Source organism: Polypterus senegalus, chromosome 1 (genome assembly GCF_016835505.1).
Source record: "Polypterus senegalus isolate Bchr_013 chromosome 1, ASM1683550v1, whole genome shotgun sequence".
Classification (NCBI taxonomy): domain Eukaryota; kingdom Metazoa; phylum Chordata; class Cladistia; order Polypteriformes; family Polypteridae; genus Polypterus; species Polypterus senegalus.
Genome location: NC_053154.1, coordinates 82,275,995 through 82,348,083, shown reverse-complemented (window position 1 = coordinate 82,348,083; position 72,089 = coordinate 82,275,995). Strand labels below are relative to the sequence as shown.

General features: G+C 38.1%; 2 protein-coding genes across 2 annotated transcripts; both read left to right on the top strand.

Moving 5' to 3' along the window:
• Positions 1 to 54,612: 54,612 nt before the first annotated feature.
• LOC120528172 (protein S100-G-like) lies at positions 54,613 to 56,555 on the top strand. The gene is made up of 3 exons (XM_039752260.1): positions 54,613 to 54,706; positions 54,985 to 55,127; positions 56,325 to 56,555. Exons 1-3 carry the CDS (start codon positions 54,700 to 54,702, stop codon positions 56,463 to 56,465), a joined length of 291 nt encoding a protein of 96 aa, XP_039608194.1. The 5' UTR covers positions 54,613 to 54,699; the 3' UTR covers positions 56,466 to 56,555.
• A 5,464-nt stretch (positions 56,556 to 62,019) lies between these two features.
• On the top strand, positions 62,020 to 65,163 carry LOC120528164 (protein S100-A1-like). The gene is made up of 3 exons (XM_039752249.1): positions 62,020 to 62,158; positions 62,500 to 62,642; positions 64,930 to 65,163. The coding sequence occupies exons 1-3, from the start codon at positions 62,035 to 62,037 to the stop codon at positions 65,068 to 65,070; spliced, it is 408 nt and encodes a 135-aa protein (XP_039608183.1). The 5' UTR covers positions 62,020 to 62,034; the 3' UTR covers positions 65,071 to 65,163.
• The last annotated feature ends 6,926 nt before the right edge of the window (positions 65,164 to 72,089 follow it).

Genomic DNA, 72,089 nt, shown 5'->3' with positions numbered 1-72,089 from the left:
TAAGTTCTCTTAGGCTTGGTTTCCTTTCATTAGAGGGAACTTGTAGGCAGGTTAGGAATATTTAAGACTCAGTAGAATTGTACCCGATTTTGGTCACCTGCTTTATTGTCCACCAATGTCACAGCCTCTGAAGTAATGCATCTTTAATTTTCAACTAACCACAAGACTTAGGGTACCAAATAAAATATTTACTTTTAGCTGCATTATTTGTATGAAAATGTGCTATATAAATAAATGTTGTTGTTGATGTACTCAGCCTGTACCTCATTTAGAGATCATTTTTCTGATTTCTTGCCATTATAAGGCATTATACATTATTATATTGGGATATTTGAAAGTGTCCTCTGAGTGGAGACAACACACACACATTCACAAATGTACAATTTTAACTATATTTGTGGTTTATAAACAGACTAGCTGTGTAAGCCCATGCTGTATAAAGCCCGGGCTCCTTGAAACCATGGATTCCGGAACTTCAATCAATCAATTGCATGTTGTCATTAGCGGCTAAGCGGGGTTCACTTTCCTCGGCTGTTTCGTTTTGCTGGCGTGCTCTCCTCCATTATTTATCAGTGTCTAAGTGAATTTCTCTCTCCTCGGAGGTTTTGTTTGCCAATGTGCTCTCCTCACTTGTGTATTAGCGGCTAAGCGAATTTCTCATTTGTCGCCAGTTTCACTTTGGTGACAGAGTCGATTTCTTTGAGCTTCAAGCTGTAGCTTCGCACTTCTAAGTCAGACAGACAGATGCACATACTTCCACGAGCAGACGCTTACAGTATATATATAAGACAATCACAGCAGTGGAATTTATTCATGCTTAGTGACATTTTGTAAATCATTCTTAGGAATTAATCATAAGTTTAAGGTTTAGAACATCCTATGCCATGCCCCAATCATTCTAAATGTAAAGTTGTCCGGATGTGAAACACATATTTTAAAAACAGACTGTTTGTCTGTAATACTAGAAAACAATATTGTGGACCTTTAGTCATCAACTGACTGTAATGAGATTAAAAACTTTATTTATTGTGTGTTTAAATTTCCTTAAAGATGTGGCACTTTAAAGTAAGCTGTCCCACAATGCAAATTATGAGCTGACATGAGCTGACTGGTTTAGCCAATCATATTAATAGGAGTGTCATGTCTCCCTAGTATTTTTAAAGTATTAGGGGTGTTTTCGGGATTTATCACAGCAACAGAGACACTCCTCTAACTGTTGATCTTTTGTTGAGCCCTTACACGTTTGAAATGATGTTGTAATTTCCTTTGAGAAAACAATGGTATGTTGCAAAATGTCTTTCCAGATTAATTACAAAACGAATATTGCTTGACCTCAGTTGACCACATTGTGCTCCCGGATAGCTCATTGTAGTCACATACAATGTGGATTAAATTTTTATAGTGGCAATCAAGTCATAAGAGGAATGTGAAATTAATTATTCTGTTTGCTTTAAGGCTGTGATAACAAGAGGGTCAATTCAACTGTTTATTAATCATCTGATTAGATAATATGGTGAGATAAGATACAAAATCCATGCAGCCAATCGCCATGCTAGGACTAAAACCCAGGGTCTTTGAGCTTTAGGAAGCAGCCAATCACAAAGTGCCACCGAACTACTCAGTTTCATTTTTAACATTTGAAAAGGTTAACACCATCTGTAGTGCTAGACCTTAAATTCTAGAAGGGATGATTCTAGAGGCAGAGTTTAAGAGGTGGCCGGGGTTTGGGCCTAACAACAGATGCACTGTTACTAAAATAACTGCCAAATAAAGTTTTTTTAACCCATTTTTTAAAGTCATAGCTCATGTAGACATATTCATAGTCAGTGAATACACAAATACGCAGTACAGTGTTGCAGGAACCGACGGTTTCATATCCTGGGTGCTCCCTGCAGGGCCTGCGTGGGTTTACACTCATTTCTTTCTAAAGATACTCAGGTTAGGTGGACTGGAGATGCTAAATGGGCTGTAATGTGTACCTTGAGACTGGCACCTGTCACTTGCTGGGCACCAGCTGCTCTGTGATCCTACCCTGGATAAGAAAACAGATAATTCATTCTGCTCTAAGCAGCGCTCTCTTTCATGTTGCGTATCCTTAACAGACACATATTCTGGACAACTATAAATAGATTGACAGAGGTTATTTCAATTTGTATAATTTGTGTAAATATTTTCCTCCTTTACGTGTCCAATAGCCAGTCCTCAGTAGTCAGCTCATGCAATTGAAATGGCAGCACTCTTGTGCCTGTGCTAACTGTACGTGTGGCTATACAAACAGCGGTGCAGCAACCTCAGCAAACCTCCATCACATGCCACAATTACAAAATATTTAAGAAATACCACTTTGATGAAGCAAATTGTGATAGATGGTCCATGGCTTTGGGGCACATTTTAAATAAATAATAATGGCCTGCAATGTGCAGACTCCAATCAAGGTTGGTGTGCTCGATCGCACTCCACTCAGGGGATGATGGAGGCACCTGGTTGATTGAATATGCACAGGTAAGTGCGAGGGTCAGTCAGGTGCCTTATTATTGCTGTCTCACACCCGTGCCCCTGTAGGGGAAGTAGTATAGGGGGACCCTGCACGGCAGTGAGAAAAAAAAAACAGACAAAAAGAAAGAGGTCCGAGAAGGTGGAGGTTAAAGGATGGGAGAGAAAGGTAGCAGCAGCAAGTGAAAGCTGGTACGATGGGAGGAAGTAGGCAGAGGAGAATGTAAGCCCTGGGAGAGGAGAGTGTGGCTGGCGCTCGAGGGGGCTGAGCAGCCAAGGAGCAGAAGCAACCATCAATGCTGTAGAGGACTCCCCTGCAAGGCTGGAGATGGCAGCAGAAGTCGAAAGGGGTAGAGGCTTGGTGGCGCTCTGTGGATCACCATGGGATGGGTGGAGGAGACACAAGCAGATGGTTGTCTATGCCTGTTGGGTGACGTTTCTCCGTGCTACGAGACCTGATCAGGGTAAACCTGAGAGAGGGAAGCACTGGGGACTGAGATTTTTAGAGAACATTCCTGTCGTGTTTTAACATCATTATTGATTTATTCTGGATTTTAACCTCCATGAACACTGTTTTTATTGGATAAATTGAGAACCTTTTGATGCACTGCAATATTTTTTGAATACTGTTCTGTGTTTGGATTTTAATAAAAGCACTTTTGCACCAACCCCTCTTTTAGAATGTATGTGTCCTCTTGTGCCAGACTCATCTGGGTTACATTATTAACATTCTGGGTTCTAGAGGCTCCCGGATGCAACGGGTAACATGGAGTCAACCCGGGCCATCACACTAAATCACTGAAAATGCATCTGAATGTGCACAAACACCATGTATACATTTTGTCACTTATGAAAAAAATAAGAGCCAACAATACTTCCTTAGACGGCTGGCGTCCTTCAACATCTGCAACAAGATGCTGCAGATGTTCTATCAGACAGTTGTGGCGAGCACCCTCTTGTACACAGTGGTGTGCTGGGGAGGCAGCATAAAGAAGAGGGACACCTCACACCTGGACAAACTGGTGAGGAAGGCAGGCTCTATTGTAGACACGGAGCTGGACAGTTTGACATCTGTGGCAGAGCGATGGGCACTGAGTAGGCTCCTGTCAATCATGGAGAATCCACTGCATCCACTGAACAGGATCATCTCCAGACAGAGGAGCAGCTTCAGCGACAGACTGCTGTCACTGTCCTGCTTCACTGACAGACTGAGGAGATCGTTCCTCCTCCACACTATGCGACTCTTCAATTCCACCCGGTGGGGTAAACGTTAACATTATACAAAGTTATCGTTTGTTTTACCTGCATTTTTATCACTCTTTAATTAATTATATATATATATATATATATATATATATATATATATATATATATATATATATATACAGTATATTTATCAGTATGCTGCTATTGGAGTATGTGAATTTCCCCTTGGGATTAATAATCTATCTATCTATCTATCTATCTATCTATCTATCTATCTATCTATCTATCTATCTATCTATCTATCTATCTATCGAATAGATAGCAACAGATTTGTGAAATGACAGTGGCTCATGATTTTAAAAGGCCTCTCAGTGCATTCAATAACAGGGGCTAAATTCAAATTTTCTTAATCCGCTAGGATCCATATCCTGCAAGGTACCCTACCACACATTAAAGATTCAGGTTTATTCTACATATTAGAAATGTTTCAAAGCAGAACGAACCAACTTCATATGCAAAGGAACCCTTCCCACATTGAAATGGTGCTGTGTCAAGCAATAGTAGCCTACTATGAGGAACCACACAACCCAGTAAAGAACCATAAAGTGCCATTAAAGCACCAGTATATTTAGGAGTGCACCCAGCCTAACTCTGCCCATGGGCAATTCTACATCCTAAGAGAAAGACTCATTCATGAAAAAGGCAAGCACCCCTTTCAGATAAACATAAATAGCAGGGGATTCCAATGTATCGCCGATTTTTATCTGTTTTACAGAAGTAATTTCAAAATAGTCTAAAACTATAAAATCACACCCTATTAACACCACTAATGAATGCAGTTTTTCTGTCTTTGTTATGTGTCTCTGTTATGCACTGGTGCCCAGTCTGCAGTCACTTTCTGCCATGCACTGCACTTGATGATGCCACGATATATTCCATATTTAGATTTGAATGGAATTGAAAATGTTAGGTTGTGTTATTGATCATCAGCCATACAGCAGAGCTTAAGTCCTATGTGGCTAAGTGACAAGTAAGGGGGCTTCTATTCAACTACTGTACTTAAAACAGAGCCAAGAATGTTGAAATATACAGAAATAAAAGTTTATTTAACTAAGTGCAAGGGTAGAATAAAGGAAAGCCAAACACAGAATATCCAATAAATAAATCCATCAAAACCTGCTGTGCTCTTGACCTGTCATCACAGATGTCAAACTATGACTACCAGATGGAGTGACTCACCTCATCGCCCACTAAAAAGCACTCTTTTATTCCACTTCCTGACAGTCTCTCTCTATCCCACTTGGCTTCTATTCCTTCTGAAAATTAAGTCCTCTGTTCATTCAGCCTGTGAGCCCAGGATATGTTATGCCAAGTCCAAGACAGATGCCATACTTTTGCAATAGGGTTGTCAGACTGGAGCTTCCTTGTGTGGCTCTTGGTGTCCCTATACCCACGAGATGTCTTTTAACTTCAGAGGCCAATGTCTGACCTCTTAAAAAAGTACTCCAGTAATTGATCTTCCAGTCTGGGAACATATGCTGCCATACTTTGGCCTAGAGACCTTTTGACCTTCTCCTGGCCCTCCATGGTCTCTCATCCTTGGCACTTGTCAGGTTAACTACTTGCTAGCACTTTCTACAAACATTAACCATTTCTTCCCAATTTGCCCTTTTGTCTCTCTTCTCTTCTGACTCTTGGTTTCTGGACCTTTTACGTCATTCAGTTCAGATGCAGAGCATAATGGTCCTTGTATTGCATAGAGTAGATTGACTGCAAGCATAATTCTTGCCAGTACATCCTTTCATCTCTGTCTTAGGGCCATGATTTTCCTGTACAACCATTTCATCCCTGCAATTTCCTTGTCTACTAACCCACCAACGACAAGTGCTATTTCAAGTTTCATCCATGGCTTTAATCACAAGGTCATATTGCCCATGATTACCTGGGAGAGAATAATAAAACTAACCAAAGGAGGCATTCATTATCCCTGTGGTACAGTAAGTTTAAATTAAAACTTGGAATGAAAAAGATTATTAAGCAATCTATTAATGTCCATCCATCCATTATCCAACCCGCTACATCCAAACTACAGGGTCACTGGGATCTGCTGGAGATAATCCCAGCCAACACAGGGATCAAGGCAGGAATAAATCCACAGGCAGGGCGCCAGCCCACCACACGGCGCACACACCCACACACCAAGCACACACTATGGACATTTTAGGATTGCCAATACACCTAACCTGCATGTCTTTGGACTGTGGGAAGAAATTGGAGCACCCGGAGGAAACCCACACAGACATGGGGAGAACATGCAGTCTCCATGCAGGGAGGACCCGGGAAGCAAACCAAGGTCTCCTAACTGCGACACAGCAGCGCTACCCACTGCGCCACCATGCCGCCCGATCTATTAATGTAATATGGGAAAATCTATTTTCTACTGGAAGGACAACTAGTGAAAATTTTATGCTGTAAGATAGAGACAATTTTAAGAAGATCAGCTTGCAATCAAGAGGCTTTGGATTAAATTGAGGATAATCTCCTCAAAGATGCCCAGCTATTCTCTTTGATGAGAGAGAACAAATGGAGCAGGAGAATCAAGTTCAAGCTTCTCTTTTTTGACAGATTCTTTTAGTTATACCTGTGATATATCTGAAATTCTGATCAAATATGTCACTATACATTTACAGTGCTTTGAAAAACACATTCCCTTCTTATGACTACAGCATGCCATATTTTTCTAGACTCAAGAAGAATGCGTCCACATTTTTTGGAATGTATCTTTTTATTCAAAGCTGACAGCTTATTGGCAAAGACAACATTAAAGAATTCACAGAGCCGGAGCTGGAAATTGTAAGATTAAAGGTTCAGACTTCACTAGCAGTCTTGTAGCAGTTTGAATAGTGTGTTCTGCCTTTTACCTTCATTTGGCATAGAGTTTAATAAAAATATGAAATAATGATTGTTAGCAAAGATTTGAATGGGACTGAAAATGTTAACTTGTGTTATTGATCAACAGAGCTTAAGTCCTGTGTGGCTGAGTGACGAGTAAGGGGGCTTCTATTCAACTACTGTAGTTAAAATAGAGCCAAGAATGTTGAAATATACAGAAATAAAAGTTTATTTAACTAAGTTTAATAAAAATATGAAATAATGATTGTTAGCAAAGATTTGAATGGGACTGAAAATGTTAACTTGTGTTATTGATCAACAGAGCTTAAGTCCTGTGTGGCTGAGTGACAAGTAAGGGGGCTTCTATTCAACTACTGTAGTTAAAATAGAGCCAAGAATGTTGAAATATACAGAAATAAAAGTTACTTAACTAAGTTTAATAAAAATATGAAATAATGATTGTTAGCAAAGTAAAAGCGAATATATTTTGCACCGTTATAACAATAGGTATTATATGTCACAAGCATGCTGGCGGGCATTTCAGCAGGGAGAACTTTAAGATAAACCTCAACAAGTTTTACAAATCAGAACAGTCCACTCTTCTTGGCAAAAACCTATTGCAGCTCGGACTTGTTTGAGGATTTCTACACCCTGCATATTTTAGTTCAGATTTTATTGAATGTACTTCTATATTATATTTAAAAATGATGGGTGTTCCTTTCACAGATGTATAGCTATAAAACAGTAACGGATAATGACTGCAGCATATACACTCATCTCTGTAAATAACCTGTAAAAAATAAATATAAAGTCCTGTATTGATGTTATTATTAACTTGCCATAATATTTGCCAAAGAAAGTGTAAGTGCCATGGAGGAAAGACAGGAGCAGTTCATTCCCCTACATGACATGTGGCAGGGTTCCTCAAGTCTGAACCCAATTAGGAAACCTGCAGGGTGGCATGGGAGGTGGAGCCTGGAAATGCAGAGGGATGACTGCTCTGGTTTCCACACAACCTAGAAGTGTTTTGGATGACCTGGGCATGAACATCAGAAGAATTTCCAGGTCGAATTTAAAAGAGAGTGTGTCAGAGACAGGGGCTCATGTGAGTCAGAGTCGGGAGGCAGCAGGCAACACTCTATTGGAGGTGGAAGGAGAGGATTTATATTTATCTATATGGGTGGGTGATTCTGTAAGAATTGTGTTGGAGGTCAGTAAAACCCTTTTTATTGAACCTGGAATTGTTTTAGGCATTATTGTGTCTGTGGTTTGGGGCTCAGTTGCCTCCCCTTATGGTTACAACAGGTAACAGAAAAATAAAAAAATAACAGCATGACAGCCACCACACTGACAAAATTATGCCTATGAAATCTTAAAACACAAAATGGCAGCACTCATGAAAAACAAGTTCACAAAATTATGACAAAGCGATCTCATCAAAATCATGATCAAAATATAAATAATCAATAACCAAAACCAATAATACCCAGGGAACAGACTACAGCTAGGAATAAATTAATAATGTGTTCACAGCACTTCCTAGATAACATTCTGCTAGTTTGAAATTCTTGTTAATCTTGCCCAAAAAGACTTGTCATTTGTTCTTTCTGGGAAATTTGTATTGGCAGGGGTGATGCAATCAGCATGTACTGCTAATCTTGTTTTACTTTTAAAAACACCATGCTCTTAATGGCACTATACTTAAGTTAATTTTAGGTTATTCTTACTAAACACACTTGTAGTGCACCATACATTATTTACAGATATCGATTTTTAATAGATAAAGTAAAACACATGAGTAATTTTTAAACATGAATGGAGAAACATGTAGTATATGCAAAGATGTACAGTATATATATTGTAAAATGAATAATAAGTGGGAGAAAATAAAAGGCTGGGTTCGGTCAGAACCCCGTTTAATGCAAAAGGAAAAATCAAAGAAAAGTTCCAGAGATAACTGAGGATGTTATGTGTCCTTCCATGTCTCTACTCAGGCTAATCACCAGGGGCTTCATGCATAACGCCGTGCATAGAATTCACACTATAACATGGCGTGCTGACAAAAGTGGAAATGTGCATACACACAAAAAAATCCAGATGCATAAATCTGTGCAAATGCCAATGTCCAAATTCTCCGGCTCCATAAATCCCAGTCAGCGTGAAAAGTAATGCACATGCATGCGCCTGCTGCTCCACCCCAACTCCTCCCAGAATTGCGCCTCTTTGAATGTGCAAATCAATATAAATAGCCCTTAATCTCAGTTTTCTGTGAAAAGAAAATGGCAAAAGCATGGGGGGAAATAGGAGAATTTCAGCGAATACCAAGTGGAGGCAAGGAAAAACGTACTATTTGTTGGTTTAAACAGTGGTATAAACAACAAAAGGAAGTTGATCGAGTGACATAGAGTGTCGGAGAAACTCAAAATCTCAAGTTCACAAAGTCGCACAGTGCCCAAAATAAAAAAAAAAAATATTATAGCACTCCTTGTTCAGAAGCAGTCATTTATATAAACCTTCATGCCAGTCTAAGCACTGAGTGTCTGTCTCATTTGTGTCTCAAAGCAGATGTTCTAACCTGCTGTCCCCAGGCTCATATAAATCTCTATCTATGATAAAGGAACAGCGACACTTTGAAAAGTCCAAGCTGTTTGGCATTATGGCAGCCTGTATGTGTCTTCTTCATTTAAAAAAAAAGTAATGTTCAGGATCTGTGACTAATAAGTATCGTACCAGCAAGCCATTCTGGGTAGTAATGGGCGATCACTCCTAACTGACAGACAATTTCAATGTACAGATGTCTGACGGATTGGACTGCATTCATGTAACATATGGCTACTCTTGCGTTCACTCTTTATATTCAATCGCTCATCTGATTGGTTGACCATGATTTAGAAAATCCAACTCAGGTTTAAATGATCATTCTCCTCAGACAGAGCGGCATGATGTTAAGTTATTTTGCTAATTTGTGTTAGTTTTGCTATCAAAATCAAGGTGTGCATTATGATCAAAAGTTTGCTCCGTTGGAGTGAACAACAACAAATCAACATTTATTTATATACCACATTTTCATACAAGCAATGAAGGGCTGTGTGTGTGCCTGTGTGAGTGTGTGAATGTACCATATAATGGACTTGTGCCCAGCGCTGCCAACCATACTTGTAGCAAAAGGCTCCCTGTGGCCTTCAACTGGATAAGTGGATATGGAAAGTGCATGGATGATGGATGAGAAAATCAATAACTTATTTTGCTTCATTTCCACACTTTTAAAATTTTTGTAATGATACAATTATGTTTGTATTGTTTACTTCATTGTCTTAGCTACATGTTCAGGCATCAATATCATTAAAAGTATTTCCAAATCTGAAAGTTGAGGTTAGCTTAATTATCAATAATGTATAAGTAAGTGTGGGTGTAAGTGAGTTCACTCTGTGATGCAATAAAAGTTTATTTCAGGTTGGTTTATATTTTGTAAATGATATGTTTTCATCTTTTTTTGCTTTTTTGTTTTTTTAAGTATTTTTATTTTTTTTGACTGTATTTTTATTGTGTATTTTCATTTTTTTGTTTGTCTTTTATAAGTTTGGGAAAGTTTTTCAGTCTTAGCCTTGCCATTTGTAGGAAAATATAACTTCCAGATTATTTGCCGGTGTCTCATTTGGAAATTCATCAGGAGAAAACAGTGGAATGTTTTGCAGGTCAATCTTTTGATGTAAATCAATATCACCATTCATTTCACTTTCTGAGTTATTCAGATAAACTCCAGAAAATAAACACTGTGACCAGCATTGGAGGGACAATAGCACAGACACAACCACTACAACACAAGTCCTGGGTTCAAATACAAGTTCTATTATAATAAAAAAGGATACAAAAAGTAACAAAACAGGTTTATTCTACTCCTTCTCTTTTCTCTTTCCTTTAACTACTCCAGGCGAGTGTTGTCTGCCCTCCATACCCAACTCCCACTCACCTTGATGAGGATGAACTGTTTCTTTTGTGTTGGATCTGGTAGTAATTCTGGTGCTAAGACACAGCCCGATGGAAGTACTTCCAGGTCAAACAGACGTCCCATAAAGAAGGGATGATGATTCCCTTCAGCACCCCTTGGCTGCACCCACAGAACCTGACAAGGCTGCCTTATGCAACTACAATACCCAGTATGCCTTGCAGGTGTCCACACAGGTATTGCTGCCCAGGAAAGCTGCCACCTAGTATGTCAGTGGAGTACAAGGTCCTGCCAGGCAATCTACAACTTCACCTTCTACTACACTGGCCTCCTGTCCGGGCCAGGAATCCCTCTTCATCCCAGTCAGGCTGCCAGTGCATCCCATAGAGCACTCACAAAACTAACTAAAAAGGGGAACAATTCCAGAGACTCTGGGCCCTGAGCTTCACTTTTGTTGCATATGCAATCACATCCAAAGTACTTTAAACCTGTCTGTTCTAATCATCATGTGTATCGAGGTGGGGAAAAAGAACACAGAAAAATCTCTTTCTGTCAAACATCAAAGCATTGCCAGAATTAAATTGTAGCAACGTATACTATGTAAATTTACAAAATGCTAAATCAGATTCATCACGGCACTGGGTGACCCACTGAAATTCCATCAGGATTATTAAATAAGTATCAGGAACAAATTATAAATTAGGGTGTAAAAACTTGTTTAGCAGTTCTACCTGTAATTATCATAAATGCACTGTAATAATAGGTTTAGCTTTTGTATACTTAAAACAAGTCACTTTCTTCTCAGAAAACTGCCAGTAGGTGTGTCACATGTGGAATTCAGAGGCTGTAAATTTGTTTTGGCCTTTCACAGCTCACCTTTAAATAAATAAGTGACTTATGTGTCTCAGTCACATCAGGAAAAGCTGGTTAAGTGACTTTCAAACCCAGCATTCACCTTGGTAATTTAAAAAGTCCTGTTTGTCTGGCTCTCTGTTCACAGACATGGTTTTCTCCAAACAACCAAACAACTAAAATAATATCACATTGTCAAAACGATTTAAAACCAGGTCACTATGACTCATCCTGACAGCATCATTAATAAGAGTCCATGACAGAAGCCACTCTCATACAGACCCACACTTGGCCAGTTTAGAATCACAATCCCACCACTGAAATGAAGGCTGATGTACCCAGAGAAGTAACTATGCAAACACAAAGCGAGCATTGAGACACACACTCCGATAATAACTGGATGAAGGATTTCAATTCAGGGTGCTGGACTTATGAAATATGAGGCAGAAGAATATAGATAGAATACAATAGAAGGCTCTATTGTAGGAGTAAAGTTGGACAGTTTAACATCTGTGGCAGAGCGACGGGCACTAAGCAAACTCCTATTAACCATGAATAATCCACTGCATCCACTGAACAGTGTCATCTCCAGGCAGAGGAGCAGCTTCAGCGACAGACTGCTGTCACTGCCTTGCTCCACTGACAGACTGAGGAGATCGTTCCTCCCCTACACTATGCGACTCTTCAATTCCACACGGGGAAGTAAATGCTAACATTACTCAGTTATTGTCTGCTTTTTTATTTTTATTTTTTTTCATTTTAATTACTATTTAATTTAATATTGTTTCTTTGTATCAGTATACTGCTGCTGGATTATGTGAATTTCCCCTTGGGATTAATAAAGTATCTATCTATCTATCTATCTATCTATCTATCTATCTATCTATCTATCTATCTATCTATCTATCTATCTATCTATCTATCTATCTATCTATCTATCTATCTATCTATCTATCTATCTATCTATGAACCACTGCCCTGACATGTCGTCTTCCTTGTCCACTGACATTTCTATAAATTATCTTTAAAAAGTGTTTACCAAATCAGTTAAATTTGAATATTATGCTATGCTATTACTGAACTGAAGGAATAATATTCTTTTAAGAGAAAGACCAGGATATGTGATATGCAGGAGTCAAAAACTAGAAAGACAGGCCATATTTTCATCAAATCAAAGCTAATCACCAGAATCCTAATCGAACAATTTTCACCAATGGTCATAAATGGAAATCAAAAGAAAAGAAAACAAAGTATTTATCCTTTTTTAACTATCAAATTCAGACAGAGAATCAATGCTATGGATGACCTTTTAACTCATTTCCATAATTGACCCTTGAGTCATGACTCCCAAAGCCATGCTGCTAGTAACCCAACAAGTGGCCTAACTTCTTTTTCTTTCTCTTCATCTTTTCCCACTTCTTTGTAGGGTTGATACGCTTGATCGACATTCTCCATACAGCTCGGTGCTACACCTCCTCATTCCTTCTGATCTTCTTTTACTTTATCCATCCACCTCCACTTTGACTTCCCTCACTTTCTCTTCCCCTCTACTTCCATTCCCTTGACTTTTGCCCACATATTCATTGTCTCTCCTCATCACATGTCCATACCACACTAACCTACTTTACTGTACTTTCTTACATATCTCTCCCACTTTCTTTGTATCTCAGATTGTCTCATGTAATAACAAGAGTGCAAAAGTGGCATCCAAAACACTGTCAAAATAGTTAGAACATTGTGGAAATAATTCTGATCACAAAAGAATTAATTCTGTCCACACAAATCCCAAACACAAAGCCAAAATAGTGAAAATATCTCAAAGACTAGTGAATAAAAATTAAATTCATTACAGACTTATGACACATGCTAAATCATAGGCTCAATAGCCTGGAGTGAAACATTTTCCACAAGAGGGTATGAACATATCTAAGGAAATCAGGGCTAAATGAGGTTAAATGTAAATGATTGTAAAAATGTAAAATGTAAATGTAAAAATATTTGAACAAATTATTATCAAAAATAAAATATGAAAAATATAAGAATGTTAACAGAACATTCCCCTTCCTAAAGTGTGAGCTCCAAACATGCCCTATCTGGCTTAGATGAAATTATCGCTTTATATGGATTCATCTCAAGGCCATAGACTCGAACAGAACTCTGACTATACAGAAGCAGGGACCATAGCACAGAGATCAAGTCCTACTAATGGATACTTTTAATTTTTCTTTAACTTCAAATCTCAGGAAGAAAAAAACAACTACAACAGTATTGGGACCATTGTTAAAAATATAAATTTCATGTTTGAATTTTACTGATGTTAAGGAAAAGGAGCAAACACACAGCATCCCACTGGAACTCCTCAAATTCGTTGCCTACCTAAGCAACAGGTCTGTGCATGGAGGTAGGAGAGTCTTCTCAGCTTATAAGAGTGGGAAAGTATAAGAAATCATAGTGTTTGTCTTTGTTTTTCTTTCAGCAATACAGGTCCCAAGTTTTAGTACTAAACTAATGATGTGCACTAATGATTCACCCTGTCATCACTTCAAGGTGATCAGACAGACCATTTCTAAAACCTGAGATAAGGGCAGGCTCATAAGTCTGTGGCTTGGGTCTTGAAAGTTACAATAGACTCTCCTATGCTTTGATTCTCTGCTTAACGTTCAGCTGTTCATTGGCAGTCACCCCCTTGCATTTGTTCTGCTCAAACGTGGCTCCATTTTTTTTTTAAACACAGGTTTATGTTTTAAAAGTTGGTGTGATTACCATTGTAAAAGGCAGACATCTTTTCATGTGGTTGACCAATTATCAAAGATACAATATTATAAAAAAAAAACAGTAAAGGTTAGGCTGCATATCAACAAACTAAAGGGCAAAACACAAACAGCAAAGATGAAAACACAAGCAAAACATCAAAATGCAAACAAAACAAAATTGTGAAAAAAGATGTATACACAAGGAAAAACAAAAAGTGAAACCACAAACTAAATAGTGAAAAGCGAACAAAAGGTAATGATTTTGCTAGAAAAAAGGAGAAGTGGGTGGATCAGTTGCAAGAATCAAGAAAATCCATAGAACTTGTTAAATTCATTAGACTGGCCTAACATGTCTCCGACTTTTCTGACTTGCATCTTGAACTTCATGTTGTAGCACTCCTTGTTCAGAAGCAGTCATTTATATAAACCTGGGAACAGCTGCAGTGCCACACACTTCATGCCAGTCTAAGCACTGAGTGTCTGTCTCATTTACAGTGGTGTGAAAAACTATTTGCCCCTTCCTGATTTCTTATTCTTTTGCATGTTTGTCACACAAAATGTTTCTGATCATCAAACACATTTAACCATTAGTCAAATATAACACAAGTAAACACAAAATGAAGTTTTTAAATGATGGTTTTTATTATTTAGGGAGAAAAAAAATCCAAACCTACATGGCCCTGTGTGAAAAAGTAATTGCCCCCTTGTTCAAAAATAACCTAACTGTGGTGTATCACACCTGAGTTCAATTTCCGTAGCCACCCCCAGGCCTGATTACTGCCACACCTGTTTCAATCAAGAAATCACTTAAATAGGAGCTGCCTGACACAGAGAAGTAGACCAAAAGTACCTCAAAAGCTAGACATCATGCCAAGATCCAAAGAAATTCAGGAACAAATGAGAACAGAAGTAATTGAGATCTATCAGTCTGGTAAAGGTTATAAAGCCATTTCTAAAGCTTTGGGACTCCAGCGAACCACAGTGAGAGCCATTATCCACAAATGGCAAAAACATGGAACAGTGGTGAACCTTCCCAGGAGTGGCCGGCCGACCAAAATTACCCCAGAGCGCAGAGACGACTCATCCGAGAGGTCACAAAAGACCCCAAGACAACGTCTAAAGAACTGCAGGCCTCACTTGCCTCAATTAGGGTCAGTGTTCACGACTCCACCATAAGAAAGAGAATGGGCAAAAACGGCCTGCATGACAGATTTCCAAGACGCAAATCACTGTTAAGCAAAAAGAACATTAGGGCTCGTCTCAATTTTGCTAAGAAACATCTCAATGATTGCCAAGACTTTTGGGAAAATACCTTGTGGACTGATGAGACAAAAGTTGAACTTTTTGGAAGGCAATTGTCCCGTTACATCTGGCGTAAAAGGAACACAGCATTTCAGAAAAGAACATCATACCAACAGTAAAATATGGTGGTGGTAGTGTGATGGTCTGGGGTTGTTTTGCTGCTTCAGGACCTGGAAGGCTTGCTGTGATAGATGGAACCATTAATTCTACTGTCTACCAAAAAATCCTGAAGGAGAATGTCCGGCCATCTGTTCGTCAACTCAAGCTGAAGCGATCTTGGGTGCTGCAACAGGACAATGACCCAAAACACACCAGCAAATCCACCTCTGAATGGCTGAAGAAAAACAAAATGAAGACTTTGGAGTGGCCTAGTCAAAGTCCTTACCTGAATCCAATTGAGATGCTATGGCATGACCTTAAAAAGGCGGTTCATGCTAGAAAACCCTCAAATAAAGCTGAATTAGAACAATTCTGCAAAGATGAGTGGGCCAAAATTCCTCCAGAGCGCTGTAAAAGACTCATTGCAAGTTATCGCAAACGCTTGATTGCAGTTATTGCTGCTAAGGGTGGCCCAACCAGTTATTAGGTTCAGGGGGCAATTACTTTTCACACAGGGCCATGTAGGTTTGGATTTTTTCTCCTAAATAATAAAACCATCATTTAAAAACTGCATTTTGTGTTTACTTGTGTTATATTTGACTAATGGTTAAATGTGTTTGATGATCAGAAACATTTTGTGTGACAAAAGAATAAGAAATCAGGAAGGGGGCAAATAGTTTTTCACACCACTGTATATCTCAAAGCAGAAGTTCTAACCTGCTGTCCCCAGGCTCATGTAAATCTCTATCTATGATAAGAGAACAGCGACACTTTGAAAAATCCAAGCTGTTTGGCATTATGGCAGCCTGTATGTGTCTTCTTCATTTAAAAAAATAAGTAACGTTAAGGATCTGTGACTAAATAAGTATCGTACCAGCAAGCCATTCTGGGTAGTAATGGGCGATCACTCCTAACTGACAGACAATTTCAGTGTATGGATGCCTGAGAATTGAACTGCATTCATGTAACATACGGCTACTCTTGCGAGAAGGGTCTGGCTGCAGACCGTGCACTCTCAGCCACTGACGTCAGATGCACGCTCAGCCACAACAGGAAGTGCAACCGGGGAGTCGTTTCCTGATTGCTAAATTGGTACGTTTGCTAGTTATAGTCTTACCATTTATGAACAATATGGAATATTCTTAATATACAGGCTGGCCTGTGTTGGTTTATTAACATGTTTACCATTTTAATAGATCAAGTTAGCCAAGGTAAATGCTTGCCTGTTATTGTAATTACTAGCATCAGGGCTGTGGTAGCGTAACGAGAGCGCTGATGTTTAGAACGTGCTAGTTTAGTGTTCCCGCTGTTATCCAAAGGAAAAACAATTATGTAACCATCATAACTTGCTAACATTATTTAAATTTAATGTATACAGTATTTACGTGTGAATAAAGAGTAAAATGAAAATAAAAGAAATAGAACAATTCTGTGTCGTTAATAATCTTATATATCAGAACTGTAATATGTACTATACTTTACATGTCATGAGGTACCAAACTGTGATTAATAAATGGTAGAGGGAAAAGGACATTGGACACATCAGTAATCAAATGTTATAAGGAACCCCCCCTCAAAAAAAACCCCAACAACAATAAAACACATACCAATAAAAAATATTACAGTTTTTTACAATCGCTATGACAGTTTTTTCAAAACATTTAACAAGTTTCCTAAACTCTTAACGCACCAACACACCTAAAACACGCAATTGGCAAAACGGTTAATTTCATGCTCAAAATCACACATTGTAAACTAAACCCCAAAACTAATTTTCAAAATACAATAATAAACTACCACAGTACACTGTGTCAAGCAAAACACTGCAAACATGTTTTAAATTCAAATAATTATTCAAAACAGTAACACATGTGCTCTTCCAATGGGAACATTTAGTCAATCATAACACATTGACAAAAAAACACTATCATCAGCTGAAATTACAGAAACTGCATTATTTTATGTGTCAGGTCTGCCCTTTTATTTGAAGCCTTTCTACATTTTTGTTTTGTTGGGTTTAGTAAATGCATGCATTTTGTTTCTTTTGCTGTAGAAATTCAATACAAAAAAGTGAATGACCATCTCAGAGTAGCTTTATAAAATGTACAGTTTACTGTATGTAAAAAAAAAATACAGACACAGAACTGCTGCTGTATAGACTTTATTTGCAAAAGGACATTACTGCAAGATATACAAACAGAAAAAGCACCGGAATTATATTAAAAAAAAACAAAGTAATCTTCTATTCTGCCCGGTCTTCTGCATTTGGCCACATGTTCTCATCCACATCACACCTGATATCTTCTCTGGCAAGGCATCGTGGGAAGAATCTTTTGGCATGCCTTATCCACCCCTGGCAGTGTTCAGTTGTGATGTCTTGGCATGCAGCATCCATTGCATCCAGGAGGGACATTTGGTCATGTGGACGATGGTCAAAAACCTTCCATCTCCAGGCTGAGAAAAACTCCTCAATGGGGTTGAGGAAAGGGGAGTGAGGGGCAAGGAAATGGGACTTCATCCTTGGATGGGCGTCAAACCAGGCTGTGACTGCACGGGAATGGTGGAATGCCACATTGTCCCATGTGATAACATATATTGGCAAGTGGTCTCCCACCTGTCCCCTTTCTACCTCTGGCACCAGTCTTTCGTGCAGGTCTTCTAAAAACAGGAGAAGGCGGTCGGTGTTGTAGGGGCCAATATGACTTTTATGCAGGAGTGCACCGTTGTTGGAGATTGCGGCGCACATGGTGATGTTGGCTCCTCTCTGGCCCGGCACAGTAACTGTGGCCCTTTGGCCTATTATGTTTCTCCCACGGCAACGCCTTTTCGCCAAGTTGAAGCCAGCCTCGTCAACATAGATAATTTCATGTGGGACTTGATTGGCCTCCAACTCCATGACTCTCTGAAAGTAATTACACACAGTGTATGTAAATGCTGTGCTGTACTGTATATCTGCTGTATGTACTAATGCACTCCAGGTTTATAGAGTAGTTTACTGCAAAACACACTGTGCATAGTACAGTAAGGACTGTATTGCATAACCTTACCTGGACGTATTGGTGACGGAGTTCTTTGATGCGCTCACTGTTCCTTTCAAAAGGAACTTTGTATAGTTGTTTCATTCGGACTCTGTGTTTAGCTAGAGTCCGAGAAATGGATGATATGCTGATTGCTGCAATGTTCCCAAAGACAAGGTTGTCCTCTACAACAAAAAAAAATTAAATTCCCTCAGAAACAGGGCGATGGGCATTTTGCTGGAGAGCCAACTCTTCTGCAGGGGTTAGGTCTGGACGGCGTGGACCTCCATCTGTTTTTTGCTTGTCTGCCTTCTTATTAGCTTTAAAATTAATGTTTCTTATATTATATATGATTCTTTATGTCAACAATTCTTTAAATAGTTATATACCAATATTTACCAGTTTGAAGCATATTCTTGTACTTCACTTTAACCTGTTCACATGTTCTCCTTGTGCTCACGTCTGATCTGGAATCATGATATATAAAATAGTAATTAATCTGACACACGCTGCATTCAGTAAGTACAATGCACACTACTTAGCGTTTAATTTGTCAGCCACTTTTTGCCAGCTGTCTTTTCTGGTTTGGGCTGCTTTTGCAGTGTTACCCCTTGTGCATATTAAATCTTAAAATTCTTCATATTCTTTGAATAAAAGGTCCTGCTCTGCTTGTGTAAAAAAAAAAATGCACCCGTTCTTTCGTCATTTTGTTGCAGCCTATCAAAGACTTGCTGATCATGTTTTCTAGACTCAATATATATGGGCTTTTCAATCAGCGCGGGCGCGCGCATTCATCTCGGATGATTAGATTCAGCTAGACTAATCTACTACACGGCTACGTTTGAGAAACTGACTTATCCCGGATGAACTTCAGCGGCATTAACTCATCCAAGATGAGGCATCTGATCTCGGATGATTTAAGCGACGTACGGATAATACCCCCCATCTGTATTAACTAGTGAATCTTCCGCTGCATTCATTGCTTCGTACTCCTGCAGAGCCTTCCCAGCATCTTCCTCTTTCATAGTCAGTATCTGGGGCAACTGGACCAGAGCAATGAATTGGTGTTGGCTGTCACTGCACCACTGACTGGCTGTTTTTGCGTGTGCAAGGACAGATACCTTAGACAGGAATAAAAATTTGGCGTATTTATGTAAATGTGTTTTATGCAATTATTATTGATATATAAAAAACTGATAAAAAAAATTACTTGTACTTCCGGCGGTATTGACGCATCCTCACAGTAAAGTATAGTACGTATTACAGTTCTGATATATAAGATTATTAACGACACAGAATTGTTCTGTTTTATTTTTATTTGACTCTTTATTCACACGTAAATACTGTATACATTAGATTTAAATAATGCTAGCAAGTTATGATGGTTGCATAATTGTTTTTTCCTTGGGATAACAGCGGGAACACTAAACTAGCACGCTCTAAACATCAGCGCTCTCGCTACGCTACCACAGCCCTGACGCTAGTAATTACAATAACAGGCAAGCATTTACCTTGGCTAACTTGATCTGTTAAAATGGTAAACATGCTAATAAACCAACACAGGCCAGCCTGTATATTAAGAATATTCCATATTGTTCATAAATGGTAAGACTATAACTAGCAAAGGTACCAACTTAGCAATCAGGAAACGACTCCTTGGTTGCACTTCCTGTTGTGGCTGAGAGTGCACGGTCTGCAGCCAGACCCTTTAGACTCTTGCGTTCACTCTTTATATTCAATCGCTCATCTGATTGGTTGGCCATGATCAAGAAAATCCTACTCAAGTTTAAATGATCATACTCCTCAGACAGAGTTATTTTGCAAGTTTGTGTTAGTTTTCTTATTAACATCAAGGTGTGCATTGTGATCAAAAGTTGGCTCCGTTGGAGTGAAAGGGTGTCTGTGTGTATGTGTACCATATAATGAACTTGTGCCCAGTGCTGCCAACCTTACTTGTGGCAAAGGGCTCCCTGTGGCCTTCAGCTGGATAAGTGGATATGGAAAGTGCATGGATGATGGACGAGAAATTCAATTAAACACATTTTTTGTTAGTTTTTTACTTCATCATGTTGCATTTCCACACTCTCAAAATTCCCCCTAATGATACAATTATGTTTGTACTGTTTACTTCATCGTCTTAATTGCATGTTCAGGCATCTATAGTATTAAAAGTCATATTTTGAAATCCATTAGTGAAGGTTAAATTATCGGTGATGTATGAGTAAGTTTGGGTGTGGGCGTATGTGAGTACCTTCTGTAAAGTGCTACAAATTTATTTCAGGTTGGTTTATATTTTGTACTTGATGTGTTTTAATTTTCTTTTTTGCTTTTCTCATTTAGTAAGCATTTTTATTTTTTTGCCTGCATTTTCATTGTGTATTTCTTTGTGTTTTCATGTTTGTTTGTGTTTTGCCATTCAGGGCCAGCGTACTTTATCTTTGTAGGCACCTTTCCTTTTAAGGTGCTTTACTACATTAGTGTTGTGGGCATGTATGCTGTTGGTGCCAAAAGATTATTGTGAGCACAAATTAAAAATGAAATAAAATTTTTTTTCCTAGCTTTCATTTATTAGAGGTTTTTAAATATGAAAATTTCAAATATCTGCATTTTTTTGTACAAGAATGTTGCTTCACTTTGTTAAAACTATTTTTCAAATTTTCTGATGCCATTTTGATTTTGTTATGGCACCACCATTATACAAATCCCATTCTCAAGACGCACCTCTTGATTGCCCAGTGCGACGTTGCAAAATCTGACATATTTACCTAAAACAAATTAATGCTGTTCTTTCTTTTTCATATTCTTACACCTTTTTGGCAACATTTTTTGACTGATTTCTGGATTTTCCTTTTGGACTGATGAAAGTTCACTTTGATCGTCAGTTTCAGTCTTGCATGTATTTTGAAGAAGTCTTTTTTCTTGGTGCAGGTCTTTCAAAACCCTGTCTCCCTATTTGACTCAGTATAGAGATTGTGGAGACCAGGGGGCGGACAGCTTCCCAAACATCTGACAAAACAGACAGAGATAGAAGTCTCAACACAATACAGTCTTTATTCAGAGTGGGAACCACTTTTCTTTTGTATCCCACCTGTAGCACAGTACAACAAGCACCAAATACACAGTCCTTTCTTTTCTTTCCTCTCTCTTTCTTCCACCTTGACTCCTCCCTCAAACTTCGTCCTCTTCCTCCCGACTCTGGCTCCCAGAGTAGTGGTAGCTGGTTCCATTTATAGGGCATCCGGAAGAGCTTCCAGGTGTCAGGTGATCATCTTCCAGCAGCACTTCCGGGTGTGGCGGCAGTCCTGCTAAGGAGAGTTCAGGCGTTTCTCATTCACCCCCTGGCTGTGGCCACAGACCATGGTAGTATTGAGCTTCCATGCTCCAACCCCATGGCACTGTAGCAAGCCAGGGGGGCTGCCCTCTGTCATTCCCGGGGGAAGTATTTCCCCGTGCAACCTCCTTCCCCCAGTTGTTCCCTTAAGAGTGCGTCCTGGTTGCGTACAAGTCCTGGCCACTACCAAAAGATAAATAAAAGTAGAAGTCAGCACCAGGAAAAGTCAGAATACCATGAAAGCCAAACAAAAACAAGAAACCATAAATCAAATGGGCAAGGCAAAAGTGAACATCAAATGCAGAAAATGGATCTTAACTGTACTGACTGCAAACAGAGAAGTCAGACCAAAATCAAAGAGCAAAGATCAGGAGAAAGAATATAATCAGAGGGCAAAGCAATGGGTAAAACCAAAAGTCAAAAAGAGAGAAAAATCAGAGCCAAACTGTAAACCATAGAAGTCGAATTCAAAAGGTAGGGCTTTGTCTAAAAATACCAGTTTTTAAAATTTAAAGTAGAATGCTAAGTTTGGCCCAATCTTGAATACTTGTGACTACATAGAAACAGTCAAAGCAAAACAAAACAAACTGCTAGGGCCTACTTGTTTGAATGCTAACTACCACTTACAATAATGAAGAGTTTTAAACCTACCAATGAATAAAATGGCGTGTAATCACTGCCATATTTATATGATTATCTCCTGTTACATCATCACCACCATAATCACATTCATGTGATCAACTACCAGGCAATGTGTAAGAAAAAAACAAAAACACGTATAAATAAGCCTAACACTACCATCAGGTACTGCCATCATTTGAACTGCTGTTACCTGAGAGGACTATCTAAGATTGTTTGCTTCAGCAATTTGATGTAGCATTAGCAAGCTTTAGCTGCCGTGTTTTGGGGTCCATCAGTGCTTGCGCTCTCTCTTGTCTATTCTTCAACTTTTTTTCTTGTTACTGTAGTTTTCTATTGGTCATCTCTTAGGAAGCATTTTGGTAAGGATCTTTTGGTTGATTTTTATATTTAGCTAACTTTTCTGAATTATTCTAATGGTTTGGCCAATTGGTCATTTGCTGATTTACTTGTCCAAATTTTATTAAAATAAATGACTTCACAAAAAGGATATGAAAGTAACCATCCAGTTATATTCTACTCCTTCTCTTTTATCTCTCCTTTAACTCCTCTGGCTGCACCCATAGAAACTGACAAGGCTGTCCTATGGAACTACAATACTCCAGTGTGCCTTGCAGGTGTCCGCACAGGTATTGCTGCCCAGGAAGGCTGCCACCTAGTATGTCAGTGGAGTACGAGGTCCTGCGAGACCATCTCCAACTTCACCTTCTACTACATTGCATATGCAATCACATCCAAAGTACTTTAAACCTGTCTGTTCTAATCATCATGTGTATTGAGGTGGGGAAAAAGAAAACAGAAAAATCTCTTTCTGTCAAACATCATAGCATTCCCAGAAATAAATTGTAGCAACATATACTATTTAAATTTACAAAATGCTAAATCAGATTCATCACGACACTGAGTGACCCTCTGAAATTCCATCAGGATTATTAAATAAGTATCAGGAACAAATTATAAATTAGGGTGTAAAAACTTGTTTAGCAGTTCTACCTGTAATTATCATAAATGCACTGTAATAATAGGTTTGGCTTTTGTATTCTTAAAACAAGTCACTTTCTTCTCAGAAAACTGCCAGTAGGTGTGACACATGTTTCAGAGGCTGTAAATTTGTTTTGGTCTTTCACAGCTCACCTTTCAATAAATAAGTGATTTATGTGTCTCAGTCACATCAGGAAAAGCTGGTTAAGTGACTTTCAAACCCAGCATTCACCTTGGTAATTTAAAAAGTCCTGTTTGTCTGGCTCTCTGTTCACAGACATGGTTTTCCCCAAACAACCAAACAACTAAAATAATATAACATTGTCAAAATTATTTAAAACCAGGTCACTATGACCCATCCTGACAGCATCATTAATAAGAGTCCATGACAGAAGCCACTCTTATACAGACCCACACTTGGCCAGTTTAGAATCACAATCCCACCACTGAAATGAAGGCTGATGTACCCAGAGAAGTAACTATGCAAACACAAAGCGAGCATTGAGACACACACTCCGATAATAACTGGATGAAGGATTTCAATTCAGGGTGCTGGATTTATGCAGTATGAGGCAGACCACTGCCCTGACAAGTTATCTTCCTTGTCCACTGATGTTTCTCTAAATTATTTAAAAAGTTTTTACCAGATTACTCCTTTCCATAATTGACCCTTGAGTCATAACTCCTAAAGCCATGCTGCTTGTAACCCAACAAGTGGCCTAACTTCTTTTTCTTTCTCTTCATCTTTTCCCACTTCTTTGTAGGGTTGATGCGCTTGATCAACATTCTCCACACAGCTTGGCCCTGCAGATCCTCATTCCTTCTGATCTTCTTTTACTTTATTCATCCATCTCCACTTTGGCTTCCCTTTGCGTTCTGTTCCACTGTATTCCATTCCCTTCACTTTTTTTGCCACATATTCATTGTCTCTCCTCATCACATGTCCATACCACGTCAACCTACTTTACTGTACTTTCATACATACCTCTCCCACTTTATTTGTACCTTGGATTTTTATTGTCATTACAAGAGTGCAAAAAGTGACATCCAAAAAAACATCAAAATAGTTAGAACATTGTGAAAAGAATTCTGATCACAAATGTCTGTCTTCAAAACCCCCAAATCAAAACCTAAATATTGGAAATATCTCAAAGACAATGAATGAAAGTGAAAATTGAAAATGAATGAATGAAAATGATATATGACAGTTGCTAAATTATATGGATTACCAAATAGACTAGTCTGAAAAAATTTCCTCAGGATGGTTTGAGTAAATCTTTGGCTAAATGTAAATGACTGTAAGCTTTGACTCACATATTGAAAAAAAATATTCATTGCCACTCTGTAGTTGAAATGTGGGCCTTATGAGAAGAAAAACCAGCCTAGCCCTAGTGGACTTGTCGCAACCAGAAGAGATTACTGAAGTTGACAACATGTTAACTCATGTAGCAAAATATATTTTTTCTTCAAATTATTGTCATTATGTGTTATATTACAACAAAATTATTTGCTGTAAGGGAAGATATTCTGCAAAAAATGTCATTGAGGCTATATCAGGAATATTTGGGTAAGTTATAGCGTCTGTGTTATAAATAGCAATAACAGGAATGAAGAAAATAAATAATAATAATAATAATGTATTTGTGGTGGCATGGTGGCGCAGTGGTAGCGCTGCTGCCTCGCAGTTAGGAGACCCGGGTTCGCTTCCTGGGTCCTCCCTGCGTGGAGTTTGCAGGTTTCCTCCAGGTGCTCCGGTTTCCTCCCACAATCCAAAGACATGCAGGTTAGGTGGATTGGTGATTCTAAATTGGCCCTAGTGTGTGTTTGTGTGTGTCCTGCGGTGGGTAGGCACCCTGCCCAGGATTGGTTCCTGCCTTGTGCCCTGTGTTGGCTGGGATTGGCTCCAGCAGACCCCCATGACCCTGTATTCGGATTCAGTGGGTTAGAACATGGATGGATGTATTTGTATGGCTCACTTCATACAAAGAAAGTATAAAATATTACGCAAAAGAAACGAAAAGTAAAAACTGGTGAATATAAAATAATTAAATGAATAAATTATGAAAATGATTTACAATAATTAAAACATAACTTGGCTCTGTTTTGTAGCATTTTTTGCAGTGAACATCAGTTAAGTGTAGTGTACATATAGTTCAGCTTTCATTTCATTTTTTTTATAACATCAGGAGACCAACCAGATTACATGACATTCCTCTCTGTCACGTTTATAGTTAAAATTGAGGCCTCAACTAGTGACCTTTGGAATTTGCAATCCCACGCCTTCCCACTAGACCACAGAGACCATCACGCATTTGCATATCTACTCTTCATATATAAAATCCTAAGCCTAAAAGTGCAATGATTTTGTGCAACGATTTTATGTGACGTTTTTATGTCACATGTTTTGTAACGCTTTTAAAATCTACATATATATGTTTTGTATCATTCTTTTCAGAATTTATCGAACTTTAATATGATGCTTTGTTAGATTTTCAGATTCTTATTCCGTTTTTAAATTATAAACTAAAAAATATCAAGAACTCACGTCCTACAAGACGAAACTTTGTTCTTACAGATTTAACCATGCCCGGGGCCCGAAATAAAAGACAAAGAGTAGATGACAAAGACAGCTGCTGTACAGGCTTTTAAATGTTTGAAGCGCCACACGAGATGCAGATCACGCGGCACAGCACGGCAGCAGCAGCAAGCAAAGAGGAGGTAAAAAAACAGTATTTGTTTCCCATTGTATCACCATTTAAGAAGGGGTTTCGTATGAGTGACTGCATCTGCTTGGGGTCCGTTCAGCCCCCCCTCTTCATTTTACTTCTTTTTCACTAGTTACAGGGTGAATTTCATAACTGGGGCATGAGCAATGAGAAATGGGTGAAGAAGTTAAATCTTTTAGTTTAAGTAAACTGAAATTAAGAACTGAAATTAAGAGGTGACATGGCAAACGTTAAAAATTAAAAAGTGATTAAATAAAGTGAACGACACCTTCAGCTTTGGAATGGGTAATAAGAATATGGGAATACAGCTAGTAACAGTTTAAGGGTAAATTTTACACGAATGTTAAGAAATATTTCTTCATACTGAAAACTACAGATGCACTGATAGAGGTTGTAGTGTAGTTTGACGTTTTTACTTTTGGGACTTTGCCACAATATTTTGAATGTTTTTGACTAGGAGTCCAAAGCACTAAAATGTCTCAACAGTTCAAAAAACACTTCCAATAATGCCTACTTGGCCAGGGGGGTGTACCATCAAAACCTCAGCTAAATAAGAAGGCAAAAGCAGGATATTTATAAAATAAGCAAATAGTCTCACAGAATGCTCTTTCACATTGTAAAGTCACAAACAGTTAAGCAAAGGTAAGTCAATTTTATTTATAGAGCACATTTAAAAACAGCAGAATTCAATGAAAACTTCTGTACAGCTTCCACATATATATACAGTAAGTAAATACACACAAAGTGAATACACACTTGCAAATTTAAAAAGGTAAGGCAAAAAAAAAAAGTTTTCAAAGGGATTTAAAAGTGACCAAAGTTGGTGGTGACCGCATATAAAAAGGCAGACAATTCCAAAGCTTAGGGGCAGCGACTGCGAAAGCACAGTCCCCTCTAACCTTAAGTCTAGAATTCGGCACAACTAATAACCAATAACAGAGGAGCTCAATGACCATGAAGTAGAGTAAGGACTCGTTTACACTTCACGCTCAGAACGAGTACGTGCCTGTATCATGGCTGCCACGCTTTCTCAGCATTCATTTGATGCGTCCTCTGAGCAGGTCCTCAGAAATTAACATGACACCTGCACGAGTTGCAGTACCAGCAAAAAGTTTGGGGGCGCAGTGTGATAAAAGTTGGAATGAGACGTCAGAGTCTCTGTTTACTATCCACATGTGACAGAAAGCCGCTTTGAGGATCTTCTGGGATCGATGTTCGATGTTTGATGAATGGTTCGATGTGGTGAAGCAAAATGCTGACATACATTTGCATGCCGATATGCATTCGTGGAGTTTTGATATTCAAGCATCGCATATTCCCCATCATTAGAACACGATACATTTTAAAAGTCTCACATACCATCTTTTGTGATGTCTTTTTTTTGCAACTTCACAACAGCAACATAATGTACAGCACTGTATTTGAGCCACAGAGGAAAAAATTAAGGACACAGTGAAAAGGTGTATTTTGTGATTAAACTGGAAATTTTGGCTTTAATCTTAAAATGTCCACAATAACCTTGTAGTTTACTTTATCATTAAAGCAGATCATCGTAAAACGTCATCCCAGTTTTTAACCGCTACAAGCTTCTGGGACTTCCTCCTGACCTGACAGCAAGCAGCAATAGATCACCACACAGAACACATTAAATGTATGATATCATTGATGATGAAATGCATTAAAGTATGTATGTTAAATTTTACAGATAAATCGGTAATTTAATTTAAATAATGAACACTGTTAATAATTACACACATGGGCGTAACATGGTGCAAGAGCGGTAGCACTGCTGTCTTGCAGGGAGTCACGTCGCTGGTATTCCCTGCTTGGAGTTTCCATGTTTTACTGCAGGGTTTCTACAGTGTGCTCCGGTTTCCTTCCAAAGACATGCAGATTTGGTGACACTAAAATGACGCAAGTGTATGTGAGTGCTTGTATTCACGTTGCGATGAGCTGATGCCATGTCTAGGGATTGTTTCTGCTTTGTGCCCAATGCTAGCTGGAATGGGCACATCCTTGGATTGATGGATTTAATCATTAAACATCCTTTTCAGAGATAAGGTGTCATTGGAATTTAATGGCTGTTCCAGGCAATTCACAACACAGCAAAGCCAAACCTGTTCTCACCGTAATAATATCTCACACTACCACATGGTAGATTCCTCCAGATTTACGTAAAGTAAATATAGTATAAACAGTACAACTCTTGCGTAGCAGGAGCGTCCGCTGCTGCAAGCATTGCATCACGTGAAGTATAACCCCGGCCTAAGGGTGTAAGAGGTCAGCTAAACCATTCAAGGGCTTCAAAACAAACAGTAAAATTTTTAAACTCAATCCTACAGCGTACTGGAAGCCAGTGAAGAGAAGCTAAGACTGTTGTGGTGTGATTCTGTTTTTGTGTGCCCGTTAGAAGCCTGGCAGCAGTGCTCTGGACGAGCTGAAGGCAAGCAAGGGATTACTGATTGACTCCAATGTAAATTGAGTTTCAATAGTCAAGCCAAGAAGAGACAAACGTATGAATTAGTGTTTCAAGATCATATAGAGAAAGAAAGGCTTGACCTTAGCCAATACCCTGATCTGATAGAAACAGGCCTTAACAATGGAGTTCATTTATTTATCAAATTTGAGGACATTATCAAATATCAAAAAAAAATAGATTTTTTGTGAAGGGTTTACAGTAGGTTGTCAAAGTCCTAAGAATTTCTGGAGCACAATTAAGATCAGAAGGTGTAAAACACACAATCTCTGTCTTTATGTCATTTGCATTAATTAAGTTTAGTGACATTCGTGTTTTAATGCCTTCTAGACATTCCAGTCAAGTTTTAAGAGAATTTGTTTTGATCGGTTTCAGTTGAAAATGTATCTCTGTATCACCTACCTGTATCATTTGCAAAAACCTCAAGTAAACCTTTTTCACGTTGTCATTATGGGGTGTTGTGTGTAGAATTCTGAGGAAAAAAATAAATTTAATCCATTTTGGAATAAGGCTGTAACATAACAAAATATGGAAAAAGTGATGCGCTATACTTTCTGGATGCACTGTAAATCCCGGTCAGCATGAAAAGTAACGCACGTGCACGCGCCTGCTGTCCCGTCCCATCTCCTCCCAGAATTACGCCTCTTTGAATATGCAAATCTATATAAATAACCCTTAAGCTCAGCGTTCTGTGAAAAGGTAATGGCAAAAGCACAGGGAGAAATTGAAGAATTTCAGCGAATACCAAGTGGAGGCATTGAAAAAGCGTACTATTTGTTGGTTTAAACAGTGCTATAAACAACAAAAGGAAGCTGATTGAGTGACATAGCGTGTCGGAGAAACTCGAAAGCTCAAGTTCACAAAGTCGCACAGTGCCCGAAATTAAACAGAAGTTGTCAGATATAAAAATTGCCATGAAAAGGCGAGTCGTAGCCCACCATCTGAGTGTCATATGAAAGCTTATTAGGGTACAGAGAAAAACAAATAGACACACAGTAGGGAAAAAGCATGAAATGTCAAGTTTAATCTCTAAATTTCCACTTTAATCACGTAGTTTATTTTGTCATTAAAGCAGAACATCATAAACTTCATCTTAAAATCATTTAATTTACTAGTTTCTCAAATCCCATCGTAACTAAAGTAGCACATTAAATGCTTTGTTTTGTATGTCTTCTTCTATGTGCTCTATGTGTGTGAATTACTACTTGCTTCATAAACGGGCTTTCTCTTCCTCCGACAGGAGACAGATTCCATTACATTCGTAATATTACAGCTCTCTGAATGATTAAAATACTGAGATGTATACTTGATATCATTTTCATGATGATAGGAGTTAAAGCATGTTATTAAACATGGGAACACGGTGGCATAGTGATTACTCGTGTCTCACGCAAGATCTTTGCTGCATTTTCCGTGACCTTCGATGAAATAATTTATTGTAGCAGTACTTTCTCTTTTAAAAGTGCTAACCTCCATTTCCTGTCCTTCCTTTTCTTTCTCCAAGTACCCAATCACCACACAATCAGCTCTGTAATAGATCTTAAGCCATCTGTAAGCTTGGCACGCCGATTCTTCAAAACTTTTAAGGAACATTGAAATATCTTCATAGTACATGTTTAATTATTCTATCCATCTATCCTTCCCTTGTTGCGCCAGCCTCAGCAAGAATACAGCGCGTGGCAGGAACAATGCGTCAACAGAGCGCCAGCTCCTTGCTAGCGCTGCAGCACCGTGTCCTCACATATTTATTTATTAACAATATAGATTATTTAAATGAAGTTAAAGTTTTATCTGTATAATATAATAAACATATCTTGCTGCATTTCGTCTTAAAAATGATAACGTCATCATATGTAAATATGCGCTTTATAAAATGGCTCAGGTTGTGCAATATTATAACTGCATCGCAAGTTTACAGTGAGGTAATTGTACTTATAAGTACAAAGCGTTCTACAAGGAGCAATTGATGGACTGATTGAGTGCGTTTATAGTTCTTGGGATGAAACTGTTTCTGAACCGCAAGAAAAGGCTCTGAAGTGTTTGCCGTAAGAGGACAGTTCAACAGACAGCATGGCTGAGGCAGCGTGTGCTTGATGCTGTATCCCGATAATTCTCTTTCCAATCAGCTGCTGTAGAGCTGTGATTCCCCACTCAGATACAGTGATATAAATACTCTGAGTGGTGCAGTGAGAGTAATATGGAAAAAGATGATCCGTTGTGGTAATCCTAAAGGGAGCAGCTGAAAGAAGAAGAAAAATGTGCAGTGAGAGTAACAACGCTAAAGTAGTTATTGTATTTAGAAATGTTTGACCATTCTGTGGACAATTATATTGTTACAGGTTAATTACAATCAGATGCATTAAGCTAATAAACAGTATGCGGTTAATTTCAGTGTATTTATAAAGCCGCGTCAGAGAAAGTGAAACCACATTGCAAGAGTAGCACTACTTTGTCACTGGGTGCCGCCACTTTGCACAACCGAGTAGAGAACTTGCGTGTGCCAGGATTGGAGCTACCGTGGAAATGTATATGGCTTTACGCCAAGTTTAGGTCTTATACATTGCGATTTGAACATGGAAACGTTTGTACGGAACATTTTTGTGGGTACGCACCGTTTATACAAGAGGCCCCAGATCAGGCAAGGACCATCTCTGGCCAGCACCATCCAACCTCTGCTCCTTAGGGACAAGTTGACAGAGATGGGAGTAGAGTCATTCCTGGTGGCATGGATCATGGACTAACTTACAGACAGACCTCAGTATGTGCGTTTTGGGAACTACAAGTCTGACATTGTGGTCAGCAGCACAGGAGCGCTGCAGGGGACTGTACTTTCTCCAGTCCTGTTCAGTCTATATACTTCCAATACAACTCGGAGTCCTGCCACGTACAAAATTTTGCTGACGACACTGCTATCGTGGGCTGCATCAGGAGTGGGCAGGAGGAGTAGTATAGGAACCTAATCAAGGACTTTGTTAAATGGTGCAACTCAAACCACCTACAACTGAACACCAGCAAAACCAAGGAGATGGTGGTGCATTTAAGGAGGCCCAGGCCCCTTATGGACCCTGTGATCATCAGAGGTGACTGTGTGTAGAGAGTGCAGACCTATAAATACCTGTGAGTGCAGCTAGATGATAAATTGGACTGGACTGCTAATACTGATGCTCTGTGCAAGAGAGGACAGAGCTGACTGTACTTCCTTAGAAGGCTGGCATCCTTCAACATCTCCAATAAGATGCTGCAGATGTCCTATCAGATGGTTGTGGCGATCGCCCTCTTCTATGCAGTGGTGTGCTGTGGAGGCAGCATAAAGAAGAAGGACACCTCACGCCTGGACAAACTGGTGAGGAAGGCAGGCTCTATTCTAGGCACGGACCTGGACAGTTTGACATCTGTGGCAGAGCAACGGGAGCTGAGCAGGCTCCTGTCAATCATGGAGAATCCACTGCATCCATTGAACAGGATCATCTCCAGACAGAGGAGCAGCTTCAGCGACAGACTGCAGTCACTGTCCTGCTCCACTGACAGACTGAGGAGATCGTTCCTCCCCCACACTATGCGACTCTTCAATTCCACCCGGGGGGGTAAACGTTAATATTATTCAAAGTTATTATCTGTTATACCTGCCTTGCACTCTCCACCCTGCATTTTTTAACTTGCAATGTATTTTTATTTAATTAATATTGTTTTTTCATCAGTATGCTGCTGCTGGAGTATGTGAATTTCCCCTTGGGGATTAATAAAGTATCTATCTATCTATCTAGTCTCATGCCATCCCAGCCAGCTCAGCGTACTGCCAATAGTCTACCAGCTTGGCAGGCCCCAAAATGGGAAAACTAGCTTTTAAATTTCAAAATATCTTTAAAGTTCATAAATATCTCAAAGTACCTCTCAAGGAAAGAGAAAAAGTTCAAAATCATTTGCTTGAAGAGGCCAATCCACCAAATAATCTTTATAAATGAAAATATTTATTAAAGAGAAAAATAACAAAAAGAATCAACACTGGAAAAGGAGTCACCTAAAAGGCAAACCTTAGTCAACCAGTAATCAGTAAGAACAATTCAAGAACTGGAGGGAACAGTAAATAGAAAAGTCAGTAACTCTAATAAGAAAACACCGCTTACAAGACTCCACAAATGTCCATTCAGCCCTCCTGAGATCTCCATTTCACAGCTTTAAATAGCCAGTATCAGGAGTTGTGATGCCAAGGTGGCCCTGCCTCCTGGGGTACCAGCCACAAAACACAAAGGACATGGGAGAATATCAATTTTAACATAGAAACACAATAATTATTAACTAAATAATCAAAGAAAAACATTATCCATGAAAGAAAATGTGCAGAAGCAAAAAAAAAAAAACATGGAAATCTTATATAAATAAATGTTAAATGCACAAAACATAAATGTAAGGCAATTACCATGGCTGAACCATAATATAGCCTTCTGTCTAAAGGATACCAGATACCACAACCTATTTCCAAAAGTCCAAAAAAAATAACCTCCTTCCCCTGAGGAGATGACAAGAAGAGGAAACTTTATGCCTATGGGACTAATAATGTGTGAAGACTTTGACAGTTGGCAGGACACTTCCTGGCAGGAATGAATGGGCTATAACAGATAAGCTAAGAGGTGAGAGGTTTCTGAGATGAAGACCTTCACCATGGAATACTTCTAGAAGAACTACCCTTTAGACAAATGGACAGACTTCAATATGGCAGTGCTGGGAACTTCACCATTTACCCAGGACAGAGAAGAATGGCTTTCCCTCACTAATGGCCTTTATTCTGCCAGTTTCAAAGCTGAAGCCCTGACAACTCTTAGTACTAAGAACTAAAAGACTGTTCTACCACTCATATTTCACTATGCAGGGGCCACATAGCCATTTTATGATCTTTGTGATCGAAACGTATCTAAGGCAGCAGATGAACTGGTGTCCTTCCTTCTTTCTAGATAATAATGCAAGATCCATCCACTGCATTTAGTTGTTTTAAGTTCTCTATTATTTCCCATACACTTATGTTTAAAGTTATACCAGAAATGACATTTTTAGTTAGGTCTTTACCCGAAACATATGCCCCATTAACCATTAGACCCAAAGTAAAAAAGTTAGCACCTTTGTCTGTTGTTATTTATTTTTGCAAAAAAATCATCAATCATCCATCTTGTAATTTCAAAACTAGTTTGACTTCCCCATCATATGTTTTACCCATGAAGCTTGCTAAAATGGACTCAAATCCACTAGCTTCCAGTGTTCATCAATTGCCTTATATATTACTATAAATGCTTCTTTCTCATTTCTTAATTCCTTTTCCATAGAAGAGCTCTTCCTCACTTATACTTGCTCAGACCTCCTTCTGTCACCTTACCTCCACTTTCTCCATTTCACTAGATGACCTCAGAGGTAACTTTGATCAGCATTTAACAAAACAAAACAAGCTTGTATTTTCTGCTTTTTATTGTCTCGTTTCCTTCCCAACTGGAACAAACTCTCCACACCATATTCAGTCCACCATCCCACTCTTGAGCTCTCCAGTTCCCTGGTTTAAATATCCAGAGGAGAGTGTTAGGAATAGAGATCCCAGCTTGGTCATGACACAAGGGATATGGGAAAACATCACAAACATAATATTTCAAAATTAAATAATTAAAGAAAGCAAAAGCAAAGGACAACTTTTTCCATGAAATTATACAAAAAAACAGAAACAAAGAAAATGGAAACATAATAAATAACAAAAATATTCAATACACAAAAATAAATGTAAGCGTGACTGAATCATAAGAGTGCAACTACTACTCCAGCCAAGAAATCTCTCAAGTCGAAACATGACTGTGTCACGGTGGTTGGTCCTGATCAGCCATTGTTGATAACTTCCGGACCTCAAAAACTTTGCCAAAAGCCAAAATGGCATATTTTAAGCATTGGTAAATTTTAGATTTTAGAGCCAATTTTAATTCTTTGAAGGCCAAGCCGGACAAACTTTACAAATCCTTTGATCTTTTTCTGGGCCGACTGGAATGACTCAGATATATTTCAGATATATTTGTTTTCCACTCCAAAATAGAGCTTTGTGGCTTAAATTAACGGACCAAGAAGACAGAGTCAGAAGGGCCAAACTTAGAATCCTGGATATTCCTTCAGATGCTGAGAAATGTAATATGCTGCAGTGTTTCTAGTTGCAATGATCACTCTGATGCCTGCATCTTCCTCATTTCAAGCCTGAGAATATTTGAGACCCAACACATTTACAATGAGAAGGCCGATCCAATCCATCCACCCTCTGTGATTGTTAAGCTTTTAAGGTACTCTCTCCAGCAGATTATCCTGTGAAAAATGACCAAGGCAAAGTCCATAACCATCAGAAGTCACAAGATCCTTTTTTTCCCCAATTATACTCAACAGACAGTGCAGTAATGCAAGGTTGTATCCCAAGTCCCAAAAAAATACAAGGAAATTCAAGTGTTTCTCTTACATCCTTCCAAAAGTCTGTTTAACGCACACTGGCTCACAGCTCTTCTTCTCAGATTCCAAGCTGGCTACAGAGGCTAATTTGACTGTCTTATGTACTGTCCATTGTTATTTGTTAAAAGCACTACCTCAGCTGAGATGGGATGGTCTTGTAAAGTTTATTTCTTTCTTCGTGGCTCACATATATTTAACTACCTGGGTACAGGGCACTCCTTATGTAAATTTCATTATATGCTGGCCTGGCATAGTGGGGAGAGGGGGATTGGCGATATAGGTTTCTTCATCCCGCACTTTTCTTGGATCTGTCTAGGGCCAGGAACTTTTTCTTTTTTAATTGTTTATTGGAGTTCTACTGGGAAATGGTTCATAATTTAATCCCCTTATTGAAAGGTCTTATAAATATCTGGGCATCACTGTAATATTCGTGTTAAAAGATTTTGCTACATTAAATTTCCATCGTGTTTTGGGCGGTGTTAAACAACCACTTGTCTTTTGGAATAATCTTACCCTTTGATTTTATAGTAATTCTCTTAATGTTGGTGGGACTGTGGTCTGCTTTAGGCATTCATACATTCTGTGATCTTTTTGGGACTTTAGGGTTCCTTTCATTCCCCATGCTTTTCTCTAAATTTTCATTGCCTTCCTTTACTTTTTCAATTATCTACACATAAGAATGGTCCTCAAAACGTGCATCATTTCTCTATCCTCCTCTGTCTTATCTCATCCTTTTTTCGATTTTGCTTCTTCATTCAGTTTTCAATTCAAACTGGCCACAGTGCTGTACCCACATTTTTGTGACACAGGCAAAAAGCCACTCACTAATTTAGTTAAGTGGGATTCAGGTCTGGACCCTCCTTTGCCTCAAACTAGGATTCTATTTTTAAAGAGGACAAAAATTGCTTTAAAAATTCAAATCGGCTATTTATTTAATTTAAAATTATCCATGTGACTCCCATATAACAATGTTTAATGGGATTAACCCCTGACCCAATTCGAAATCTTGGCTCGCTTAAAGTGCCTGGTTCCTTTCTTCATATGCTCTGGTCCTGCACTCCTGCCACATTTTTGTTGTCCTCTAAAAATCCAGTGCAGAGATAATGAAGGTATGGCTTTGGAATACTTTACCTGTACTTGACAGACAAGGTGAGTCTTTGCTATCCATACCTGAAGAATGATTTTGAGACTTGCCCCAAGATTAATAACAAAGACTCTTTCTACAACAGTAACATCATCAAGGACAGTAGATGCTGGAACTTATCTGTTTTCTTTCCTCTGATAGTTCTCATGACTCACAACTATGGCTTTACTTTTTCAAGTCTCTTCTCTAACTGGTTCAGGAAAGTAACAGGCACTAAATGATTATTTCAGACACTTAAAGAAAGTACCCTACATGTCTAAGTTAGAGTAGCAATGCTTAATGCACCCAACAGAATAAAGAAAAGCAAAGTCAGTTAATCATTCATTTGATAGAACATGATACATGATATCATGAATATAATAGAACATGCAGGTGACATGAAGTAAAGCAAATGCAGAAATGCACATTGAAAGTCTGCATAAGTATTTCATTTCTCAAAGCAAATTATTCTACACTTAACATTTTTTTACTTACAATAGATACACTTCCATCTTTGGAAAACATATTAGTGGTTTTATATTTCTTTAGATGTTTCCTTATCTCTCTTTTTCACTCCGGCCTAACAGTTAGGGTGGCAAAATTTAGGCTGTGCCTTATGAAAACTTGTACTCAATACAACTTTCTGATTATAAAGTTTTATATTTTTTTGGCCTGATGACCTACATATGGTCTTCATCATTAAAGGGACAGGGGGAATTTAAAAATCACAGGCTAAGGTGTAGATTATAATTCAGCAATAACATGAATACCAACAGCATTGGTAATGATATTATTAAACACTGTGATGAGGCAAAATAAAATGAAACAATGAAAACAGCAAGAGGACTGCAGCTCTTGAATTTATTTCTAAAGGCTGATTTAATTCAAACTGTAATCATCTCACAAATAGGCTTATATTAAAACTTGCTTTAAAACTTGACAAATACCACTCTCTGCTGCACACCACCATTTGAGAGAGCCAGTCTTGGGACAGTAGAATAGTTCTCCATAGTCTGTCTCTCTCTTTTTCTCTCTTCAACTGAAACTGCACATTGATTGGATAGTTACTGTATATTGCATTACTAGGGGGCTTTGCCCCCTGTTTGCTTTACTTGCCAACCCCTGTGCCTGCGCTACGTGTAAGCCTCTTTGCAGTTCTGTCGCTCTCATATGGCGATGCGGTGGTACAATTTAAACAGATATTTATTTTCATGGGAATTGTTACATATGCATAATAGAACTAGCTATTTTAAATTACAGCAAGTAATTAACCATATTTAAAAAGAGTAAAACGTAATAATTTGAAAGTAAATTATGTTTTATGTTGCGTTAGAGTTAATTGTTGTGTAATATGATTTTGTTCTGTTTGGCTTTGAAATTAACACACAAATACTTTTAAAACTTACACTTTTACTGTAAAACTTTTTTGAATTAAATTTTCATCAATATCGCATTGAATTTCGACTCTGTGCTTGAACTTTCATCGTGACAATGCAACATATAACTGCCCATGATTTAATTTTGTTTTCTTCCCTCTATTAAATTAAACAACTTTTTCGAATGTTTGGCTCTGAGATTTGTTGTTTTTGCAAAAGCTACTCTAACGGGAAACTGTTAACGTTTTAATACGATTGGCATATCAAGATCTCCTTTGTTGTCTAATGTTATCTACGGTGTACTACATTACCTTTCTTGGAAACATCCTTCTTTCTACAGTAATTTGTGTGGTGGAAGACCGGACGGTGTTAACAGTTGTAGATCATCTTCAGAATTTGAAGTTGATGTTTTCATCTTGCACACAATCACCACCAACTGTTTCAGCATAGTCTATTGATATGCATTTAACCAATTTATTGTGTAACTGATCGTCATTTTTGCCGTTAACTCGTTAGACTTCATCGTTTCTCAGTGCTAGGATTACCCATGTACTCATTTTTTATGTTGATAACCCTTCATGATGAAATTCTTCAATAAGATTTGGACATAATATGTCTTCTTTAATTGGGAATTTAAAGTGAAAGGAAAACAATAAAATTAATAAGAGCTGAGAGAGCATAAACTATGTCTGTCAAAAGCATTCACACAAATGAGAGGTGTGAGTACCATGTGCATGGTTGAAAATGGTTGAGAGGAGGGTGTGAGTTGAAAAAATCTCATGGCCAAAGTCTCATCTTGTGGGACTTCAAAAAATCTTCAAAAAAGTCTTGTTGCATTGCAGGATTTTTTTATATAATAGATTTTTATATGTGAGGATACAATAGAAAGGAATCATGAATTTTGGGAATATACTACATTTTTCAATTCATTTCATTAATTTAAATTAGATGCTGTGAAATAATGAGTCTCAACAAACTAAAAAAGGTTTGGGGCAGCCACCTGTATATTGTTCCTAGCTGCAAAAGGATTTTAAAGTGCACAACTGATGTTGCCTGATTGAGTTCCCATTATGAACTGAACTTGGTTTGGCAATATGGAGGTTTTATAATCTGTAACCCGGAAGTGACCAGTCTGGGAACTGGAACCGGAAGTGAAGTCGGTCTCGTAGCCAGAAGTGATGTCGGTCTGGGAACCGGGAAGTGACGTCGAATCAGGCAGTTTTTCCCGTAATCAACTCCACTTGGTCCATTCAGCTCGCTTGTAGTCGCACGTGTGTGACAATATATATATTATGGATCTGTCTTTGTAAGATTATAACTATGCTGTCACCATCATTGCAAGGTACCTGTTTGGCCGGTGTTTCTGATAGAAACCTATGGAGTGTGGCGGGCGGCTGGGTGTGGTACCCAGCCGGGATGCCCAGGAGGACCGGAGAAGGGCTTGTGCCTCCTCCAGATCACGAGGGGGCGACCGCCCTGGTTGTGTTGGGGGCCACGGGTAGAGGGCTTGGAAGCCCAACCCTGTAGGGGCCCGTGGCTACCTCCAGGGGCCTCCCCGGTGCCTGAAGAACCCTGGACCTCAGCAGTTTCGCCACACCAGGAAGTGCTGGGGGGGAGAAGACTGGGACACCCAGAGGGCTTCCGGGAAGCAGCTGGGGCCCATCCGGGCTCGTATATAAGGGGCCGCCTCCCTGCATTCGAGAGCAAGAGTCAGGTGGAAGAGGACGGAGCTCAGAGAGAGGAGTGGAGGTGGCCAGAAGGAAGGCACTGGAGACTGTGAGGCCTGGACTTTGGGGGATCGGTGCTGGAGGCACTGGGTTGTGCACTGAACTATTTTGTAAATAATTTGTAAATAAATATGAGTGTGTTGGGTGCAAAACCATTGTCCGTCTGTCTGTGTCCGGGTTCCATACCACAGGGGTCAGTTCTGTGGTAGTTTGTACATAAGAAAAAAAGAATGTTTTCTTCTATAGAGAAATGTTAAATACAAAAATAAAAAAAATAATAAAGCCTGCTAATACAGCCCAATCACCAAGATGGTTTTGTAAACAGATGCTGTTTTGGATAATCAAACATCCTCCTACACATTCTCAATTTGTAAATTCACTGTTTTATATACAAAACCTCCATATTTCACTCTCTGCAGTCCTCGCTCCTCTCTCGTGTCTACCTGTTTCTAGGTACAGGCTGGCCAGTGATAATTCCACTCCAAGCAAAGGAGGAGGCAGGGTGCAATTTACAGCGTCACCTAGGGTATCAAAAGTGGTGGAGCCAGCCAGGACTATTATGGTGTTTTTTGTTATTAGTCCCTCTTCTGACACAAGATAAATGGCAGACCAACAGTATCGATAGCAAAGGTACAGGAGTGAGAGATGATCATAATCCAGAAAGCAAAGCAAAGATCGGAAAGCCAGAGAGACAAAGAAAACCACCACCAAAACCCAATATGTGCAGTAAGCCAAAAACTGTCAAAAAGAAGCATATCATAGTTCTGGCTTCCTAAAATACATTTTTTTTTCAATGGCTATCTATCTAGAAATTTGGATACTACCGATAGCACATTACCATCTTAAATAGGAATTGGTCCATGACATTATGCATATGATGTCCTCTGGTTACATGATAGCAGTGGTGCAAGGAGCCTTAAAAAATATGGCTACAGCCATACAAAAAGCATAGAATATGGTGACGTCCATCAATGAAATCAAAATACAAAATGGCAGCATGAAATACTAATAAAAGTGATATAAAAAATAATCTTAACATCAAAACAAAAAGGAATTTGGAAAGTAATGCAAACATAGGGTTAGCATGTTCATAACATTCCCCAAATGGGAAGGCCTAAACTTCCAAAAAACCTTTCAAACTCAATACTAATTTAATTAAATGATTTGTTTAACAAATTAAATAAATATCCTTAATGGGCACTGTAAATTAACTCAAACATTAACACACAAAACCTAATGTTGGTGCTAAAAACCTGTAATAGAAGCAGAATTAATTATTTTACAGAATAAGGGAACAAAGCACTAGAAAAACCTTTAAAATATGTGGCCCATAAAGCATGAGGAGGACTGAAAAACAAATTCATCATACACAAGCTAATACTGCATTTGCTGAAGTACTGAAGATCTTTTTTATTTATCCTCAGGTGAATGCAGCGCTATTAGGTGAAACACCAAAGTGCGACTGACCATTTGAGCCCCCTCAAAAGGTTCCAAACTAAGTTAAAACTATGTAGTATTAATAATCAAGCTGAAGTTGATTTTAATGTTCAACTGTAAGTAAACTCTACAAGCATCAGTAGAATTCAAGTGTTACTTTTAGAAAGTCTCTAAATTGTAACAGTACAAAAAGTGCATACAGTGTACAATAAATAAAAATAAAACAATATGCTGTCAATATACAGTACAAGTAAATAGTTTAAAAATAGAAATGCAGATATGTAAACAAGGACTGCGCAATCATTATAAATAATTTTCAGGTGGTGTAGGTGTGGTCCGAGGCTCATGGCCAAGTGTTTTTGCCAGTTGCACTCTGTAAAAGCAATTAAAGAATCAAGGGCTGAGTGTCCATATGTTTTTGCTTCTCTTTCCTGAAGGCAGTAGAGTGAAGAACTCATGACTGGGGTGGTGACAGTCTTCTGTCATGGCCCAATTTCTACCACAGCAACTGTTGTCATAGAGCTGTTTAATCTTTGTGAGACAAAAGATGATTATCGCCTGGGTCAGGTTTACCATTCCCTGCAGTACCTTTTTATCTCTCTAGAAGAGACCAAACAGTGATCCCATAGGTGAAGACACTTTTTCATTGATGCTGCAATATTTGGATTTATATAATACAGCAATACAGGGGCACCGCAGGGGACTGTACTTTCTCCGGTCCTGTTCAATCTATATACATCAGACTTCCAATATGACTCGGAGTCCTGCCACGTGCAAAAGTTCGCTGATGACACTGCTATTGTGGGCTGCATCAGGAGTGGGCAGGAGGAGGAGTACAGAAAGTTAATCAAAGACTTTGTTAAATGGTGCGACTCAAACCACTTACACCTTAACACCAGCAAGACCAAGGAGCTGGTGGTGGATTTTAGGAGGCCCAGGCCCCTCATGGACCCTGTGATCATCAGAGGTGACTGTGTGCAGAGGGTGTAGACCTATAAATATCTGAGAGTGCAGCTGGATGACAAATTGGACTGGACTGCCAATACTGATGCTCTATGTAAGAAAGCTCAGAGCAGACTATACTTTCTGAGAAGGTTGGCATCCTTCAACATCTGCAGTAAGATGCTGCAGATGTTCTACCAGACGGTTGTGGCGAGTGCCCTCTTCTACGCGGTGGTGTGCTGGGGTGGCAGCATAAAGATGAAAGACGCCTCACGCCTGGACAAACTTGTTAAGAAGGCAGGCTCCATTGTAGGATTAAAGTTGGACAGTTTAACATCTGTGGCAGAGCGACGGGCATTAAGCAAACTCCTGTCAATCATGAATAATCCACTGCATCCACTGAACAGTGTCATCTCCAGGCAGAGGAGCAGCTTCAGTGACAGACTTTTGTCACTGTCTTGCTCCACTGACAGACTGAGGAGATCGTTCCCCCCCCACACTATGCGACTCTTCAATTCCACCCGGGGGAGTAAATGCGAACATTAATTTTATTTTAATTCTTTTCATTTTTATTACTATTTAATTTAATATTGTTTCTTTGTATCAGTACACTGCTGCTGGATTATGTGAATTTCCCCTTGGGATTAATAAAGTATCTATCTATCTATAAAAAATAAGCATAAATTGAAGGGAGTAATACAACTTGAAAACCAATATGTATAAGTAGAACTGAGGTTTACAGCAAGTCCTAGAAAAAGCAAAATGTTTTTCATATTTTATCCAGGTAAAGTTCATTGTGTATTCCTTTGAATTGATAGCTAGCCTTAAACCACACAATATTTTCGGTTGATTCAACTGACCCCAATAAGATGGCCAATCTGATGTTGCATAGAGCTACTTGTAAAAGTCAGTGTTCACCTGTAGATAAGCCTGCATTCATTTGTCACTGTAATAATCCATTCACTCAGTAAGATCACCACGAGAAAGGAGTTCAGAGAATAGACATTTCAGTGTAACATAATTTAATATTTCACTCCCTGAAAGAAATGTCTAACGAGATAATACTGAAAAAGAATGTTAGTTTATTATCACTAATGATGTTATTCATTTAATGTCACACCTGTTTGAATCCATTCTCTTCTTTGAATTAGTTTTGACTGTATCGTTCATTTTAGTGGTCTACCTAGCAGTTGATTAATACACAATAAGGCATCACACAGGTCAATAATGCATAACACCTCTTCAAAATTCTAAATGCTAATCTACAGTATATATTAATGTGTTATGCTATAGACATGTAAAGAAGACACCCAAGTCTTGTGTTGTTCAGTCCTTACACAATTCTTTCAGATCTGAACCACTCCCTTATTTGAGCTGAGACAACATGATGGAAAAACATTGAAGCTAATCTTCCAATACCAGTTTTGTCAGACCAGTTAGTTTGTTATTTTCATTTCCTCACTCACGCAACGTTCTTTTGTTGAATAGTTTTCTTAATCCAGTTCTTACTACTTGCATTCTTTTCTTGATTCAAATAGTTTTTTTTTCTTCCTTTTCGGCTGTTCTATTTTTTCAGGTTTCTTTTTAATTCAGTACATTTGGGTAATTTGAAAGTAGTTTTCCATTCTGTATAATCACTTTATCGGCTCCAGTACAATTAAGAATGAGTCAGTAGTTTGGCAGCAGCCAGACAGCCAAGGAAAAGGTCAAAGTCTCTGGCTACAAAAAGGATACAAATAAAAATAAATGAATTACATATTCTTCTTTCTGTTTTTGAAAAAAGGAAGCTTGGGTTTGCACTAAGTACTAATGTTCTCTTTAACATCCCAAAGTTGTGAGTGTTTAAAAATACGATAGTTCTAAATTGCTAAGGTGTGACCAAATATTTAAGTATGCTGTGCGGTGGGTGAAATTGTGCTCAAAAATTGGACAGATGAAAATTTAAAACAGTGTAGAGTGTATATGTCTGTTGTCTGAACTTCTTTATCATAGTGATCTGCCCGAGTAAACGAGTCATTACAGTGACAAATGAATGCAGACTTATCTACGGGTGAGCACTGACTTTTTCAAGTTGCTCTATGCAACATCAGATTGGCCATCTAGCTGCGGCAACCATCCAAGTCGGCTGAGCTAAACATGCAACTGTATTGGCTGAACACTTTCTACAGCTTTAGAGCATTGAAATGGTGATATCACTACAAATTGTGACAAACTTTAACTTAAATTTGAGGTGTTTTGTGTGGTTTGAAAAACTCCTTTCAGAAAACAGCTTTCCCACTAACAATGACTAGGTTTTGCACCCCATCAAAGACCATCTACACCCTCAGAGAACATCATTACCACTACCTATTGTCCCAGTGGTGTTTCACTGGAAAGAGTAAAACACAAACCCCCTTTCTACCAGTGCTGATTATAGTAATGGGCAAGTGGATTTTGTTGTGTGTCCTCCTATATTCTAAAGACATACAGGGCAGGTCAGCCAAACTGGCCCAGTATACGTGAGTATTGGAGCATTCTGTGATGCACTGGCATGCAGTTAAGGTTGCTTTCAGGATAGGTTCTGACCAAAAGCAATCCCAAAATTGGAAGTGTAACTGCAAACCATAGATGGACATAGTTTCAATATTTATTGTTCAGCAGTTATCCATTTATCCAAAAATACAATACCAGCACAGGGTGGATAACTGTCACTAACTGCAGCTACCAATTATCACAGCAACCACCAGGAAAAGTCTTTTCACCTTTTTTACTTCAATCTTATTACAAAGTGCAGAATTGTGGATTAAAACTGATGTAAAAAAAAATCTACAAAACAATTGGAGTGCACTCAAAAACTTTATATTCTCGACTTCTGATCTGTGGTTCTTTATTTCATCAGTTTCAAGCTTTCATTCTAAAGGCCTGTTTAGGGACACCAATTCACTTAACCTGAACATGCTTGGGATGTATGAGGGGACCAATGAATTTGGGGCAGATCCATTAGCAATTCCATATGGCATTGACTGGACTTTGGGAACAGTCCTATGCCACATGAGGCAGCCAGCATGGTGTACTCAAAACATTAATGAAATATACAACAGTCACGTGAACACTCAAGATTTGAAATGAGGACTGATTGAAGTAATTTATGTTAGGTAGAATGCCTAAAGGGGGCTGGGTGGTCTCGTGGCCTGGAACCCCTGCAGATTTAATTTTTTTCTCCAGCTGTCTGGAGTTTTTTTTGTTTTTTCTGTCCTTCCTTGGCCATCGGACCTTACTTTTATTCTATGTTAATTAGTGTTCCCTGATTTTAATTCTTATTTATTTTGTCTTTTATCTCTTTCTTCATCATGAAAAGCACTTTGATATACATTATTTGTATGAAAATGTGCTATATAAATAAATATTATTGGTGTTGAAACTGTGAAAACTTGACGAAAGGTGTAGTCCTAATTGAAGTTATTACCATAAATACAAGACAGACAACATTGACCTACAGGAAGCAAACAAAAGCCTTCAGGATTTAGGCAATAATCCCATCCCTCAGACATTATGCAGAATCAATACACAATGAAATGTTAGTTATATTGTGAAAACTACTGAAAATAACTAAAGGAACATTATACCAACACTATACAATGCATGAGTGAGACCAAATATGGAGTACAGAGTGCAGTTCTGGTCATCATGCTACAGAAAAGGCATAGCAAGACACAAAGATGTGCAGAGAAGAACAACCAAGGGCATCTCAGAATTGAATGACACATCTAAGTCTGAGGCTCAGAAAGTAATACCTCTTTAGTCTTGATGCGAGAAGGCATTGTGGGAACCTAATTCAAGGTCTTTAAAATTCATAAAACACGTCAAAACATTTGATCCGACAGAATTGTGTTAGTTAGATTGGGAGTCACATCCTTAAAGACACCAATGCTTATTTAGGAGAAGTGCATTTATGAAAGAAGCTAGGAAGCACTTCTTTGCTTAATGAGTTCTAGGATTATGGAACAATCTACTTGGGCATAAAACTTTGACAACTTTTACAAAATATCCTGACGAGATGTTTGGAAAACGAAGGCTATTGGCTAACTAGCTTGATAGACTGAATGATCTCTTGTTTGAAAACTTCTAACATTCATACTAGATAGAATTATAGCAGCTCAGCCATTGGAAGGGTTTCCTGCCAGAATGGAGTGATGACGTCCATAGAAAAATGACAGTAAGCATCCTTATTGCGGTCAAGAAATGCTTCAGTAACGGGGATTATTTTGCCGAGAGTGTGGATGTAGCTCCACAGGAGAGGGTAGGTGAGGGTACTTTTATTTTTCAGTTTTTTTTATGAGGTTTAGATTGTTTTTTGTATTTCATGAAGCTCTAAGTCCTATATACTCAAGGCAGAGGCTTCCCTGTTATACTGGTTATTCAACTGAGTGCTTTGTTTTAAATTAATAATTTCCAGGTGTGTTTTTTTAAACGTTTTCCTGCTTTGGTGATTGAGTGTAAAAGTGCTTCAATCTGAAGATATGTCAAATGTAACAATACTGGGTGTGGATCACGTATGATCTTGATTTTCACAAGCTAAGAACTATATTACTGTACTTATTTTTGTAAAATACTTTCAATTTCTAACTTCTGATTTCTGTCCTTCACACACATATTAAGGGAATGTAATACACAAGTCAAAAGTAGGTAAAGATTCAAAAAATGAAATTGCTTGATGAAAATTATTTAGGATGACACAAAGACCAAGAAGAACTCAAACAATGCTGCCACACCAGATACAGTATGTACATAGATAAACAGTGACTGCAAACAATTAGACACAAAGACTCTTTCAATATCACACAAAATGATGCATACTGTTTTTTTGGTATTCTTGACTACCTTGTATAGAGTCTTTTGATCGTGATCCGTCTATCCATTGTGGATGTTAGTGGGCATCTCAGACCCCAAACTCAGACCACAATTACACTACATAAGGCTCCGGTCCCAAAGACTCTTTCCAGCAGAGGCATTCTTCACAATTCAGCATAATATTCAAAGCAATCTTCCTCCACCTCCACTCCAGGGGACCTTTGTCTTACTCTACTCCTGATCTAGTTGCATAGAAAAGGCTTATTTTGGTAATCTGGGGAGTACTTTCAGTACACCATAACTGTGCCCCAAAGAATTCCCCAGACAGATGGAGCCCCCACATTATAAGGGAGTTTCCACCAGAAAATTCACTCCAGTCACACCCAAGGACGCCATCAGGGTTGCCTATTAGAACTATAACTGCCAGGCAGCCTTACAGTTGTCCAAACCAGAACAGTGCCCGAGCAATACTGGGGAAACATGTCCCTGGGAGACAGACTCCCACTGTACTTCAATTTCTCTGGCTTCCTGGTATCACCAAACAATCTGGATGGGATGCCAGACCATCCACATTATCCTTTGTGCAATCAGTCTTTGGAATGTTTTAATAATAGAGGTGCATCAGTCAAGAATCTATGAACATTTTGAAACATGCAGATTGGTTTTCTCATCACTATAAATGCCATTAAAAAGGTTAAAACTTACCTACTGAGCTAATTTAGGTGTAAGGTTTGCTTAGCACAGCAAGATTGGCTTCTCATACTTTGCATATGGTTGTTAAATGTGTAATAAAATTTGTGATGGTTACCATTTTTAACATCTCCTCTCTTTTCTATTATCTGGACCCTGCTGTGGTGCCATGCACTACTGCACTATTGTTAAAGTTTCCCAGGATTTTTATAAAATGTATCATCATTCTGAAGACAGCACTTGTACAATGACTCTGGCATCTTCAGATCACAGATTTCATGAAAAAAATGGTGACTTTTGTAATGCTTAATAAATGTGCAACACCCAGGAGGGGCTGATGAGCCATTTGACCTAAATCAACCAAACATTGGACTGTAGAACTGCTGAACACTGCAGGCTTCCCAAGATTTATTTTCTCTTATGTTTGACTTCTTGCAGATTTTATTTTCCTTTCTCCTGATACCACATGCTCCTAATTATTCAAATGTGGCACTTTGTGCCATGGCCCACCTGCCAAGTTGTTTTGCCTGCCTAAGGTCGTTTCATTGGATTGGCTGGCCCAGCGCTGTTTCAGCTGTAGAATGGCCAGTTGGGGGAGGCAGATTGATGGCCGAGGTCTCCAGGACTCTAAACAAATCCAAATCATATTATGTAATATCATCTACTGTTAAATTCTGCTCCGTACTTGTAAAATTTTTATTTTTATACTGTATTGAGGATTTGTTCTGTTCTATTGTATTGTATTGACCCCCTTCTTTTTGACACCCTCTGCACGCCCAACCTACCTGGAAAGGATTCTCTTTTTGAACTGCCTTTCCCAAGGTTTCTTCCATGTATTTTTTTCCCTACTAGGGTTTTTATGGGATTTTTTCCATGTCTTCTTAGATAGTCAAGGCTGGGGGGGCTGTCAAGACGCAGAGCCTGTTAATGCCCATTGCGGCACTTCTTGTGTGATTTTGGGCTATACAAAAATAAATTGTAATGTATTGTATTTAATGACAGTAAATGTGAAGCATTATATGTAGGAAGTAAAAATGCTAAGTTTGAATGTTGTCACACGTGTGAATAGGGGGACATTGTGTGGACCAAGTAAAGGTAATTCCACGCCAGGCCAGGAGAGGGCGGGGTGCATTAAACCTTCTCCTGCTATCTCTACAGACCAACCGCGGGAAAACCTATCTGAATCAAGAACGTCACTTCCAGTTCTGGCACCCAGAAGAACGTCACTTCCGGTCCCGGCGCCCAGGCTTATGTCAGAAAAACATCACTTCCGGTCAACCTACATAACTTCCGGTTAACATACATCACTTCCTGTCTGACCACTTAAAACCGCCATCTTTTCCAACCTTCATCAGTTCTGTCTTGGACTCTCTACAATTAACTACTCTGTTGAATGAAAAAACAAACCTTTGCAGCTGGGAATATTATACGGGTGGCTGCCGCAAACCTTTTTACGTGTGTCGAGTCTCTTCCTTTTTACAATGTATAATGGGAGGTCTGCAAACTGAAAGTACAATGTATGAGAAGGAGTTAGGAGTTGTAATGGACTCTACTCTGCAATATCAACTTCCATTTTTCAGAAGCCATTAATAAGGCAAACAGAATGTTCAGTTATAAAGCATGATATGTGGAATACAAGTCCAAGGAGGTTCTGCTCAAGCTTTATAATGCACTGGAGAGGCCCTTATCTGGAGTACTGTGTGGAGGTTTGGTCTCCGGCCTACAAAAAGGTCATAGAAGCACTAGAAAAGGTCCAGAGAAGAGCAACTAGGCTGATTCCAGAGCTACAGGGGATGAGTTATGAGGAAAGGATTAAAGAGCTAAAGAAGATTAACAAGAGATATAATTGAATTTTTCAAAATTATGAAAGGAATTAGTACACTGGATCAAAATTATTATTTTAAAACGAGTTCAACAAGAACACAAGCACACAGTTAGTAACTTGTTAAGGGTAAATTTCACACAAACATTATGAAGTTTTCCTTCACACAGAGAGACCCAAACACATGCAGTAAATTACCATGTATTGTGGCAGAGAGTAGGACTTGGGGGCTTTTAAAACTTACACATATAGAATAAATTACCAAGTAGTGTTGTAGACACTAGGACTTTAACTCAACTTGATGTTAGCTTGGAAGAATTAAGTGGATAGGACTGGTGAGTTTTGTTATATCTATCTATCTATCTATCTATCTATCTATCTATCTATCTATCTATCTATCTATCTATCTATCTATCTATCTATCTATCTATCTATCTATCTATCTATCTATCTATCTATCTATCTATCTATCTATCTATCTATCTATCTATCTATCTTATATAGTGCCTTTCTATAGTCATTAAAGTAGAATAGCTTTGAAGTAAACTTGCCCATTGTGATCATACATCTTTAGAAGTGAGCTAGTTAAAACTCCATCCAGAAAAATCAAAGTATAAACAATTCCCACAATCTATTTGCTGAACGTCTTAGTGATTTGGCACTCTAAGTAATCACATTTATTCCTTTCCATGAGCATAGCCCTAATGAATACCATACGATTGTCTGTCCAGGTTTTATTTTTCAAAACCAGCTTTTAAAGTTAAAGATTGTGAGGAATTGGAAGGTATTCTTATTGCATTGGATGTAAGGTACAACTCATTCAATGAGTCAGTAAAAATGGTATATTTACTACTCCCAAAGTAACAAATTGGGGGTACTAATGTAAAGATTATTTTACCTTGACAAGCATCAAAGTAGGTAAGATATAAAAAGTAGATGGTTTATTAAACAACTAAACACAAGGGAGGGATGAACATAAAACAAGAGCAAACTATAAAAGTAAAGGAGATAAAGGAACAAAATCAAAAGGTCTTTTCAATCAGAATGCCATGTCAAATTTTATTCCAGTTAATCCAGTAGCATCTAGTTCTGGTACTGATCCCAGCTAGGAACAAACTCTGAACAGAGGACCAGTTCATCACAGGGCTAATGCACACACACTTGGGCCAATATAACATTGCCAGTTCACCTAACCTGCATGTTTTTGGACAGTGGGTGAAAACCAGAGTAAACCCGCACAGACACGGAGAGAACATGTAAACTCCACACAGGAAGGACCCAGGACGGGAACCCAGGTCTCCTCACTGCAAGTTAGCCGTACTACCACTGTGCCACAATGCTGCTCCTAGGTGAAAGTCAGTCATGAAAAAAAGTAGTGTTTGGTCAATTTTCCCAAGTGACGGAAGTTGAAAACAGAAGCCAGGAAGTGAAACATTAAAATTAATGGGGATAAACTTGAGGATAAAGTACTTAAGCAAAAACACTTACAATTCTTTTACCAGAGACATGTATCTTATACACATTTCCAAAAAGAAGTTATAGAAACACCTTGATTATAAGTAATTTGGTGTTTAGTATGTTCATAAATTGACATATGTGCTTAGAAATCTTTGTTCTGGAGAGGACTTCTTAGCAAATGTAATGAATGACGTAACCAAAATATGGTAAACCTAAATTAATTAATGAATTAATTAAGAAACAAACAAACAAACAAAAATAAAAAAGCATCACAAACACTCAAAAAGTGCAATCAGCACTGGAGATTATGTCTCTTAGAGACTCATTATGGACTCCTGTCTTTCAAGTGGAAAGGCTCTTTCACTTTTTCACAAATACAGCAGGATTAATCTCCCTTCCTCGCCACCGTCTCTCTTTCTCTCTTCAATCTCTGGCTGCCATTTGTTCTGCCAGTTGAGCTCTTGCCCTCACTCACCTCCAGACATTTAGCTTAGCGCGCCTGTGGTTTTCACCTCAGGTCAGTTTATTTCTGTATTGTGCTCTTAACTGAGTGTAGGTTCAGGGCACTGTAACAAGTTCAAAGATAAAATGCAATTACAACTTTGCAAATTATTAATTACATCATGTATACATGCAAAGACTTAGATTGGTTTAAACATATAGGAAGGCAAAGCAGTTGACATTGGAGGATAAGAAAACAAACATTCAGTAGCATGCTTGGAATAAATAAAGAACATGTGTTGTGTGGTCTGCCCATGGGTAGCATTGCCTTTCTCTCTCTTCTTCCTGTCTGCCACTGTCTGACCCTTCTAGGGCATCTAATGTACCTTCATGGGAATATGGCCATCTGCAAGTGTCCTTCCTTCTGCAGTGGTATGAAAACCTTTTTGTTTCTTTTTCTTTTCTGGTCCTTGCCAGCCTCCACCCTGTCCTAGTCATTTCCATCTGTAACCAACCTGTTAACGGACCCTTCCTTCAAAACATCCACTTAGTTTCCCTAAAACAATAATGAAAGGAGCCACAGACTATGAATCCTTTGAGCACAAAGCAAGAACATGTGCTGGACAGGGCACACTCGCTCATACACCTGCACAGTGTCACGTTTCAGCCAGGGTTTCTCCAGAGGCTGGGATTCAAAGTCATGCTTCTTGTCTTTTTTGTTCATTTGTTTGCTTTTTATACATTATAATGTTACCTTTGTTTGTTATCTGCTTTGTTATCAATGCCTTGTGTTTTGTGGGTGCTTCTCCAAAAGATGACACCTCCTGCCAATCACTGCTCTCCACCATATAAATATGGAGGGTCTCTCATAGTTCATTTCAAGGTAGTCCCATCTCTTAGGAAACCATACACAGAACACAAGGCATTGATAACAAAGCAGATAATACACAAAAGCAACATCCATTCATTCATTATCCAACCCGCTATATCCTAACTACAGCGTCACGGGGTTCTGCTGGAGCCAATCCCAGCCAACACAGGGCGCAAGGCAGGAAACAAACCCTGGGCATCTCACCGCAGATAAAAGCAACATTATCAAATCAAATGTTCTAAAAATCAACAAAAAAGACAAGAAACATGACTTTGAACCCCAGCCAGGAGGGAAACCCTGGATAAATCACAACACATGGTGTCAATACAGATCACGTTTTATACTAAAATGTACATTTTGGAATGTGAAAGCGTACTGAAAAGTAAAAACCTGCATAAACACAGGAACAACATGTGGCCTGAGATGGTACTGTTGTAAGGCAGCAGTCGTAACAAGATGTCACCATGCTGGCCTCTTTATATAGATTTGACAGCAAAAAACAGAAATCATTGCATGCAGTTTGTACACGTCTTCCTCTTTAGAGAAACAAACAGACTGAAATTGCCTTTCACTGTAGTTATGCCATTTTATTGTTCCATAAATTTGTCTTTTATGTTCCCTTGTTAAGAGCTCCATTTTAATAACTGAGTTTAGCTCATTAATTTTATAGATTCTATAAAACAAATGGATTGTTTATGCTCCACAGTTTATACTGCCGTTTTTGTTTGCCTTGCAAATCTCTTACTTACTTACTAGACAAAGCAATAATTCACTTAGAGAGAATACTGATGTTTACCAGGGCACACATGGACTCACACACCTACACAAAAGAAGACAACTGGTCTTAACTATGGGAGGAACCTGAAGATGTCTGAACTAATTTAGACATTGACAGCAAATGGCACACTAAGCACTGAAGCAAACCTGGAACTTCAAGTATGACAACTAATCTCTGCTCACAGTGGCAGTTTGCTGCTACTTCTGGTTCACTCCATCTTATGACATGGATACAAATGTCCAAATGTGAAAGTTGTACTTAAAAACTTACATTGGCTCTAGATTTAGAGCTGCCTTTCCCCTTGAACATTGCTTATATAAGACTTACAGTACAAGCTTAGCTTCTAATAAAATTGTCTGCAGTCTTGAACATATCTTGTCATTGTCTAAAGTTTGTGTGTTGTGATTTTCACAATGTGCCAGGTTACATTCCAAGATTATATTTGTGTACTGCCATATCTGAACAGTTCACTTAACCTACTTGTGCTCTAATTGTTCAAAATGTATTCTGTGAACAGGTGCCAGGCAGACAGGGGCATTGCAGGCAACAGAGGGACAGGAAGAGAAATAAAATGCTGTCTACTGTAATAAAAGATGAAAAAGATCATAAAGAGTTGGGGCACCAAAGGGCGAATCCACTGAAAAAAACAACAAAGACGAATTCAAACTAATCATGAGAATGGAAAGTTTTAAGTCTTTCTGGAGGGAAGAGGTGGGTCCAGGTAGAAAGTGTCATCAGCGGTGGTATAGTAATTAATCTTCTAGTCTGTGGAGGGAGGAAGAGAAAAGACATTATTACACAGTGCCATCCCCTGGAGTGGAGGGGAATTACCATCAATAGAGCTGTTAAGATGTCTATGCACACACACTCATGACGCCACTGTATGTGTTTGGAAGTGATTACAGCAGGGGCACGGAGCCTGGATCATGGCAATGGGAAACATAGTAATTTATCAGGATGGCCCCATAAGTCATATCAGGGAACTTTAAGCTCCCTGGTAATTTGGACAAGGGTTAATATAGTAGGTAGAAAAGATGCTGATGGTTTTGAGAAGGAATTTGTAAGAGGATTGCGTGGGTCTTTTGTGGGAAGTGCACTAACCACCCTACTTCTTAGGCGGAGAAATGTTTTTGGTGGCAGAGCCCAAAGAGGCATTTTAGTTATTATTGTGTCACTGCACTGCACACTTTTGTTATTAATTCCTTAATTGTGTTCTCTATTTTGATAATAAACTATTTTCATATACTTTGACATCTTGATATTCATTCTGGATCTTGGGATAGCTTGAGAACACTCTGCATCTTTGGCAATGTAAATAGCTGTATTTGTAAAGTGCTTCATAAAAACGGTGCCATACAGTAATGGTGGCAGTAGTTCTGGAGTCCTGTGTAACCAGCCTACATCTCTCTCTTGCTTAACACCTCCTAAATTGGAAGATTCTCATTTTGAGCTATCATTACAAATGTTATTAGGTATTAACAGATGTAGTTTCAAGTTTTTAGATTTTTACCAGTGGAGTGTATCACATAAGGCAAGTATCACCAAAATATTGTGAAGCATAATCCTCTTTAACAAAGCACTGAGTTCATGGAGAAAGCAATGTTTTGCATCAACAATCACTGCACTCATTTTCATAGAGCTTGAATGGCAAAAATTTAAGAAACCAAAAAAAAAAAAAGACAATAATAATAATAATAATAATAGACAAAGTTTTAGTTGTTTAAGAAGAAATGGGATGAAGAGTGCAGTGCACTCCACCCTTGCAAACAAAAACGTAATGGATTGTAAAATGAGCTGGCATCCTCTGTGCTAAAGGAAACTTCCTTAGATGCCATGTCTCTCAAGGGCTGGACTCCAAAAAAAAAAAAAATTCCAAAAAGGAAGTTTACCAAACCCCGCCTCCACCCCCTCCCAACCCTCACCCCCCACAAATCACACACACCCAAAAAAACATGCCGACTGGTCTATAAAAGTTCAGAAATACAGCAAAACACCACAGTGCTATAATCAAGCTCATCATCACATTTACACAATGGCAGGTTTGTTAGCAAGAAGTGTAATTCTTTCTTTCTTTCTTTCTTTCTTTCTTTATTTATTTATTTCATGTTTTGCTGCAAAGAAAACTTTCCTAAATTGTCAGTGAGTGCTTATCTTAAACGAGAGTGCAAAGTAATAAATTACAGAGAAAACATCTTGCATGTGTTAAACTGTTAAAGTATTACCGTATATTCTTGATTAACAAAGTTCAACAAAAAATGCACAAGTTATACTTACTGCAAAGTCTTATTTACTCTTATGTCTAAATCTTCTTAAACAGGACAGTCAGATCTTCAGACAGCCATCCTCAGCATACTGAATGTCTTCAATAAGTATGCAAAACAGGAGGGAAGCAAGGACAAACTGAGCCAAAGTGAACTGAAGAAGCTCATTGAGGCTGAGCTCAGCACTGGACCTCTTTCGGTAAGAAACGTCTACTGGCAGTTTGTTCTGTGTGAATTGCTGCTCCCTGCACATGCCTCTTCTTTAATGCTTCACTTACAGGGTACCACCCTGTTCTCCTGTGCCTTCCTTGAATTATCATAGTTTATTAAATACATTTTTTATTAGCATGAGACCCTTTCAGTGTGTTTTTCTGATTTTACTTTCTTATCTCTGAAAGCTGTATAAATTAGTTTTTATTTCTTCAATTGTGCAGTTTTATTGACACTAATAGCAACCTGCCTGAATGTATTGATTGCTTCAGCAAAATAGAATTTGTTTCTAACTAGATAGATAGATAGATAGATAGATAGATAGATAGATAGATAGATAGATAGATAGATAGATAGATAGATAGATAGATAGATAGATAGATAGATAGATAGAAACCACTACTCTGAATAACATTGGACTGAGAATAAGCTGACATCTGCTGGCTGTATAGACATCTGAGTATTGAGGTTAGTAATAATTCTAGCGAGATTGTCATTGTCACAGAGTACAGTGAAATTCTTACTTGCGGGTGTGACCAACATAATACACATTTTACTTATTTAATGTAAATTAAAATGTAAACATATATGTGATGGGGTGGCAAGTAGACAATTGCAAATTGAGTTTTAGAATATATCCAAAACAGAATTACATCCAAACAGTGCAGTCAGAAGCTGTCGCAAAGGCATATAGAATGTTAGGTTGTATATCATGCTGCATGGAGTACAAGCCATGCTTACGTTACGTAACAGACTAGTGAGGACTCAGCTAAGGTATGGTGTGCAATTTTCGTCTCCATAAGACCAGAGAAGACTAACTAGTCTGATTCTAGGACGGTGTTGTTAAGGGTAGATTTTCACACAAACATTAGAAAGTTCCCCTCTCACACAAAGACCCGGACACATGCAGTAAATTAACATGTGTTGTGGAGGAGAGTAGGACTTGGGGCTTTTAAAACTCTACTTAATGTTATTAAGGAGACATTAGGTTAATAAGACTGCCTAGCTTTATTCAGCTGAACAGTCTTTTCTTGTGAAAATTGCTCTAATGTTCTAATATGGACTGAAAATCAATATATACGGAGTTAATGTCTGAATGTATGAAGCGAAAAAGAAATAAACTGACTTTATATATTTATATCTTACATGTTTTCACATATCATATTTATTTGTTTTAACATAACAGAAGAAGATTGATGCCTCCAAGGTTGATGAACTTTTCAAAGAAATGGACAAAAACCATGATGGACAAGTGAGCCTCTGCGAGTTTTGCAAATTTGTGAGCATACTTACAGTGGGCTATCACAAGTCACAATGTCATAAATGAAAAGCTAACTTCCATAAAGTTAAGTCACATGTTGAAGTGAACCTTTGCCATTTTGCAAAAACAATTAAAAGAAACTTAAATCAAAAGAAATTTTGTGGTGTGATATTTTTTTTGTGATTTTCGTTGTTTTGTTCTCCACCTCAGATTCCTTATTAACAATCATAATAGCAATAAAAAGCCAGCATCCATCTCTCCAGTGCTGAGCCTGCATAATCCAACTACGGCTTGTGGGGACCACAGCCCACCATATGGCATCAAGGCAGGCACCAACCCTAAATTGAGAACCAATCCATCACAAGGCACATTCATATATATATATGTATACATATTTTCTTGTTTGCCACTATTCATTAATATTCTTGTTAATCTTCATTTCCCAAATAAATGTTTGATATATTGCATAGAGATATTAATTGGAACTGTTGTAATGCCAGTTTAAAAATCCAAAATTTTCAGAGCCGGTGATACATAATTATGTAAACAATAATGCCTGTTTTTAAAGAATTGTTATTATTATCATTTTTAAATAATTCTGCTATTATTCAATCTTGATATTTATCTGTTGGAATGGACTGGCAGCCTGTCCAGAATTGATTTCCTGCCTTGTGGCTGATGGGACCAAGAGAGGCAGCACTAACTTTGTGATAGAAAAAGAATGTTCTAGAAATGAATGGATGCACATCTGTTCATTAGTTGCTTCCATATTTTCATATATTAAATTCTAGCAGTTTTCAGGCTGAATTTATGTTGAAATGTGCCATCAAAATCTAAAAGTAGAATTCTCATTCTGTTGCCAATATTGTAGTGTGTGATCATCACAGTTTTAAGGCAATGTGAATGAACATTTCTGTTTCAGTTTAGTCTCCTAATACACTGGTCGACTAGAAACTATCAATCCTTGTTCTGAGAGGACTCCTGTGGCTGCAGACTATCATGCTGACCAACTTTGCAATCAAATAGCAAATGCTATGTGTACTGACCTTTTTAAAATAAAAATAGAAGCTCACAACTTTACAAGCTAGAAATACCAGACGTCTATTTAGCGTTTTTAAAGAAATGAAGAAATACCATTCATTGAGTTCCTAATCTGTTGGTGTGTTAATTATTATCTGACAAATAGTGCAAAGAAAATGCAAAAAAGGAGAAAAGTAATAAGGCTATAAAATGTGAAGCCACACAATGCAGTTATTTCTGAGTTTTCAAATGAAGTTACAAATGTAGCAGGAGGTTTAATTAAAGGAAGGAATTGTTTACCACGAAATCTTGTTGTCACTATGGTTACCATCCTGAACTGAGTTTAACCAATATTATTTTTACCCATAAACATTGCATTTTTGTTCAAGTGGAAATAAGCGGCTAACTTTATATGCCACACATTTCTGCCATGTTCAGCTACTCTGTATGTGATGAAGGATAACAATGGAAATATTTAGCAGGCCAGGAGAACTTCACTCTCATTGTGATGCTAAAAGTAATGCTGGGTAGCACACTGTGAAAAAGGTTAGTGCTGCTTCCTCAGACATCTGGTGTCATGGGCTTGAATGCCACCCTTGAGGCGGGCTGTGTGGACTTTCCATGTTGTCCCTGTCTCATTGTGTGTGCCTTTCTTTCTGCTTCTCTAGTTTGCTGTGTGCATTCTATTTTTATTGGCAATTCTAACTTAGCCCCATATCTTGTTGGAGTATCTAGGGCTGAAGATGGGAAAGGATCTGGGTCACTGTAACCCAGCATTGGATTAATTACCTTTAAGGATCTAATGCTTTGCTGATGCATTGAAAAGTCAAAAATGTTTGTTAGAACATTAGAACAATTAGCATAAGAACGGGCCCTGTCAATCTTCATTCACCTAACACTTGCAAAATGACATCAAGTTGAGTTTGGAAGATCCTTAAATTCCTGGACATCAAGTTAAGTCTGTGGTGGGTTGGCACCCTGCCCTGGATTGATTCCTGCCTTGTGCCCTGTGTTGGCTGAGATTGGCTCCAGCAGACCCCCGTGACCCTGTGTTCGGATCCAGCAGGTTGGAAAATGGACGGATGGATCAAGTTAAGTTTTGGAGGTCTCTACTGCATCCTTTGGTATTTGTTTCTATTTGTCTATGGTCTTCTGTGTGAGGAAAAATGATCTAACATTTGTGTAAAATTGACCTTGTTCCCAACTATGTTCTCATGTTCTTGCTGAAGAAGTAATTTTAACATAACTGTTGGAATCAACTGTACTAGCCCTCTTCATGATTTTAATCTGGTCATCAGTTAATTTCAGTTTTCCTAAGCTGAAAAGATTCTGTTTTTTCAATCTTTCTTCACAGCTCATACCTTGCTAGTTGGTCTTCTACGGACTTTCTCGAGTGCCGATTTGCATGTTTGTAATATGTAGACTAAAACTACACACAGAACTCCAGATGAGGCCTCACCACTGAGTTATATACATAGCTTAACCATAACCTCCCTTGTACTTGCACTCAGCTACTTGTGCCGTATAACCAACATCTAGTCAGCCTTTTTAATGGCTTCTGTAGGCCGCCTGGATGTAGAAAGCAAGAAGTCTGCTTCAACTCTTAGGTCCTTTTCATAAGGATTGTGTTTTAAAGTTTCAAACTCACCAACTTCCAATTTGGTGATTTCAAATCTAGTATTTAAAGTAGTAAATTAGTAAGTAAAATTGTAGAAAAGGCAGTTTTTAAGCAGCTAAATGATTGCTTGAATAAGCATTCAGTTCCTGACAAGTTTCAGTCAGGTTTTAGAACAAATCATAGTACAAGGACTGCACTGGTTAAAGTAGTAAATGACTTGCGGGTAAATGCAGACAGAGGCCGTTTATCTGTTCTCATCCTCTTAGATCTGAGTGCCGCATTTGACACCATTGATCACGATATTCTTAGAAATCACCTTAGTCAATGGGTGGGCCTCTCTGGCAGTGTCTTAAATTGGTTTGAATCCTACCTGGCAGGTAGAAAATTCTTTGTTACTTGTGGTGATTGCACTTCAGAGACCCATGATATTGTATATGGTGTACCACATGAATCTCTCCTGGATCTGCTACTCTTTTCAGTCAACATGCTTCCATTAGGTCTCAAAGCACAAGGTGAGTTACCACAGCTATGCAGGTGACACGCAGCTGTATTTATCTTTAGCACCTGATGCTCCTGACACACTTGGCTCTCTGATCCAATGTCTTAGCAGTATTTCCAATTGGAAGAGTAGTAACTTTCTCAAACTAAATAAGGAAAAAACAGAAATCTTACTGATCGAAAAACATGGATATTGCAATAGCATTAGAAAGAAATTTGATCCCTGAGGCTTAAAAGTGAAGACTGATGTAAAGAATTTAGGGGTAATCACTGATTCAGTCCTAAACTTTAAATCACATATTAACCAGATTACGAGGACAGCATTTTTTCACTTAAGGAATATAGCAAAAGTCAGACCTCTTATTAACTTTACAAGCTGCTGAAAAATTAATTCATGCTTTTGTTTTTATTTGACTAGATTACTGTACTGCACTCCTAACAGGATATTTAAGAAAGACATCAATCAATTGCAATTATTGTAGAATGCAGCAGCCAGAATTTTAGCTAGAAAAATTAAATTTACGCACATCTCACCAAATTTAACATCATTACACTGGTTACCCATGTCATTCAGAATGAACTTTAAAATTCTACTAATGGTTCACAAAGCCTTAAATAATCTCACTCCATCCTATGTTTTGGTATTTCTATCCCCCTACACTCTAAGTCATAACCTTAGATCTTCAATTGGAGGTCTGCTTATAATTCCAAGAACCCATCTGAAAAGAAGTGGTGAGGTGGCCTTTTGCTGTTATTCACCAAAAATCTGTAATACTTTACTGTTTGAAATTTGCCAGGCTAATACTGTGGAACATTTTTAAAAAACTGCTAAAAAAAAAACTTATTTTAGTATGGCTTTTTAAAAGTAGCTACAGTACATTTAAGTTGTATTCCTAGACAATAGACTATATTGGCATAGAATTATCATACTCTTCAGGGATCTGCAGTCTGTACTAATCCCCACTTTTCTCTGCTGTCTTTTCTGGTTCTTCTGTGGTGGTGACTTGTGCCACCACCACCTGATCCAGTCACCATGCAGCCTTCTGAGATGATGGAATGAAGGTGGGTGTCTCATCTGTCCCTGAGACCAGCATCGTCAAATCCTATCATGTGCAGCATGAAAACAATCTGGGTGGTATTTTGGCCTTGGAGCCCCTGCAGATTTTGTCTTTTCTCCAGCCTAACTGGAGTTTGTTTTTGTTTGTTTTTTCTGTCCTCCCAGCCATCTGACCTTACCTTACTTTGTTGTTACTTATTCTTTAATATTATTGCCTAATCTTATTTTTCTGTTCTTGCAACTTTTTCTTTGTCATCTTATAAAGCACTTTGAGCTACATCATTGTAAAAAAAATGTGCTAAAGAAATAAATGTTGTTTAAACTTTCTATGTGTTAGACATATACTAACTGTACATTAAATTTTATCTGCCAGATCTGAACTCTGTTCAGATGAATGTGAAATGGCTCAGCTGATTCTAGATTAGTTGTCATTCCACTTGGTTTAGTGTTATCTGCTAACTTAACCAGCTTGTTATTTATATTCTTAGCTGGATCTTTTACATACGAGGGCAAATCAAAAAGTAAAGGCAATTTAATGTTAATTGGTAACTGCAACGGGTAGAAGCTGACGCAGAACAACATATTCACGATGGCTTATGGATAGTTTGAACACACACAGAAGAGAACTCTGCTGTTAGTCTAGTTGAAGCCAAGGTCAGATGAACATGGATGTTCTGCTGTGGGATTGCACCATTGTGAAACAATGCATCGTAGTGAGATTTCTTAGGTACAGAGGGAGGGAAACCTGTTGGAATTCACCGAAGGATGTTGGCTCAGTACAGAAATGAAAACAACATGACTCAATGAAAAGGTTTTGAATGGGTAAAAAGGTTTAAAGCAGGAAGAACAAGTGTAACCGAGGAACCTCAGTCTGGTTGTCCAGAGTTATTTATACAAGTCCATATCGTCATTGCAAATGCCTTAGTCAGGGAAGGCCGATGAATCACATTGGCCGCTGCTCCTGAACATTTGGATATCAGCTAAGAATCTGCACGTGCCATTGTACATGATGACTTGGGAGTATGGTAAAGTTTGTGCAAGATCGGTACCCAAACAGCTTGCAGATTTGCACAACCCAACATAGTTCAGTGAATTTCAGCCCAAAGAAATCTCACTATAGTACGCTGTTTAACAATGGTGCAATCTGGCAGTGGTGTATCCATAATCTGAATGACAAGTGTGACAAGAGTGATTTCAAAAACAAAAAAAAAAGAATGAATTAATACATAAATAACAATGCTAATATTAGGCCAAGTCCTGATTGTGTAAGAAGAAATGGGTCTGTAAGAGTTGAACAGTGTAGTGCACTCCACCTTTGCAAACAAAAATGTAATAGCTTGTAGGGTGAGTTAGCAGCCTATGAGTTAAAGAAAATTTAGATGCCACGTCTCTTAAGGGCTTGACAATAATATTTATTTTAATTAAAATGGGAGTTTACCAAAATGATCCCCTTCCCCGCCCAAAAAAAGAATTTTAAAAATGATGCCTGGTCTATAAAAGTTCAGAAAGACAACAGAACACTGCAGAGCAGCAGTCAAGCTTATCTTCACACTTACACAATGGCAGGTTTGTCACCAAGAAGTGTACTTCTTTCTTTCTTTCTTTCTTTCTTTCTTTCTTTCTTTCTTTCTTTCTTTCTTTCATGTTTTGCTTCAGGAACAGGTGTCTCCTTGCTACATGTTCTCAATTGGAATGATCTTCATTTTTGACCTAAAATCATTTAGAATAGCAAAGTACATTTTTCCTACCTTGTCAGAAAGAGCTAAGCTCAAATGAGGTGTACTAATAAATTACAGAGAGAATGTCTTGCAGATGTAAAGCAATATTTCTGTATATTTTTGATTAACAAAGTTAAACAGGAATTGCACAACTTATGCTTACTCTTATGTCTAATTCCTCTTGAACAGGACAGTCAGATCTTCAGACAGCCATCCTCAGCATACTGAATGTCTTCAATAAGTATGCAAAACAGGAGGGAAGCAAGGACAAACTGAGCCAAAGTGAACTGAAGAAGCTCATTGAGGCTGAGCTCAGCACTGGACCTCTTTCGGTAAGAAACGTCTACTGGCAGTTTGTTCTGTGTGAATTGCTGCTCCCAGCACATGCCTCTTCTTTAATGCTTCACTTACAGGGTACCACCCTGTTCTCCTGTGCCTTCCTTGAATTATCATAGTTTATTAAATACATGTTTTATTAGCATGAGACCCTTTCAGTGTGTTTTTCAGATTTTACTTTCTTATCTCTGAAAACTGTATAAATTAGTTTTTATTTCTTCAATTGTGCAGTTTTATTGACACTAATAGCAACCTGCCTGAATGTATTGATTGCTTCAGCAGTTTTTTCGCCCCTTCTTTAATGCTCCACTTGCAGGGTACCATCCTGTTCTTCTGTTCCTTCCTTGAATTATCTCAATTTATGAAATATATTTTGTTTTTTCAGCATTAGACCCTCTCAGTGTGTTTTCCCATTTTTCTTTCTTGTTTTTGAAATTAATATCAATTAGTTTTTATTTTTTAAGCAATGAAACATTTTATTGACACTAATAGCATCCTTCCTGATTGCTTTGTTTTAGTAGTCCATCAATTCACTAGAATAATAAAACTGATAGATATAAACCATTACTGTATGTAACATTGGGCTGATAATAAGTATAGACATCTCAGTATTGAGATTTGTAATAATAGTAGTAGTGTCATTAACACATGAACAGATTACAGTGAAGTTCGTATTTGCTTGTCTGACCAGCATGCTGCACATTCCATATATTTAATCTGAAATATTTGCACTTAAATGTACACATATACAATAATAAATTAATGAAGGCAATGCTCTGTAGCACATAGCGCCAGTGGTCAATCTGGGACGGTCATTTTGAGAAAGGGATGTGCGATGGCCATCCAGGCTGTGGATCTTTCAAGCTTTTTCATATTTTCAAAACTGACAGAACACAAGAGCACAGTTGGACGTTGTTAAGTGTAAATTTCACACAAACATTAGAAAGTTTTCCTCACACAGAGAGCCCTGAACACATGCAGTAAATTACCATGTATTATGGCAGAAAGTAGGACTTGGGGGTTTTTAAAGCTCCTCTTGATGGTATTTTGGTGGATGAGCCTGGCAAGTTTTATTCAGCTGAACAGCCTGTTCTTGTCAAAACTTCTCTAATGTTCTAAGGTTGTATGTGCTGATAATTAACATATATATATATGTATGAATATATAATACAAACAAGAAATTAACTCTATATATATATATATCAATTTTCTTCTCTCATATATATATTTGCCTGCTTTAATAGAATTTCTTCAATTTCATCAACAAATTTTACATGAATTTAAACTTATGATTGTTTCTTATGTATTCCAATGAAATATGTAAATTGTTGTGGTAACACTTGGCAGAAATGTATGTATTACTCAATAACCGGTATGTAACAAGAACTTAAGCTTCTTCTGGGCTTCATAGCCCTTATAAAACATTCATCCATTATCCAACCCACTATTTCCTAACTACAGGGTCACAGGGGTCTGCTGGAGCCAATCCAGGGCACAAGGCAGGAAACAAACCCCTAGCAGGGTGCCAGCCCACCACAGGGCGCACACACACATTATGGGCAATTTAGAACCTCCAATGCCCCTAACTTGCATGTCTTTGGACTGTGGGAGGAAACCAGAGAACCCACGCAGACCTGGGGGGAAAATACAAACTCCACGCATGGAGGACCCAGGAAGTGAAACCGGGTCTCCTAACTGCAAGGCGGCAGCGCTACTCACTGTGCCACTGTGCCACTGTGCCGCTCCTTATAAAGCATCAGTAGATAAATTAATTATTCATCTCAATGTCCTGTGTGGCATATTGACATGATGGTAACATTATGAAGGATTTACAGGTCTTACTGTATACTAAATATGTAATATCAAGAGAAATGCATTTCAGCTAAGCCATCTCAGACCACTCCAAAGTGAAGTGCTGTTAGTAGGTCACATTGTAGAGATGAATAAACACTTTACTGATGTTATGTAAGGGTTATAAAGCCAGAAAGAAGTGTTTGTTAAAGTCTTGTTACATAAGAGCAAAAGAGTAATAGATGCATTTGCACAGCACCTAAACTAAAGTGTTGCCATTGTTATTATGGCAACAAAGTAGCAATTTTAATGGGTGCAAGATGTATGGACAATTGCTGAAATTATTAATTATAACCACATAACATAAAAAGGAAAAAAGGGAAGGAATATGTTGATAAGTTAAACATTTTAACCTTTTCGATTTATGCTCATTCATAAACGTAGTATCTTAAGTGTTTTCACATATTGTATTTATTTGTTTTCACTTGACAGAAAAAGGTTGACTCCTCCAAGGTTGATGAACTTTTCAAAGAAATGGACAAAAACAACGATGGACAAGTGAACCTCTGCGAGTTTTGCAAATTTGTGAGCATACTTACAGTGGGCTATCATAAGTCACAATGTCATAAATGAAAAGCTAACTTCCATAAAATCAAATCCCATGTTGAGCTGAATGTTTGCCATTTTGGAAAAAAAACAAATAAAAGAAGCTTAAATGAAACAAAATTTTGTGGTGTGATACTTTCTTGTAATTTCCATTGTTTGGTTCTATGCCTCAGATTCCTTAATAGCAATTATAATAGCAATAAAAAGCCATCATCCATCTCTTCAATACTCAGTCTGCTTAACACAGCTCTAGCTTGTCTTGTATAGGCTGCGGTGGAGGCTAAGCAGGGTCCAACCATGAATGGGGAACCAGTCCATCACAGGGCACACTCATGCAGACACAAACATATATTTTTGTTTGTCGGTTTTCACTAATGCACTTGTAGATCTTAATTTATTTCAGGTATTATATCTTACCATTAACTGGCAATGTTGTGCCTATGTAAAAATCAAACCTTTTGAGAGCCTGAGATCCATAAATATTGGAATAATATAAAGAACAGACACAACAATGTTTAAGGGTTGGGGCACCACCTTGGTAACACCAAATATAATTACAAGAATAGAAACATAAAAATTCACACAAAAAGTTACAGATGTGTATTTTCCGATGAGAGCTCAAAACAGAACAGAAGCCAACATGGCTGGTTCCAGGTTATGTGGTGACTTGGTAGGAACGGACAATAGGAGGAGTGGAGTGGCTGTTTGTCTTCTGTTCTGCAGAGGGAGGAAGAGAGAAGGCATTAGTCTGCAGTGCCAGCCCCTAGTTCAGTGGGTAATCACCATCACCAGAGCCCTTGAACTGCCTCCCATGTGCAAATGTGTGACAACAATAACATCAGTTTTTAATCAATTGCTATGATTACCATTGTAATCAATTCTGCAGTTATTGAATCTGCTGGAATGGACTGGCAGCCTGTCCAGAGTTGATTTCCTGCCTTGTGACTGATGCTGTCTAGAGAGGCAGCACTAACTATGTGATAGAAAAGAATGTTCTAGAAATGAATGGATGCTTTCTTCCATACTTTCATATGTTCTAAAAGTAGAGTTCTCATTCTGTTGCCACTATTGAACTGTGTGATTATAATAGTGGGAATGGAGCATTTCCATTTCAATTTAAACAACAAGACAACCTCAGGGAGGTAATATCCAAAGTTTTTTTCAAATATTGCATATGTTTCTTTACAGGAAAATCAGGCATAAATGCTAGATTTGATAGACATTGAACATGAATGATTCAAAAGTTACGAATATGGGGATGGTAGATGGAAAACTGAGCTGTCTTCTCTGTCTGGCAGTGGTAATATCTCTGGAAAAGTTTTTTTTTTTATCATTTTCCTTTAGAATTCCTTTTTGATGTGCTTATGAAAAATTTTCAGGAACTGAAGCTACACAACTGATAAATCCCCATGATCTGGTTACTTGTTAGTTAAGTTACTTTAGCTAACTATGAAACAAATTCATCTTTAAGATCTTATTCCCCCATTTCATATCTTCTTACAAGAATATATTCACTTGGATAGATTATCCAAGCCTCAACATATGCATTTCTTTGTTTATTCTGTTTTTAATTTGCACATCTTCCAGAATCCAATACTCTTTAAAACGCATTGGTCACGTGGCTGATTATGATTTATTGAGATCATTTGCTTCATTAGAACACTTTGGTCAAGCAATACAGACAAGGTCTGCTTTCCCTTATCAGCTCTGAGCACACAGTTTATGCAGTTAACAACTACATATAAATAATCTTAAAATAAAAACACATTGGAATAAAAGTCACAAATTAAATATTGCAAGTCATATGTAGAAAACTGTAAATCTTTCTCCTTGTTGATTCACTTAATTAAGAAACATTCTTCGCATTATATCCATTTTTTTCCTGTGTTTAAAACAATTTTGCCTCCATCTACAAACCACTCGCTTATGTGGCTTTCTGAGAATTAAAATAAATAACATTATAGGCACCTCTCTGATCACATGCTTTAGTGGTTTCTAATAGAATCCCAGCATTTTTTTTAACATGCTTTCCCCAGTCTAAACCAATGCTGACTATTCAATAACACTTTAATGGCACCATGACATTCTGCGTTGGGAGACTATTATTCAAATGAGCAGCTTCAGCAGCTATTAAAAGGGAAGCCCGCTGCCACCACAGTGTCACCATTCTAATGTGACATAGCGAGCAGTCCTTCTAAAGATATCAGGCTAATTAAAGGAGTGACAAAATGAACAAGAGGCCATTGGGTCAACATTTTTGACGTGTGTTGCTCAGTCTTATCCTTTTTAATTGCTTTCATTAAATTACCCATGATGCATCTTAATTGTACGGGGTCATAGTTTCTTGGACTAGCCAAGTAATTTTTTTTATACAGGGGCAACAACTGCAACTTCCATTTTGAAGGAATTAAACATGCATATCTATTATCATCAAAAATAATCAAGAAAACAGTTGGTTAAAACACACCTACAATGCCATACATGAATGATACCCAGACTACTCTTACATGATTTCTCCAAAAGGTCAGAAAGGGCAGGCTCTAGGCATATGCTGAGTAGGTACCAATGCAAGCACATCCAAGCACAACCTCATGCAGATGTTATTATAGCACATCAACATAAATATAAGAATGTGAGAGACCCTGAGATACAGTTTTAAAAGTGTGCAAGGAGAATCAGCCAACACTGAGGTTTATTCTGCAAAAACTAGTGCACTGGATTAAGTATTTGAAATCAAAGATGGATGAAAAAAATGCCTGTTTTGGTAGCATCAGTTGTTGTCCGTTCATTTCTCTTATCCTGCATCTGGAAAAGGTAATAGTATAAGGACATGAAATCACTGCAAAGTAAGTAAGCATCAGCAGAATATTCAATAGTTCTTCTTCTACATTGTTATACTGATTATTAGACATAATAGGAGGATAGTGAGGCTTTAATGTGGAATGTCGGACAGTCTTCTTCACCTCATCCACCCTATGAAGCCAAAGCTTCCTGCAGAGTAAATACTATATGAGTTATATGAAGCTACTACTATTGTGAGGTGGTCAGCATGGTTGACATAATGTGTTATATGTGTTCCTTTATGCTGATCTACAAAAATATATGTGCCAGTGTACTTTGATTTAATAAAGAAGATGGGGCACTCTTGAATGGCTTGTTATCTGAAGTATTATTAAATGTAGACACTGTAATAGTAGCATTCTTTTTAAATATTGTGGAATTGAGGACATAACAAAGACCATGTGCAAAAAAAAAAGTCAAAGCAAACAGAGAAAAGTTTTAGTTTTTTGGGGGGGAAGTTGAATGTTAAATTTCAAAACTATTTTGTTTTTAGATGTTTAATCATTTTTAATGTTACTTTATTAATGTAATTCCCATGCTATTTTGTGTTTTTCTTACCACAATTTTCTGGTTGATTTTACTGACAGTAGTCACATTGTTTATAGGAAGAGCACCAATGGCATGGAAGTCGCTTGACCAATTATGTCAGTTGAGCCTATTTAAGATGGCAGCAAGCACCATTCTGCCAATTTTTTTCACTGTCTTTTCAGGTACAACTATGTCAATAGCAGCTCTCACTTTAGTGTTAAATCTTTCCACCTTATTATTTACATTATCCTCATTATTATAGTTGGCACTACAGGTATAAATGGACTGATTGCTTAGAATGTTTGTAAATTTTAAAGCTGCTGATGAGTCAAAGAAGCGTTTTTTAACAATATGCTTCTCATGAGTGTTTTCTATCATTATTTCTATACTAAAAAGTCAAAGAAAATGGTCTGATAGACCAATATAAATGACCTGCTTTATATCAACTTTTAGTCCTTTAGTAATTACTAAGTCTAGCGTATGACTTGCTTTATTTGCTTTATGTGTAGGCTGATTAACAAGCTGTCTCAAATCAAAAGAGTCCAGGAGGTTCATGAATTCCTTTACTTTTAGGTCACACTGATTGTCGATATGAAAATTAAAGTCGCCGACTATTAAGAGTGTGTCATTGTTTGTAATTAAAATTGACATTAAGTCAAAGAATTCCTCAAAGAAGCAGTAGATTCTGTTTTCTAATTTTTAAATATCTTTTCAGGCCAGCAGGTGCAAAATTCTGTCTATAAATTGTATGTGCCTGAGATGGAATCAGAGATCAATATGGCTGGTACAAAATAACGTCTAGTTAAAGTCCAGTATTTGAGATTTTTTTAATGCAATGTTGAAGGAATTCATCATAAACACATTGTCTAGAAGCAAGATATGTTGTGTGCTGTAGACATTTAGAGTAAAAAACCCTCAAACCTTAAAATTCACCTAAATTTCATTACAATTCGACCCATTCTGGGCAATAAAAGGAAAATAAAAAATTGCCAACAATCAGCGCAAATGACATAGAAATATTTTAAAAATTGCATAAAATTGTTCATATTCAGTATCTGCTTTGATTATGATTGTTTTTATCAGACAAAAATAAAATCAAATAGTAAACTGTGTCCTGTAGTAAGCTTCCACTAACACTAAACTCATATTATATCCAAACCCATCAAGTGTACAGTTCTGTCTTATTGTGTCACAAAAACTAAACTCCATAGTAGCTCTTTAACTGTACCATAATTACTAAAACTAAAACTGAAACAAATATATATATATATATAAATAAAATAGAAATGCTAGAAATAAAAACTAATTTAAAACTAAAAATATATGATGAAGGAAAACTAAAACTAAACTGAATTTCTAAGTAAGGTCAGAAAAATATAGAAATAAAAACTAATATAAAAAGGCAAAACTATAATAACCTTGCTAGGCCTTATATAAACATCAACTAACAACCTTGCAAGCTGCACAACTGCAGTGTTAGAAGGCCCCACCCCCTTGGGCTCAACATACATACTAAGAAAATAGCAAACTAAACCGACACCATAAAAAAACAAGAGAAAGGTTAATGAAAATGATTCAAAATGTTTTTCATTAAAAAAGTTAACAAAATTATTTACAAAAAACATAATAAACAAGCAGAAAAAAAACTAAAATCAGGGCCAAGGCTCTGAAAAAATGTCACAGTTAATTAGAATATTAATGATGCTGGCACTGTAATGATTGTACTGTAATCTGAAAATCCGAACACATTTCTCCAGTTTTAATGTCACTACACTGGTTACCTGTGTCATTCAGGATTGACTTTAAAATTCTGCTTATGGTTTATAAAGCCTTAAATAATCTCGCTCCATCGTATATATCGGAATGTCTGACACCTTATATTCCAAATTGTAACCTTAGATCCTCAAAGGAGTGTTTGCTTAGAATTCCAAGAACAAAACTTAAAAGAAGTGGTGAGGCGGCCTTCTGCTGCTATGCACCTAAAATCTGGAATAGCCTGCCAATAGGAATTCGCCAGGCTGATACAGTAGAGCACTTTAAAACACTGCTGAAAACACATTACTTTAACATGGCCTTTTTATAACTTCAATTTAACTTAATCCTGATACTCTGTATGTTCAATTCATCATAATAACTATTCATGGTGGCTCTAAAATCCGTACTGACCTCTACTCTCTCTTCTGTTTCTTTTTCCGGTTTCTTTGTGGTGGAGGCCTGTGCCACCTCTACCTACTCAAAGCTTCATGATGCTCCAACAATGATGGATGGATTAAAAGGCAGAAGTCTACATGACCATCATTATCAAGTCCTTCCGTGAGAATCCTAAATCCAAAGAGGACTGTTTCATTTATGTTAGGTAGAATGTTCAGAGGGGACTGGGCGGTCTCATGGTCTGGAATCCCTACAGATTTTAGTTTTTCCTCCAGCCGTCTGGAGTTTTTTTTTTTTGTTTTTTCTGTCCACCCTGGCCATCGGACCTTACTCTTATTCTATGTTAAGTAATGTTGACTTATTTTATTTTCTTACTGTGTCTTTTATTTTCCTATTCTTCATTATGTAAAGCACTTTGAGCTATTTTTTGTATGAAAATGTTCTATATAAATAAATGTTGTTGTTGTTGTTGTAATGATAATACTTTTATGATTATTACATAAATATGAATAATGAAGGTCTATCACAATAAATGTCATACTTAATCAATTATTTGCGTGTCCTGGGCACTGTGACACTTAAAAATGGAGTATTACTTTGACTATGTCCACATTTAAAGGAGCCACAACAACCGATGCAGAAGGCACCCTTCTTTTTTATTGATTGCCCTGGCAGTACAAACCAGCACACACATATTTTTGTACAGCAGCCTAATAGAAAATATTATGTAACACACACACTCTTTATTTGAGAATAATAGCTGTATTCCCAAAGCATTTCAAATAATGGTTTCTTCATATAATACATTGGAGAGTCTATCCAAGAAACGTTTATGAGCCGTTTTTGAACGACTTCACTTAGTTGGCAACCATATCCTTTTTGAAAATACACTACTAATCTAGTCAGTCACATCATGTCTTCTCTTTAAATATCATTTAACAAGAAAAGCAACAAACTGACTCCAGTGTTAGTTTCTTTCCAAACTGAAAATGATATACTAGAGACAGTGAGTCCTCCCAAGGTGTATATTATCAGCTGGCAATGTATGCTAAATATTATAATGTGAAAGATCACAGACACTGAGACAGCCAGATGTCCAAACCACAAATGTTTTATTTAAAGTCCAGCACACTCACAATGTCCATGCACCAAACATCTTTCCTAGTCCGTTTTTCTCCCTTCTGAACTTCTCTGACTGCCTTTCCTCCAGTCCTCCCTATCAATGCTTTCTTCCTCCCGACTCTCCTGCTCAAGAGAGGCGGCTTCTTTAATAATCACCCGGATGTGCTCCAGGAGCTCTCTGAGGAACTTCTGATGGTGTGGCAGAAGTGCCGCATGAACACCCGAAAGCACTCTGGGTGTCCCTGGAATTCCTTTCACCAGCACTTCAGGGTGTGGTGGAAGTGCTGGCATCCAATAGAGCCCTAATAGGGTTGAGCTTCCATGCTTGGTTCCCGTGGCCCCCATACAGATCAGTGTGGCTGCCCTCTCGTGGTCCAGGGAGGTATAATCCCTCTCCCGGTTCT

What these genes read in the sequence shown, in the direction of transcription:
- LOC120528172 (XM_039752260.1), top strand. An exon ending in TCAGCACTGGACCTCTTTCG is followed by an intron (nt 55,128 to 56,324) that starts GTAAGAAACGTC and finishes TTAACATAACAG; the next exon opens with AAGAAGATTGATGCCTCCAA.
- LOC120528164 (XM_039752249.1), top strand. Translation starts at nt 62,035, where the DNA reads ATGATCCCCTTCCCCGCCCAAAAAAAGAATTTTAAAAATGATGCCTGG. An exon ending in TCACACTTACACAATGGCAG is followed by an intron (nt 62,159 to 62,499) that starts GTTTGTCACCAA and finishes CCTCTTGAACAG; the next exon opens with GACAGTCAGATCTTCAGACA. An exon ending in TCAGCACTGGACCTCTTTCG is followed by an intron (nt 62,643 to 64,929) that starts GTAAGAAACGTC and finishes TTCACTTGACAG; the next exon opens with AAAAAGGTTGACTCCTCCAA.